The sequence below is a fragment of the Rhipicephalus sanguineus genome, chromosome 10 (assembly GCF_013339695.2).
Source record: "Rhipicephalus sanguineus isolate Rsan-2018 chromosome 10, BIME_Rsan_1.4, whole genome shotgun sequence".
Classification (NCBI taxonomy): domain Eukaryota; kingdom Metazoa; phylum Arthropoda; class Arachnida; order Ixodida; family Ixodidae; genus Rhipicephalus; species Rhipicephalus sanguineus.
Genome location: NC_051185.1, coordinates 98,945,645 through 99,017,733, shown reverse-complemented (window position 1 = coordinate 99,017,733; position 72,089 = coordinate 98,945,645).

The window sequence follows — 72,089 nt, the reverse complement described above, 5'->3', positions numbered from 1 at the left end:
TCGGCGTCGTTGGTTGTGAGAGTAAGATCAGCGTTGTCCGTGACACAAGAAAGGAGGAAGGTGCAAATACCATAAATAAGAAAAAGATGTTCGTTTTGGGTGAGACTCAAACCCAGGCCGTCTGCGTGGCAAGTAGTTGTTCTACAACAGATCTACGCCACTGCTTGAAACTGCTCCGAAAAAAAAAAACACTATACTAATGTCAAGTAATGGAAGGAGTCTCCTTAACGCATGTAATATTGAGTGGCAGAAGCGTAGAATCGCTCCAGGCGTCAGAACATGTGAATAGCACAACGAGTGGGTGGTTTAAAAGCCTACCTGCTTAAGAAGCGACGAGGCATATTTAATCATCATCAGCGAAGCTCAAGCGTCCTCCACGTTTTTGCAGTTTGGAACGGACTAATGATTTATTAAGAAGTAATTTTGCTGGACAAGAAGAAAGATAAGAATTGCGGTGTATGTAGGGCAGCACACGAATAGCGTTGTTGGTTATATTATCTACATGCAACATCCAACAAAGGTAAGAAGAGATAAATACGCCCAGATATTTGTAACAGGACAAATATTGGAGCTAGCAATGTTCACATGATATGACGGCAGTGTAGCAATAGTCTTCCAAAGCAACGTCGAGCGGCACCACTGCTCTTATTGCAACTGGGGGCATCCACGGCCACAACACTGCCTCCCCCCGCCCCCGCGCACGGCAGAGCTCTGGGATTGCATCTGCGATGTGTCAAAATATAACTATTGCAGACTAGAAGTGCTCTGGGCGGAATGAGGAGCGCATGCACCCACGTGCCCTTGCCGCCACCGCTGGCAAATCCGGACACAAACCGCCTTCTCGGGCAGCGTCTGCCCCCAGTAACGCATAGCTTAGCCGCGCGAGCATCGCGCCCAAATTTGAGCTTGGCAGAAACGCGCGTGTGCTTGAATTTTTTTAGTGTTTATTTACATGTTGCACGTGTTATCCCAGTCAAGAACGTTGTTGATATCGGAATGAGGAAACACTACGCGAAATCTCGGTCAGTAGAGCAGGAATCTTTTCGCACTAAAAAAACTGAGGTGCCCTTGCCCAATCGGGAAAATGGGGGCAAGCGACGCTTGACGTGTACACGACTGACGTACTTCTTTCTTTCTTTCTCTCTTTCTTTCTTTCCTTTGGACACATTGTGCAATGGTGCCTCCTAACTGTTTCGGTTTTTTATAATATGATGTTTACGAGATGTTAACGCTTTTGTTTAGCATGGGCTACTCCTTTCCACGGATGATACGATATGTGAAATCCACAGCAATTGAAAAAAAAATGTTACATAATAGAACAGCTTGGCAGAGTTCATGTCAGTCCATTCACATAAAAACGAAAAAAAGACGCAAAGTGCAGTCCCGTCACATGACACTATAGTTCGCATAAATGCAGTTAAACGAACACTGGATATGCTGTAGATAACACTACACAACATCTTCCATGTCGGAAATGGGACGTTCATCCGCGTGCTTTAAAGGGCCCCTCACCAGGTGACCTAACGAATTTTAGTTACACATTGCGAGTTGTTGCGAGCCCAATAAAGAGCATTATGCCACAAGAATTTTTCTAATCGGTCGGTTAGAAGCTGAGAAAAACAATAATTTGTAGCGGCGCGAAACCATGATGCGAGGAGGCGAGCTGCAAACCCTCGCCGCTCGCCCCGCGTAGCCTTCGCAAGCCAAATCCCTTCCCTGCCCTCTTCGGCACGCGAGCGGAAGGATCACATAACGCATACGCATGAACACGTCATGCGCACAAAATGTCACGAGCGCATGACGCGCCCGAACCAGCCCGAGCCCCCGAGACGCGAGCGGTGTTGTGGCGGCGTTCTTTGCGCTTCATCTCTGCAAGTTATGCCGGATGCGCCCTCGCCGATCACTTGGCTTTTAACCTATTACTGAGCACGAAAGCTGCAACATTTGTACGGACGCGAGACTAGCGGTGTGCCGCATGAACATCTAGTTAGATGCGGGAGGATAAATGAGCCTAATGAGCGCTGGAACGCGGTAGAAAATTAGTTTCGTTGTAAAGGGTGGCGTCTGCACGATGCGCAAAGCGCGAGAACACGAACGCGTGCGAAACGGAGGTAGATTAGTCTCGAATCTCGCTGCGATTCGCAGTAAAAATTAAAAAAAGAAAACGCACACATTCCGTTGGTGTGTTTTATTATTGCTCTCAAGTTTTATTCATCCATTCAAGCAACAAATTGCAAAAACTACGCGTCGTGTCAAATAATTATCGCAGTGTCACGTGCTACTGTTGGCGACGTCAGAGCACACTCGTCTACGTAGAGGAGCGACGTCACAGCACTACTATTTACGCAGGGCCATTCTCTCATGTACGTCATCCCCTCATTCTCTGGGCGCGTGAACGCGAGAAGAAGGGCAAGCAGCGTTCAGCTTGAAATTTGACCCATTTGCGCGGCGTGTAGCGTTGCAAATTTTGGCAGACGTAATCGTGAACGCCTAGTGCATGGATTGCGCCCATCAGCTCAAAATTGTCAAACCTGGTGAGGGGCCCTTTAAAGCAGCGCAATGCATGAGTTGCTGCAGCCAAAAAGGATGGTAATTCGTTCAGTTCAGGCAACAATGAATTGTGGCAACTTCAAATGTCATGTGACCTCCATAAAAGGTCACATTGCTCTATCACAAACCTCTGACAGCCGGCAAGCCCTCTTTCGAGATAGCATCAGTTATTCGAAAACAGCGCATACAAACACGGAACTCACCAGTGCACTTTCGAGGACCGCATTTCTGTACGCTCGTCGGCACGGGGTTTCTCGCGTACTACACCACCCCAAATCAGTTAGATATAGGGAACCCAAGCTCAAGTTTGCGGCGTGACGACATCATCGCGCTGGCCGCGCTGCGGCTCTGTCGAGAAGCTCTGTAGTGCATGCGCGGCCGACTCAGCCCCTTTCAGGGTAGCGCTAGCGCACGTGCGCACGCGTTCTTCTGTCGGTGCGGGTAACTGGGGGGCCGTCAGCTCGGCACGTTGAACCGAGAGGCTTGCTGTGCGAAGCTGCGCATTTCCGCGATGGCAGAAGCAACACCGCGGAAGCGTACGCGAGGTCCGAAGTATTGCTGTGTCGTGGGCTGCCACAACAGTGCAGACAACACCAAGGCATACGATTCACGTGTGAAACTGTATCGGTTCCCGGGGTGCTATTCTGGACATTGTCAAATTCCGCCATGTTGCTGATTTGATTGGTCACGCGAGGTCGTACGCATTGTGGCGCTGCAATGGCGTCACGACACAGGAATCCGCAATGACGTAACGTGACAAAAAATAGTTTATTTTTTTCCGAAGTAATGCTTCGCCGTACTCTGTCATGTAGAAATAAAGGTTTGGGTTGAACAACGAAACCGAAATATGGTACTGAGCTGTGCCTACGCTCAACTTGCAGTTTATCGAAACTACTGCTCGCTTGACGAAGAGCCGCCATGTCTGCCACACATTCGGACATTGCACTGATGGCGCCCATTGCGTCACAGGACCTCACTCTTTGTAGCGCCAATATGACGTTGCGTGACGTTGCATCCTGCCAAATTTGCAGCTTAAAATGTGAGAACGATGAAGTGCCCAAAATTGGCCGCCATATTGTTGTAAATTGAACTGCTTGTTCGATGTGCAGCCTCAAATACGTATGTGTAGATGTCATTCCGTGAGTTTCTTTACAAGCATGTTTTCGGTTAGTAATATTATAAAGTGTTGTACATGAAGCTTGCTTGTTAAAATAAAAGGTTATTGTTTAATTTGGCTTGTTCGAAGTTGCGGTTCTCACCGCAAGAAAACGCTAGATAAGCGAAGAAAAATGGCGCTGCCCTTTGTCGTGTGTAGTCGCTGGAGCTGCAGGAAGAAAGAGAATTCCGCGAGTACCGCGATGCTTTCATGATGACCGATAAATTGTTTCAACTGCGGTGCCGGCTGACGAAGGACATTATGCGATGGCTGTGCGGGGAGCTTCGCCAGGACCTGGAGAGGCGGCGTACGGACACGAGAACAACATCGACCGATGTTGTTGTTTTTGTTGAGCTACAAGTGATTTGCGCCCTTCGCCACCGGCAGTTACCACGACGTGATCGCAAACAACGAGGACGTGGCGACGAGCTAATCCACCGTGGGTCTCACGATTCATGCTGTCATGGAAGCGATCGTCGAGCGCCTCGGCAATGAATGGATCGCCCTCCCTGCCAAAAGGAAGGCTTTGTCCGCATATATGCAAGATTTGAAGGCTGCGTCGAGGTGGTCGACGACACGTTTGTGTGCATAAATGCGCCGTATGAAAAAGAACGACGGCAACAAGGCTGCTTACTTTTGCGCCCTCAGCGTCATGGTGGTGAGAACAAATTTCATCTTATTCAATCTCGCGCATGCCGTTAGTAGAATGCAAAGCAGGAACGTGAAAGATAGTTTTTCGCCACTCTCCAATATTTTAACGACATTTGCCGTGGATCCAACTGCAGTGGCAGAAAAGAACGCAGTAGTCGCGGTAAACGAAGTTTCCGTCATTATTTAGTTCTGGCAGGGGTGAATTGACGCCATAAAATGTTCACCGAGATTCATATTTGGTCGTGATAGCTTTTAAGAAAAGTAATGCATTCAAGAAAATCAAACGTACTGATTGCGTTCTAATTTCATAAACAGTGATAAGCAGACATGCAGTAACTGCCACATATGAAATGAAAGATAGAGCTGTCGAAGCTGAGCTTCGAAAGCAACTCGAGAGAAATAGGTGCGTTGGACCACACAGTTACAGTTGTTCTGCATGTAGCTGGTTGTATTTCTGTTGCCGACTTCCTTCCAATGCAAACAACACTCTGCAGGTATGTGACCAACCTTGCCGATGACTGACCTCGCACTCGGGGCCCGTGCACGACGCCTTCATGTGCAGGACATCCACCGTGAGCCACCACTTGGGTAGTGGACTCCGTGGCCAGGGTGGTGAACAGCTGCTTGGTATGCAGGCGTGAGAATGCTTGTGTGGTGTCTTAGTGTAGCAAATATGATATTCATGCTAATTTTATTACACGCTGCATGGTTCTTAACTACTCGATTCTCTTTGTTCAAATTTCTGCCCCATATGTTATTTCTGGCAGCATACCTTGGTGGAACACTATCTACTTTAGTGGCACTGGTGTTGCCTTGAATGAAAATTCCCTCATGCACACATTTAACAAAACAAGTCATACTGAGACCCGAGGCAGCACACAATAATCCAGCTTGCGCTCAGTGTATAATTGCAAATTGTCTTCCTATGTTCATGGGAAAGACTACTGGTGCAATAGAACGGTCAAGCTTGAAAGAAACGTTCATGAAGACATTATATGATTCTTTATTATAAAGTGGTGAAATAATAAATAGTCAGCATGTGGTGATACAGAAATAAAATGCTACACTCCGAGGCTATGTTAATAAAAAGAATACATGAAATGCAACTTCCATAAATGTTGTACATTTATAAAAACAATTATGCATAGAATGGCCAACTTGTTTGAAAAAATCAATACAAATAAGCAAGCAGAGCCATGTGCTGTATAGCAATAGAATAAGTCAACTGACCTTGTAAAAGTACTTCAGTTATGGTTCATAAAAAGAACTAGAAAACAACTTAAAAATTGCAAAAGAAGCATGCTTTCACTTTACATTCACGGCCCAAGCACAAAAAAAACTAAGGGAACCCAAGCCTTGAGTGTACTGACCGTCTGCAAACACCCCTTACACATCAGTCCCATCATCTATGCAACAAAAGGAAAGCACAACATCCTTACCACGTGCCTTCTGTCACACCCCTGACCTGTTCTATGAAAGAAGTTGAGTTGCAATTCAACATCTTTGTTGTCATTCCCCCTGACGAAGGAATTGAGTTGATTCCAAACCATCTGGAAGTAAACCCATTTTGTCGTTGGAGCCTTTCAAAAGTCGTAATTAGGTAACCTAACCAGACAAGCAATTCTGTCAATATGTCTAGCTGAAAAAAAGGAAAGCAGTGCATATCAGTGAAATGATGTATTCGAATACGTTAAAAGAAGAGAGAAAGAACTAGTAGATATTCAAGTATATATTAATATTATGCTAATTGGAACACTGTCCTTCGGAGGTGATAGTGCGCACCCGCTGAAACCTTGGCTGCTTAACCCCATCCCTGGAGCATATCCTGCAGGATCCCCTGCTGCCCGATTCAACTGTACCCACTCGTCACTGCGGTGTGTCGTATAGCCGCGCATTGGCGTCCTCAAGGCCCCCTTTCGGTGCCTGCAGAGGTACAGAACAATGTACTATGGCGCACTCTTCAGGTCGAAGATCATCCCAGTTTGTATGGTGCTTCACAACCTCGGCGTTCTGCAGCAGCTGTCTGAGACAGACGACATCCCTTGCACTGAAGGAACTCGAATGAGAAGATGCGGACCTTTACAACAACAATAGCGACGATACGGCTACAGTAGGCATGTACCAGGCAGGTAGGCAAAGGCGGGATCACGCTGTGCAGTGGTTCACAGCTGGGCACCACTGGATGTGATGGGGTTTACGTTCCCGCGAGATGTGCACAGAAACACAAGAAGCTTTTTGTTTTTTCTCATGACAAAGCCACTTGCAGCGTGTTCGATCCTATACCTATCTCTTGTACTTGTGTTCTTGCAGGAATTGTATTCTGACAAAAGCTTCATTGTGTTGGTTCATTGAGAGTATGGTAATTGTACCAGGCAGTTAGGCAAGAGCGTGTTCAGATTCTACAGCGAATCATAGCAGTGGTAGTTTGTTGAGACCACAGTGACTTCGGAAACAGCCTGTGTTATTTGGCAGCAGCGCATCTAACCTTGAATGCCATTCTAGAGCATTGTTTTCAGCACTTTGTTCACAATGCGAATCCAGTGAAAGACATTTCACATCATGTGATGACTGTACGAGTCTGGCGGGTGCTCTACAAACGCTCTATTCATGTAGTAGCCACTCGTACATGCAAAAGCACAAGCTTGCTCCGGTTGGTAATCTATGTAAACACGTATAGTGCACAAAACGAACCAGTACCGAAAGGGGCGACGCGGACACAGCGCTGTGTTGCTCCTGTCCTGGTTTCTCTTGTGCACTGTAGAGGTTTACATGCAAGAGTAGTAAGTGACATTTCAGAATGCATTGTGAGGCAGTTCACCATCTTTTCTAATGATTTTCCAACTGCTTTGCAGAAATCGCTTTATTGAGCAGCCATATCACGGTTTGTCCTTGCAATAATAAAAAGCACACAAGTTTTTCATTGTTGACCTCATTGTCCCATGATTCACTGCTGCCAACAACAACAAAGGATGCCTCTAATATTGTGCCAGCCAGTTTTAAAACAAGGACAATTAAAAAAAAGACATCTCGTGCACAGTTTGTGCGCTTCTTAGTGCTGCCAGTCCAATGTAACGTCAAATGCGTGAAATACAATTCCTCTTCTTTAACTGCGGCCATTATGCACTTCTTATCCGTATGTTGTAAGCAACGTAAAAGTACCTTTCATATTTAACACCTTCGGGGATGCATCACTTCTGCGGATTGACATTTGCCTAGACCACATCATTCAGATTCAATTGATGGCCGGATACTTAACTCTTATTGCTTCTGCTTCAGTGTATTTATATGACTGTAACTTTTATTTACAGTAGTCCTTACGCATTCCTCGCAAAACAAATAGCACCATCTTAATGATCACGACAGGTCAGAACATACTTCGCGCATCGGAGACGTTATAAATAGCACAACTGTCTGTTGGGCTAGATGGTGCATTACTTCAGATAAAATAGACACTGAACCGCCACCACAACAAAAAAGACAGAAGAAACAGAAGGGGCGTTATTAATACTTGCAATGTAGTGCAGCTCCTATCTCTATACTATCGGCAGGGCTTCTGGACGCCGCGGGCCTTGGAGACGAAGGGTCGCCGAAGCCCAACACAGAGTCGACGCGCATAATTGTAACGATGCGGGCGTTGTCCACCGAAACGTGCGTCAAACGTCCACCGAAACGTGCCAAATCAAATGGCCCTCCGCCTGTACTCCTGCAATAAACATGTGCATAGCTGAAACGTCAAGGTCACCCAAGTGAAACGCAAGCTTACCTGACTGCGCTGCGGTTTCGCGGCGCCGCCACCTTACTTCGCCATAGACGCCGTCACTCTGGCGGCGGCCTGCTGCTGGGATTCAGGCAGTTAAGGCGCTCTGTCAGCATCTGTCACAGCTCCCGACGTACCTCCGGCAGTAAGTCGCTAGCCAACCCTCCCATACGAGGACGATCGGTAAAAAAAAAATCCAACATCGCGGTCCACTGTTCGGCGATCCTGCGGACAGAACCACAGAACACACCCTAAGAAAAAAAAGAGCATGCGTGACTCTTTTCGGAGAGTCCTGACTTGCCACGTATACGACTCTCTTTAAATAGTCACGGTGACTCTCTTGGTGGGTCAGGGTCGGCTCGCTCTAGGAGAGTCCCCTGACCCTCTAGGAAGAGTGGAAAGACTCTCATCCGAAGGATCACGTTACCACTTATAGGGAGTCAGACGACTCTTGCCGGTAACAGTCCTACGGGGGTCAAGTGACCCACACCGAAGCGTCAAGCGACTCCACAAGTATTTTAAGCTACTCATTAGACCCTTGCTCTACTTTTGCGCGACTACTGTTGAAGATAGTGGAGTATTCATTTTAAGCAAGTCCAATAATACTTGCCGTTCTGCCCAGCGACTGCAAAAAAAAAGAATAGTTCAGTTTTAGCATTATTTTATTAAAACTCCTCAAAACAACACATAGATTGCAGCAAAGTTATATATAAAGCGCGTAAAGATGGTCTTTGATTTTTAATTAATAAGTTTGGGTATTCCTCATTTACATGCTTCTATGAGTATAGCCAACTAAAATGTGTGACTGGTGTGCATAGTGCCATATAGTTCAAAATAAACTGCAGAAATGGGCATCAAGTTTCAACCTCTATTTCTTATGATTAAGAATAAATCAAAAAGTGGTGACGGCTGGAGGCATCAGACTTGTGGCTTGCTAAGCTGTCGCTCCTGTTCAGCGTGAGCACCATGAAAAACGGTATCTGAAAAGCAGAACGTGATATTATGAGGAGAAAATGAAATTGAAGTAAAGGTTTGCGAAACCTACAAAATAAGTCGTTCACATAGACACAATGAAGGCTCACAACAAAACAACAAATGCAAACACGTATGGTAAGAAACCAAGTTTTTTGCCGCTTTCGTGTAAAACACAACTTGCAAATAGTACCTTTTGTAACACGTCACTTGGCGACAAACTTGCAGCACAAGATGATGTGAGCCTCTTTTAAACAACGAACGAAATTTGTTTAGGCTCCTTTGCGTGGGTGCCACTTACCTCTTTTCGTACGTCGTCCTGTCCAACCAAAAGAGATGTAGGACCGAGTGCCTCGTTGACAGGGCGAACGCCGCTGTTGATTTTCCCATCACGAGCGGTGAGGCGCCAAACCAGAGCGGCACCTTCGTTTCCCCGAGTGTGGCTGTCAACTGGAGTGAAGAGGCGGGAGAAGTGATCCGGGATTCTGCGAATAACCAAACATATTATCTGTATTTAAAACCACCCTTTGTTCAACACACCGTTATTGTACACACATCTGCCACGAGTGTTTAGTTCAAATTTCGCAACGAAAACCAATTTTCACGTAAAAGGCAGCGGGAACCTCGTCCCGCAATAGGCACTGGCTATACACGAATGAAAGCACTTTTTTTTCTGAGAAATCGCTTCAATATTTGGTTTCGGAATAAACACGGTTTTGCGCCGGCTTACCCCGACACCCAAGCACATCCTCCGGCAGTCAGGGGTACGCCGTGAGCGGTTACTGACCGCATGTTTTACAAACGCAACCCATACTCAGATAAACACATGCGAGTACGAGGGCCCGAACGACACCTAGCGCGTGCGGACGCCGTCTACGTCGAGATCAGACATGTCATATGCTATAATTAGCACACACAACTCCCACAATCACGTACACTCACTTGATTCTGTTATAGCGTCATCGCAGATGTTGGCAAACCATGAACACAGCAAACAGAAACGAAGGCAAAAAGTGCACGGCGGCGGCCGCAACAACGGGAGCCGTCAAAAGTCTCAAGCTTTCTCGCCTTAGCGGCGAGGCGTGTCGAACTTGAATGACTACCGCGTACGTTCTCGAAGCACCGTACTGTATCTGCACCTCAAACTACCGTCTGTAAGCCAAAAAAACCATTATATATAGCGCGTGTGAGCGTTCTGTACACAGGCTTTTTTTTTACGTTCCCACACGCGGAAGCACGCAGCACACTCAAGGTCGATGGAAATGTTATTATGAAGTAGACTAAAGTGCATCTCAAAACGACATCTTGCACCTTCAATAGTGCAGACACAACGTCCGATCAGCAATAAATGACCCTTGATAATAGTTTGCAATGCTCACTTTGTGGGAGCTTGTACAGCAACGCGCATAACGGTGGCAACCCGTTAACTGACAGCTTTAGTTGGGCATCCGTAACAGCCCCGCGGACACAGGCTGCTATTGGAAATGGCTGGCAGATAACGTCCGCAGAGCTGCTGCAGACGCCCAGCTAAAGCTGTATAATTACTGCCTACGAAAGCAGTACACTCACTGTTAACTGGCGCCCGTTGTCCGTATCCGCAGCTCCATGAATATTCCGCCCCCCAAGCGTCACTTCGTGCACGGAGCCGGCGACAACACCACCGAAGATGCGCATGAACATGAAACTGATGAAACTCCAAGACACGCAACCCGCGCAACCAACACAACCACGCAACGCATTCCAATAGACGAGGAGACTGAGACGACTGAGAGAGAAGCCAGAAGCGGCGCGCCACCCCGGCGCCAACCCCGTCTCCGTCGGCGAGCAACGCGCCACAAAGGCGCCAAAGGGCAAGCGCGCGATGTGTATGGCGTATACGGCGGCTCTTTCATGACGGAAGCCAATCGAAACGCGCTTCAGGAGCGTCCAGTGACTCCATCCGAAATGCTAACTCTTTTTCTCTACCTGTATCTTCCAAAAGGGGTCACATGGACGCCCGAAGAGAGTCACGGTTCCCTGACCCTCTTTTGACTCTTTTTTTAAATGCGAATGCATTTCTTAGTCGGGCTATGTGAGGCATCCGGCGTTGTCCGCGCGCCGGCAGGTGTTATCTCTCCGCTCCCACTCCTTCTCCCATAGCAACAGCTGCGGGCGCGCGCGCTTATCCTCGCCCCTAGCAACCGGAGCATGTGGTGCGAGAGAGTGTAGGAGAGGGTAGGTGCAGAGCTTCGCCGCTCCTTCTCTCGCCGTTCGCTCTCGCTCCTCCCTGCGCCACCGCCTCAATGCAGTGCGTTTGAAACGCGTTTGTAGCGTTTCTGCTGCCTTGGCACAGCCTGAAAACAGCGCGTTCTAAACGCGTTTGTGCTGCATTGAAGACGGTGGCAACATCCCTGAGGTGATAACGAACGCACGTAGGAAGCGTTCGTTGAAAGAGGCGCCCAAAAGGGACACACTTGAGCGCTTCGATGAGTCCATCTTTACGCCGTTAAAGTTACTACGCCATGTACTCTCGGCGCAAGAAATGCATTCGCATTTCCTCACGATTCCCTTCGGGGAGGTGGGGGCATTTTTTTTAGAGTGCAGGTACACAATATAACCAGAGAAATAACGATTGCGGCTATATCGACGCTGGCTTGGCTGGCTCGCTTATTGGCTAGAAAAGTTTTTATGGCTTCGTCGCTCATCTCCGAAAATGGCGCTAAATTGCGGACGGTATCGTGTGCTTCACGACTTTAAAAGTAAACGCATCCCTTTTCTTTTATTTTATGCTTGTTGAATTTATAATAAATAAACAAAATGTTACTTGATTGCACGTCTCATTGTATTTTATGTCCCCTACACATCACGTTTCGCAAGCATTTCATGCGTTTGCGTCATCATTGTATACATGTCACGCCTACGTCAAATTCGACAGAAAATTGCGGAAGTCCAGAAAAGCACCCCCGGGCGTGTCGCACGAGAAATAAAGGCGGCAAGCGTGGATAGCTGACAGTGCTGTCTCGCCTTCTATTTTGGCTGTCTGAGTTCATCGCTTTCGTTCCTTTCGACTACCTGAATCGGTAAGTAACGCAGCGCATGCACGCAGCGACTACAGTAATGATTACTCGCTGTCTTCTCGCATTGTGAAAGTCCAGTTACGGTTGTAGGCGAAGCGGCTTTGTGTTTTGATTCCCCGTGTTCGTGAGACCTACCCGTCGTTGTTGAACGTTCACACTCGCGCTATACCGTTAGCGTTGCGCGGTTGGTTGAATTCAACTGACCTCGGCGCATTGTCAGAAGTTCGGCGCCTGCAATTCACGCGTCGGGAAGGCTGCTTTATCACGCCGGAACGGACGTCTGTGCATTTTCAGCAAGCTTTGACATCGCTCTGCAGGTTTGCTTTGTTTTTGTCACTTTATTAGGGTGATATATATTTAAGCTTCGTCGATTCCCTGATTCCGCAGTGCCTGCATGACTGCTGATGTCTCCACCGAATCAAATGCCTTCTGGTAATCTATGAAGGCTATGTATAGGGGTTGGTTGTATTCCGCGCATTTCTCATCACCTGATTGATAGTATGAATATGGTCTATTGTTGAGAAGCCTGTATGAAATCCTTCCTGGTCCCTTGGTTGATTGAACTCTAATGTCGTAATATTTCTGTTAGCAATTACTTTTGTAAATAGTTTGTAGACAACGAACAGTAAGCTGATGGGCCTGTAATTTTTCAGGTCCTTGACGTCCGCTTTCTTAGGGATCAAGATGATGTTGGCATTCTTCCAAGATTCTGGTATCTTCCCCTTCGTGAGACACTTCGTATACAGGGTGGACAGTTTTTCTAACATAATTTCTCCACCGTCTTTCAACAGGTCTGATGTTACCTGATCCTCACCTATATAAACATAATGGAAGAAATCTACAGCGCATCCACAGCCACTATAGTCCTTCATAAAGAAAGCGACAGAATCCGAATAAAGAAGGGCGTACGGCAGGGAGACAAGATCTCTCCAATGCTATTCACCGCGTGTTTAGAGGAGGTTTTCAGGGCCCTAGATTGGGAAGAATTAGGGATAAGAGTTAATGGTGAGTATCTCAGTAACCTGCGATTCGCTGATTACATTGCATTGATGAGTAACGCGGGAGACGAAATACAGCTCATGATTACTGAACTGGATATGGAAAGTAGAAGAGTAGGTCTGAAAATTAATATGCATAAAACTAAAGTAATGTGGAAAAATATTGGCAGAGAACAGCGCTTTGCAATAGGTGGCGAGACACTGGAAGTTGTAAAGGAGTACGTCTACTTAGGACAGGTAGTAACCGCGGAGGCGAACCATGAGAGTGAAATAACTAGAAGAATTAGGATGGGTTGGGGCTCATTCGGCAAGCATTATCAAATCATGAATGGTAATCTACCACTGTCCCTCAAGAGGAAGGTATATAACATCTGCATCTTACCGGTACTTACCTACGGAGCAGAAACCTGGAGACTTACAAACAGGGTTCAACTTAAATTGAGGACGACGCAGCGAGCGATGGAAAGGAAAATGATAGGTGTAACCTTAAGAGACAGGAAGAGAGCAGAGTGGGTCAGGGAACAAACGGGGGTTAAGGACATCATAGTTGAAATCAAGAAGAAATGGATATGGGCCGGGCACGTAGCACGTCGGCAGGATAACCGGTGGTCATTAAGGGTAACTGACTGGATTCCAAGAGATGGCAAACGCGTGAGGGGGGGAGAGAAAATTAGGTGGGTAGATGAGATTACGAAGTTTGTAGGTATAACGTGGCAGCAGAAAGCACAGGACCGGGTTGATTGGCGGAACATGGGAGAGGCCTTTGCCCTGCAGTGGACGTAGACAGGCTCATGAAGATGATGATATTTAAGCTGCTAAATAAAAGTGGCACTTAATACATGCTTTGCAATTGCAACCTTGAAGTAACCACCTTCTGACTTTGTCCGATTTTCTACCCGCGTTGGCGCAGCAGGGTTTATACGCCTGTCAAATCGATATCATAAAAAGATACTGCAAGCATGACACGAGAGCCGAAAACACGAGGCGAGCAGTTCATATTGCTTCACAGTGGTTAAAGCTCAGCTAGCTGCCTCGCGTCTCAATCGGCGGGTGATTCTCCAGCGGCACGGAGGACTTGACTCTAACCTTTTCGGGCTTTTATAGTGCCATGGCCGTATAATTTTTTTTCGCACGCCGCAAACGTTTGTTCACGAAAGTACACTGCTGCTACTGTAAGCATGTCATCTCAAAACAACAATCATATATGATTCGTAGTCCACACCGCAGAACATCGATAGCGTGTACGGCTTCACTTCGGAGTGCATGTGGACCATTATTCATCTTTAACATCACAGAATGAGACTTACCTCGAGGTATACGTCCTACACGGTGTAATCGCGACTTGGGAAATGCATTTCACTTTGAGTCGGGCGTCGTTGTCGTCGATCGTCTGCTCTTCCCCGTTAACGTGATTGACGAGCCTTTCTCATTTTATCAAGTTCGCTTTTCGGAAGGGCCAGTCAAGCTTGAAGATCTTTTTGCAGCCGCACTGCAAGCGGTACATTGTGAGGCGCCGCAAGTACACCGCGAGAGCTCTGCACGTGCACAGAAGCGAGCGGCAACGCGGTGGAGGGAAGGGAAAACGCGCGCTGCTTACACCCCACTTTTTATTTCTGTGCCAGAGATGGCGCTGCCTGTCAAAAGCAGCAGCGCCGCTAAGCGTTGCTTGGGAAGCCTATAAAAGCTTCGTTTAAAAATGTATGCAGTTGCACTCAACGTGAAAGTTCTAGGAAGTGCGGTGCAGTGATTCGCCTGCTCTTCTGCAACGCTGGCGTTCGCGGGCAAGCTTGCGCCGGCGTTGCAAACGTGCAGACTGCTTGGAGTCCATGGCGGGAAAGAAACCTTCGTTTGTGATGGAGTGACACCATCTTACATCGACCTTTCCTTGCTCCTCACCTTCACACCATTCCTCCTGACTCTGGCTATTGGCCGCGAGATCGAGCAGAGTCGCCGCCTGGCGGCTACTGGCGGAAGCGCGCCTAGTGTGGATTGCTCCCTGCGTCGTCTGCTAGCCACATCGTGTTTGCATGTGCGCTTACGTCCTGCACATTCTCAAATGGCGGTTTGTTCTGTTATGTTAGCGCGAGTTTAACTGCTTGTGCGTATACCTAACATGGTGGTGTACAGAAGCAAATGGGCTTGCTAGGTTGCGTACGTATTGTAATAAGATCAGTGAGCGCGACTTTTGAAAGAGCTGTATATTGGTGTCGTATCCTTCGTTCGCCAGAATAATTTCAGTGTTGGGGCCGCTTTCTGGTTCAAGCACATCGTAAAGTGCGCTTGGCATAGTCCCAAACATGAGGAGCATTAAATAATGTGTGAACGCAGTGTTTTACCGACTCGGTGGTAAACAAAAACGAGGCTTTAGGCCATGCACTTTCGCGTTGTTGTTAGGTGTATAACTGCGGCGCTGTAGTTTATTGGTTATGCGTTGAGCTTTAGTTGCGCTTGACATGTCCTTTTATTGTACGGTCGTGGTCCCACTACAGCGAAATATTCCTATCAAATGAAGTCTGACACCTCGGTACTCAAACTGTCCCCTAAAAAAAAAAAACAGACAATGGAATGACACGGCAGTGATAAAACAAAGTTGCCGCGAGCAATTTTAACTTGGGGCGAAATTTATGCAGAACCACCCGTGGGCTTAGATTTAAGTGCGCTTTGACGAACCCAGATGTTCGTAATTCCGACGGCGTGCCTTACATTTATGTCGTATAATTTCACGCAAAACCTCATCCTTTTTTTTTACATCATCTTAAGCGTTTGTGTGGAGTTGTTATAAATTGATGGAAGGCAGCGGATATTATTAGCTTGAAAAAAAAAAAAAACACTTATTCCATAATATAACCGAACCTTTGTTGCATCACTGTCGTGCACGTAATCAATGGATGAAAGCTCTGTGCTAAACTCTTATATTTTTATTCTGTTACTTGAGCAAGAACAAGTGCGTACGCGTTGAACGCCTCCGTGGCGCTAAAGCGCTGTCAACCACGTAGCTTTCCTGACTAAACTTATCAACTGTCCTAGATTTCATGGAGAACTGAACAATAAAAAAAATGCGTAGGCGTATTCGCGCGAACAGTGCTGTTGAACTCAGTGCACAGGAATATTGGCTGGTATACAAATGAACAAGCAAATACTTAAGTAGTTCAGTGGTGCTACAGCAGTGCGTACTACACAAAACACAAGCTAAACACGTACACAGAAAACAGCCGAAAAACGTCATACAGTGTGTAAGCGCAGACTGTCATCCAGGGCGAGCACCCTTTCATCGGCAGATTCCACTTCTCTCACTAGTAATAGTAACGTTGGATGATCTTCGTGCACGAATTCAACAATGAAGAGAGTATATTACCAGTAAGCTGCAGTCAACGCGTTTTATTTGCCGATAATCGGCTCAAATCATTCACAACGAAGCGCCGCCGTGTGCATTTGTATACGCGGCCCGGACCGCCTATCCACACTAACGCGGCGACGGTGCTGCCACCTATAGGTCGATCTCGCGGCCAATACACCAGAGCACGCCTGTCTCGCAGCCAGGCTGCTGGGGAGCCGAGCGGATATTCTCGCACCCAGACCCCGGGCTGGCCGGACTGCCAAGGCGCGCGTGGGTTGCACCAAGTAAACAGCGCAAGCTGCAGTTCTGAGGCTTTAAAGTGCGAAAAAGTACCAGTTCACGCCGCTTCAGCGTACAAGAGCTCGTCTGGGCACTACTGCGTCGTCTTTGGATGCAAAAACAAGCACCGCAACAGGAGGATATTACTTAGCGTTGTCTGCGGCGGTCACGACGCGCCACGGGAATTGCGCCGGCGCGGTGTTTTGAGCTTTGTCGCGAATGGATAACTGATATTCAAGCAGAAAAACTAGGAGCCGAGTGAAAATGCGCGAGTAAGTATACTAACTGCGTGTATTCTGCAGTGTGATGCCCACCTATTTCATTTTATGAACCTAATTTGTATGACACGCAGCTGGGTTGAAGGCAGGCGCGAGCTTTGTGTGGGGGTGCACTTCATACCCTTAAGCGTTTCCTTCGACGAAAATGTAGTGCAAGGTAGTGCTTTCAAACACAAGCAATCAGCATGCTTTGCCACTTTCAACGTAGTATCAGGCTTTAGTGCTTTTGATGGCATCCACGCCTTCAAGGTTACAAGCTTTCGCCTTTAAAATGTAGTAAATGGTACGGTGTTCCTCAACGGCTGGCCAGAATTTCGTGCTTTCATTTCAGTGTTTGATGTTCCCAAATTTATTTGGACACGGGGCATCCAGCTGCACATAATACATATAATGGCACGTAAGTAAACAGTACTCGCGCCAGTGTCCTTTACGTCGCAGGTGTAGCGCTAGCTCAAGCAGCTAATTTTTTAGCTTATTTACACAGCACACATTTAATGACAGACAACTAGATTCCGCCCATTTAAATATCGGTCTAACTAAGAGTAGCATAGTTTCGCGTGTAAATCGTCATCGTTACAGGATTAAAATCGCGCACATAGCTTCCAAAAGGGATCGATGAACGTCACTGCAGGTGGTACTCCCTGATAGCACGCTTTTTTGAGCAAGACGCATTAGTGTAAGAGCGCTCGTGGAACAAAAATTACGTTCTACGAAACTACGCGCAAAGCCTACTCTAATTATTATGCGATGAATGATAAAATGACGAGTTCTCACAAAACTTGGTGCGCAACTTGCAATATGCGGCAACAAAGCATCGTTTCACTCTTTCGCGAGCTGCACTGCAATTACGACTCACGCGTACTACAAGCGGGGACGTTTTATTTACAAATGTAACAGCGTACGTACCTGAGAAGGTTGCTTCCGCAGCCTGCTCAGCGCGTATATATATAGCGTATACATTGTGGACTTGCATGAGCAAGGTGTTCTTGATGTTCTAATAAAAATGGCGAAAATGTCCAGGCTAGAAAAAAACGCGAAACACGCTCTCCGACGGGCTGAGTATCGGGAGTTCCGCGTTTGCTCTGTGTAACGTCTGCTGGCATAGCAGTCCAGGGGTGTTCCTTTGTCGAGTTTGCGATAGATGGCGCAACGCGCGATGCCAATATGGCGCTACGCATGGAATTCGCTGTGTTCTGGTCTATACCGTACTATACCCGGCTATGATATGCTTTACCCTCCCCTCCAGCTTTCCTTCCTCCTTCCCCTCAGGTCTATCCTCACCCTCGCTTACCTCCTTCATTTTTTGCTACTTTATATTATACAAGGATATATAGTAAAACCTCGGTGATACGAATCTCGCGAGTTTGCCAAAATATTCGTATCATCCGAAATCCGTATCACCAGAAAACATGGAATATTAGTATGCGACCAAAGAAAATTGGCATACTTTTTGATTCAGTGTTTCTCAGGGCCGCAGCGACGTCATGAACAGCTCTGAATGATTTCCAGTAAAGGTTTTACGCATCAACGATCATACTTGTACTCGTAAATATACGGTGCATGCGCGCGTGCGTAATTAATGAATCAGATGTGCTGTGCTCCGTGACCGCTAGTAGCCCCTTCCTAATCTTACTACGCTTTCTTGCATTACACCAGAGTACTGCGGTGAAAGTGATTTAGGAAGCGCTTTGCACACGATAGATAAGGCCAAGCTCATGCGCCAAGACCGTCCGCTTGGTCCCTTGGGGTCTTCGTCGACCATTAATGGGACTTCATGACGGACCCGCAGCCCATGTTTCAGTCTTGTTTCATAGAACCTCTGATTGCGTGGACGAGGCTTGCCTCGACGTGGCAGGCACGTGTTAACACAGTACAAGGACGCTGCTGCCTGTAGCACAGGAGCAGGCGTCAACGCTTCGGGAAAAAAAAGCGCGACGTCAACGTCACCTGTAACCTAAACACGAAGGCCCCTAAAGACCTCCACGATTCGAGCGTACTATCTCGGAGGCATCGACGCACCGTTGATGGTCGCGCAGCGCGCGTGCCAGCGCTCGCGCGTGACTGCCGCGTCTTAGGCGACTGCGCGGGCAGCACCTGTTCGTACCTGTGCGCTAGCGTACGTTCGTATCAAGCGCCGCGGGGTGCAAATCGGTTCGCAACAACCCTACTCCAATACATTGCAGGCTAATGGGCAGTGGCCGGGACCACAGAAAAATTCGTATCACCCCGAAATTCGTACGAGCCGTGGTCGCATCACCAAAGTATTACTATAATATGCTTTACCCTCCCGTTCGTGTTTTCTCTCCCCCTCACTGTCACATCACACCTCACCCTCGCTTTCCTTCCACAACCATTGCTATTTGATATTACACAATCCTGTGCTATACAATACATGGTCATGCTTTGCTCGTCTAGCCTATCTCCTCTTTTTTCTCCTCATCATCGTCACTACCCTTTCCCGAACCCTCCCTCGCCATACTGTATTATACATGGATATGCTATAAATGATTGTGCCTGCCTGATGCCAAACATGGCTATGTTACGCTTTGTCCTCTCCCCTCCTCCTTTCCCTCCTCATCCTCACATCAAGCCTCCCCCTCACTTCCATTTCTCGCCCCTTTACTATAGAACATTATACATGGCTCTTCTATACATGGTTTCACCTACGTAACGCAGCGCGACGGCACGAGACGACAGCAGATGACATAAGACGGCATGAGACGACAGCCCGAGCCCCTGAAGTGCTCCTCACCTAAAACGACTACGATTCCGAATACAACGGGAGAGCTGTACGCCGCTGACCCAGAATATTAAGCCCTTAAACGTCCGGTGGTTAGAAAATTTGCAAGGTGATTTAGCCCTTGTTAAAACGGCTTGACGGTGACATCCAATACGCCTCCACTCTCAAACGCTTCCTCTGCTTCTTAATACCATCAGTTACTCCTTAATTGCTCTCGATCGCTTCTTACTTCACTTCGTAGTGTTTTAGTGCACAAAGCAAAACGAACCTTGTATGGCACATGAAACCACGAGGCACGCCGCAGGCTTTCATACTTTCCTCAACCATTTGTGAGGACGCCCACGGTCGCTCTTTGCGTTTGATGACGCACACTAATTCGGAGTATCATGTACTCCACTACAGGTGTCGACGAGACAGACTTTTGCAACTGCTGTTGGAGCCGAATTACGAAGGCGTAAGCCCGCCCCACATCAAACATAGCTGTATCAACCACTCAAAGTTGTCCTGCGAGTTTTTCTCGTGTGCTTCGCTACCATTTGATTAACAGTAAATGCCAGGTTAGTGCTCTTGAATTTTTCCGCTAATAAAAAAGATATGTTAATTTAAAATATTCAAAATCCATTTGTAGAAAAGAAGCTGCCCAATATTATGGATCTAGTTTTGCTTTAACGTGCTTTCGCTTGCGAGAGAGATATAACACCACCTTTAGGCCGTCAAAAGTTAGAAAAGGGTACGCAGAGAGAGCGGTTGTAGGGTACGGTATGTTCTTCCATACCTTAGAGTGGATAATCAGGACGCTAGCGGACGACGCATGAGCGGTGGGGCGACAAACGTTAACGCAAAGCTTTGCGTACCGTACATTAAAACTGTCTGTTATCATAGCCCCTCAGTACTTTTTCTGGTGACGAAAGTGCCGTATTAATTTAAATAAAGGTTCGATGAGTTATGACGACTTGCAGCGCACTTTAATTTTACATGTACGCTGTGAATTTTCATTGTTTAGAAAACCATTGCTTAGAAAACATCTGGCGTTCTTTCGTTTTGCTTTTACAAAACATCTGGCGTCTTTTGTTGGTTTATTTCATCAATCAACGGCGTTTTGAACAAAATTTTTATTGTTTAATCACGCACAGGAGAAATCTCACCAGGCACAACCTTGGAGGTAAAGAATGGCTGCTAATGGGAATGAGAGACAGAAGAAGTCGGCTTTTAGCTAACGCTGCGAATTTTTTATTGTTCAACAACGCACAGGAAAAATCTCCCACCGGCACCACCTTGCAGGTCAAAGCGTAAGATGGTTACATACTACGCTACGAGGGACGAACGGGTGCCGCTATAAGGAGCTTCGCCCCTAAAAATGGGGGACGCTTAAGCTTCGTCTTTATTAAGAGTTCAACGTGATAGCGATATCCTGCCCCTAGTGCGTACTTTGACCACTTAGTGCGTACTTCCTATTCTACGTTGTCACTAGAGAAGTTCAGATAGTGCATTACTGCAATCTAATTGACGAAGTACAAAGTGGTCGCATAGCCGCAGCATGTGGGGCTTTGGTGTCTGCCTTCTCAGCCTCCGTCTTGCGTGGCCGCCCTCGTTGTCGTGCGCTACTTGACCCTGATGCCCCACCAAAACTCGTCGATGAGCAAGACACCGCAGTTTGGTTGGCGGTTGTTGACGACATAGAATTTAGTTTTTATTTATTATTTACAGGGTTTCTGCTGGCTTCAAAATGAAGCCATAAGCAGGAGTGGGTAACATATAAATATAGCACACTGAACATTTTCACAATATATTACGCACAGAAAATGCCGCGAACACACAGTTTCGAACGCGGTAAAAAAAAAAGAAAAATATACAGTGCATGGCATGCAATTGCACATAGCATAATACCTATATAAATGCGTACTAACATCACTTGTGTACTAACAACGCATGAAAGCAAGCACAGAAAAAAAATCGTGCCAACGTCACAAAACAAAGAGTACAAAGAGTACAAGCGTGTCAAGAGTTTGGCGGCGTGAGAGAAAGTCTGTGCGCGTTACATATCTTTCGGAGTATCAGTGCACCCAGTACGTGTGCGTAACAGAATGAGCACACTAAGGTGTGTCCCTTATGCAATGGGTAACATGCTTCCAACCAGGGGCAATTATGCACGAGAAAGTTTTTCGAAGTTGCGATGCACCCACTACGTAGTCTTAGGGAATACGCGCAGTAATGTGTGTGCTTTTTGTAATGGGTGGCTGGCTTTAAACCACCGAATCAATGATATTCACATGGTGTGACACCCGGTGGCAGTGTACGCTTGTACTACGGAATATTACTGCGGTATTACATTTCGTACCGTGACACCTGTATACAGGACGCGTATGTTTGTGACGCGTGAAAGTTACTTTCAAGTGCAGTTCCAAGCAGAGGCGTGGATTTGTGGTAAACCACCTGCTGGCGATGCAGAAGGCCTGGGTTCGGTTCTCACTCGGACCCAACATTTTTGTTATTTATCTTATTTGCAGCTTTCTCGATTTTTCAGTCACGGACAAGATGATGACTTTTCGCTGACAACCAACGACGCCGACACCGTAATTTCTGCTAAACGAGCTCTTTAACGCTATCGCGTTAATGCAGAGCTAGCACCGGCCGCTAGCACCACCGCAGTGAAAGAAAGGCCACCCAGCCGAGCGGCCACCGCAGGCTACGGTTGTACTTTTTCTTCTCTTCCACGTCGCTACCGAAAGCTCCGCTCCATTTAGACATTATTCACGTTCTATTTTGACGTAGCAATTAGTATATACTAACTACACTTGAAATTCTGAGAATGTCCTCTAACTGAAGACAAGATTCGGATAGCGGCTCAGTGGTGTGCCGGCAGATGATGCGCATAGACAATTTGTTACTGAAAATCTGTCGTTAGTCGGCCCAACAGGCTTGCAACGAAAAAAAAAAAGAAATTGACGCGTCTGTGGTGCATTTTACTGAGAAAATGCCAACCTGAGCTCTTGGTCGTGCACTGTTATTTGCCGAACTTCCTATTGCACCTGTGCCTTTCCAGCAATGTTTACGGACTGTAATTCTACGTAATAGACTACGTTATAGGACATGAGGTTGCACTTGCCGGCTATCTGTTTGGAACAGTGACATCGGCAGACTGTAGCCGAGAGTGAAGCGCTTGCTTGATGCGAACTATTCCCGTTTCGAGGCATCGAAATCTTTTCTGTTTTCGTGCGTGGCAGACCAATTATGCGAAATAGTTCTCAAACGCGATCGTTGTCAGTATTCGCGATGAAGACTGCATCGATTAATATGTCCCCCTTACTCCTTCATCTCACACGAGCAGGGTGACGAGAATTGACGCAAGTTTACCCTCAGTGTCGTACTTCGTGGGCGAACGAGGACGCTTAATAGGATTGCAATCTCGAGCTTTCTTTGATGGAAATGCAATCGTGCAAATGCTTATGAGAAAAACATCTAATTTTCGCCTTCATTCAGCACTGGGGTAGCGTATAGAGCTAGAACGAAATCTGAAAGGGGTATTAAATAAAACTTGCATGTTTTTTTTTTTTTTTAAATATCTGGCGCAATAGGTTGGTAATGACCCATTTATCAGCACTGGAAACATGCCTTGCACACGATGGCTATCAATGTAGTTCCAGGGGCGGTCGAACTGTGAGTGACCGTGGTCGCGGCTACAGATTCATAGAGCAGGCTAGCAGGCCGCCGAAAAGACGAGAAATGTTGTTAGGCCTGAGGGGCCGCTTGTCTCTCGGCAACGATAAGGCGTCACCGTTTATCGTGAAATCGTCCGCACGGGTGATGTCCGAAGAACCTAAGTGCTTCGAGCACACGCGCACATCCTTTCAATCGAAGCTGAAGTCCATTTCTTACCGCGATACGGCTCGCTTCCAGTTCTCAACTACTCACGAACACTTGGCATGCAAAATATGCAAAATAACGATACCTTTTCTCGAGTCCCCTTGCAGCCGGAATGGCACACCGGTAGACAGCACCTGATCGGCATCGTCACCCGAATGTGTCCTTTGAATTGTACGACAGCTGAATTGGGCTCTCATCTAGAAAGCAATCATAGATACAAAGTACACGTGCAAGCTCTCAGCTCGCGGCAGCCGCAGCTGCGGCTTCTCTCGAATCAACCCGGAGAACGGTGGCCTCTAACCTACGGTGGCGCCGCAGCGCAGCCGCTTTGTGCAATATATCACGCTCCCCCTTGCCGTGACGGCGAAGTTTCGTGACCAGAAAAAGTATCGAATGACCCTGCTATTATGGAGGCAAAATTTTACTAATGCGAAAGCTTTAGACGTCTCAACAAACGCGAAAACTGACCGCCGACGCCGTCAACAGAACCGATGCGAAAAGGCATGCCCTCAAAGGTCGCCAAAATTTATGACGCAATCAAGACATGATCGGGACGATACAATTACGCCACATCACGTGACGTTGCATGGTGACGCCATCGCATCACATTGCCGCTTGGACAAAGCTGTGCTGATCACGGAGGCACTGCAAAATCCCGCGAGGTGCAGAAAGCTTCCAAATCCTCGGATCCCGGAGGCAGTGCAAAAACCATGTTTCGTGCGGAAAGCTTTCGGTAAGCAGAATCTGAGAAGAAAAAGAAACAGATGGCTTTTGTTTTGCACTTGTCTTAAGGAAGCGCATAAGGCAGTGCCCGACTTTATTTCTGAAGAGCTTCATGCAACTCAGGTTGTGAGTTTGCACGCGCCATGATGACGCCGCATGAAAACGGCATTGCACGCTGTACGGGTTCTCAGTGTTCTCTTTTGACAACGAAAACTACAGCACGCGCGTCAGCATGCGTATGGCTCGTGGCAGTTACACTAATAGTTGAAGATTGGGGCATATACTTCTATCCTTTACCCTACCAATATTGAAGAAGCTTTGCGGTCGATTCGCAAAATATTTACATGCGTGCGCCTTCATGACTTCGAGACAAAAAACTAATCTTTTAAGGTCGTGGACCCGATTTCAATTCGTGATGACGGCAGGCAAGTTGCCACGGCGGTTATAGCGGTTGCCGTGCTCGGCTGCTGACCCGAAGTTCGGGGGCTCGAGTACGGAGGTGATGTAGGAAGCGAAAAGCTACAGGCCAATGTACTTAAATTTAGGTACACATCTAAGATCCCCAGTTTGTCGAAATTACGGGAGACCTTCACTGTGGCGTGCCTCATGACCGCATCGTGGTTTTGGCACGTAAGTATTCGGGAATTATTTTTACGATGGCAGCCATGTTCCGATATCTGCGAGACGCAGAACTACCAGTGTACTCAGATTTCAGCGCACGTTAAAGAACAGCAAGCGGTAAAAACTGTTCCGTAGTATCACACTGTGGCAAGCCTCGTGGTCATATACATGCTTTCTTTTAGGCGCGTATAACCTCAAAATTTAATTATTTATATTACACGGCATAGCTAACCTGTTAAAGGAAATGCCGCAGCTGTTTTAAATGCCTAAGCACTTCTATTCCGACTCGACGAGAAAACTGTCCTTCAACCTGTCACGTAAGAAGATCATAGCTACAAAGAAATAAATTTTTAAATCAAAATTCGCAGGGTCCCTTAACCATTCGAGTAAAATGACTTCAAGGCGAAAGCGAGCATGTTCTTCCTTTTCTCCTCAGTTCCCCTATCCATGAAAGTTTTCAGCACCTGGCGTGGTTTCGCACTGCCTCCGGCATCGGAGGCATTTCAAGCTTTCTCCAACGTGTGTGCCTCCGGGATGGGCCTACCTATTAATAATAATATTATTATCTGGGGTTTAACGTCCAAAAACAACAATATGATTATAAGGGACGCCGTAGTAGCGTCCCTCATAATCAGGAACCCCAGGTGTCCCTGATAATTATGAGGAAATCCTGGGGTTCTTTCGCGGCTACTAAATCGAAATACAGGGACCGCAAATATTTTCGCCTCAATCAAAAATACAGCAACCGCGGCAGTGATTCGATTCCGCGTCCTTCGGGCCAGTAGTCGAGCGCCATAACCACTAGACCACCATGGCGGGGCGGTCGGCCTACCTAGGACCAAGCAATGATTTCACGTGATGACGGCATCAAGTCACGTGATCATGACACGTCATGAAGACGTCATAACTTTCGGCGATCTGTAATATCACGATGACTGTTTTTATCAGTCGAGTTGACGGCAACTGCCACTTCTCGCATATAATATTTTCGCCTCAAAACAAGCTATCTTGGCGGTGCTGTATTCCCGCACAGACACACACACACAAGGTAGTGTCCTACTCCATCTCATGCTCAAGACGCGCTTTTGTTCAAGGTCACCTTTGCATGAGACATGTTGGACCTCGGCTTCGTAATAGGCAAACGATTCGGCAGCAGCAACCTGCCACTTTACATCGATACCACAGGTACACAACATGAAGACATTCCTGCTGACAGGTACTGGAGCCGGAATACATAAGCAATAGACTACGTCTCATGAGAGGGAGCCGTAAACACTACCCTAGGAAACACTGCGAGATTTACTGAAGTACATCATCAACGTCCCATCAACAAGAACTACCAGATAATGCATACGTGACCTACAACCACATAAAAACGATCCTTATATTTAACTTAATAGAAGAGCGTTTTAAACAAGCGAAAATCCAGTAATGTATGTCATCATCTGCTGTTACGCGATTTTGAAAATTTTTGTTTGAGCTACGATTGAAGTAACACACAGGATGTCGTACGGGCTGTTCCATGACGACGCCGCCAGACTGCACTGTAGGCAGTGCGCGTTCGCAGTGTCTTTGACGAGAAAAATTACAGCGTGCACGTCGGCATGCGCATGGCGGGCGAAAAAAACAGTTTAGCTAGGAGATTGGATCGCGTGTTTGCTATAGTTTATTCTACTATTATCCAAGCTTCGTGGTTAGGTCGCTTTTCTTGGCGTTTAGATCTGCATCACTTTTATGTCAATTAAGACATTGGACAGAAAGCAAGTAATTGTAAAGAGCTTATGCAGAGATATCGCTAATGAAAAGGAGGAGCGTGCAGTTTAATACCCAGCCGACCCATGGCTAGGCTTACTAAGCTAGGTTCAAGCACAGCAGCAACAAGAAAAACATCAATAATAATAATGTGAAGAAGAAGATGCGCCTCCATCCAGCAGCATCGCCAACGCTCGGCTCGTGTTTCGGATCGCCGCTGTGCCTCTGGACGCTTCTTCTCGCTTGCTTGCCGCTGACGACCATTACGCCTTTCAACGACCAATAAACCTCTTCACATTTGGTGGAGGGTGCTGTTCATCCCCGTCGCTACACCCTGGGGCTGCGTAGCCGGACGCTACCGCCGATCATGACTGACCACGCAAACCCACCGGCGCCTTCGTCCCTGTCCGTCACCTGCACCGGGCTTCCTCGGCTCCGGGACCCAAAGGTCTTCAGCGGTGCAGATGAGACCGACGTGGAAGACTGGCTCGACCACTACGAACTGGTGAGCGCGCATAATAAGTGGGATGACCCCGACAAGCTAGGCTACGTCATATTTTATCTGACTGGCGTCGCCGAATTGTGGTACAACAACCACAAACAGAACATCCCCACATGGACCGTCTTCAAGACGTCCTGCTCTGAAGTATTCGGTCGACCAGCTGTCCGCAAGCAGCGCGCAGAGCAACGCTTGCGCGTCCGCTCACAGCAGACTGGAGAAAGCTTCACAAGCTATATTGAGGACGTCGTCGACCTTTGTCGACGTGTCAACGACACCATGCCCGAAGCTGACAGGATCAAACAAATCCTGAAGGGCATTGACGATGGCGCATTCCAAATGCTCTTGGCTAGGAATCCGGGCACAGTTTCAGAAGTCGTCAGCTTGTGTCAGAGCTACGACGAGTTGAAGAAGCAGCGCGCTCTGACTCGGCAGCCTCCACGGGGTGGCGAGTCGCTGTGCAGTCTCGACACCATGCCTGACCATTCGACGTTGCTTCAGCAGGTTCGAGACTTCGTCCGCGAGGAAGTTGCCCGCCAACTGTCCTTAATGCCTTTTACTCACGAGCCTACCACCCGTCTGCCCACCCCGCTCCGCACTGTTATTTCGGAGGAGGTTACCCACGCTGTTCCCCTTGCGCGCCGCGAGCCGCCTCCATCCAGCCCTGTTCACTACGCGCGTGCATCGGAGCCTGTGGCCGCTCCTGTCGCCTATGCGCAAGCCGTGCAGCCTGTAGCCGCGCCCCTCACGTATGCTGACGTTCTGCGTAGGCTTCCGCAACCACCTTACACTACGCACTCGCAGCCCACGCAACCGCCTGTCTATCCTTCCACTTGGGCAGCACCGACAATCGCCAATCCATGGAGGACGCCTGATAATCGACCGATTTGCTACGCCTGCTACACTCCTGGACACGTCGCCCGCTATTGCCGCCGTCGCCCCCAAACTTTCGGCGACCGTGCCCGCTCGTCGCATGCCGGAAGCCAGCTCTTCCTCCAATACGTTCCTGGCCCATCACCGCGCGATGCCCCTACTCACCGCCCTGACTTCCAGCCGCAGCGCTCACCATCTCCTCGGCGGCGATCGCCGTCCCCCATGCGTCGCCGGCCCGGACCCTCCGACCAGGAAAACTAAACGCCGCAGTTCAAGAGGCAAGAACTGCGCCATCTCCGAACTGTCCAAGCCCTCACTCCTCCCCAAATAACGTGGTCGCCATAACTGTTGAAGGTGTTCGTACTTTTGCCCTTGTGGACACCGGCGCCGCCGTTTCTGTCATAGCCGCTAGTCTCTGCCGTGTATTACGAAAGGTAACGACGCCGCTTTCGGGACTGTCGCTCCACACCGCAAGCGCGCAGCAAGTGACGCCTCTCGCAGACTTCACTGCAAGAGTGGTCATTGAAGGCAATCTGTACATCGTTGAGTTCATTGTCCTTTCTGCCTGTTCGCATGACGTCATCCTCGGGTGGGACTTCCTATCCCGCCATAATGCCGTCATCGACTGCGCACGCGCCGAAGTTGAGTTTTCCCCATTGTGTGACGCCCCATTACTTGACGCTCTTCATCAGCCGCCCAAGCTGCTCGTTCGTGAGGATACCGACATTCCGCCTGGCACTTTCGCACTGGTCCCTGTTTCCTGCAACGCCCACACCGACGCTACAGTCTTTTTCACGCCGTCCGATGTCTTCACGAGTCGTAGAGCTCTGCCGCTACCTTTCGCAACGATTGACATCGCCGCCGGCAGCAGCAATATATTCGTCTTGAATCCGCTCTCTGCACCTGTCACGCTGCTTGCAGGCGAATGTCTCGGCCGCGTGGAAGATCTCGACTCTTCGTCTTTGGTTCACGTCCCGGATGACTGCTGCGACCCACCAAATGCCCTGTCGGCACTCGGGGAGTCATCCAGTGATATATTTTCCAGTGCCATCGCCGATACCCTCACCCCTGCCGAACACGCTGACCTACTTGCTCTTCTGCACGAGTTCCGGAATTCTTTCGATGTGTCGCAACCTCAACTGGGCCGCACGTCGCAAGTACAACATTACGTCGACACCGGTTTACACCAGCCGCTGCGTCAAAGACCATACCGCGTCTCCGCTGAAGAACGCCGCGTCATTAACAACGAAGTCGAAGACATGCTTCGTAGAGATGTTATTCGACCATCGCACAGTCCCTGGGCGTCTCCTGTCATACTGGTGCGTAAGAAAGATGGATCTATCCGGTTTTGCGTGGACTACCGTCGTTTGAATAAGATAACCCGCAAGGACGTCTATCCTTTGCCGCGCATTGACGACGCCATTGACACCCTTCACGGAGTAGAATTCTTCTCGTCACTGGACTTGCGGTCTGGCTATTGGCAAGTTCCTATGGCTGAAGCCGATCGCCAGAAGACTGCGTTTATTACACCTGATGGCCTATACGAGTTTAACGTCATGCCCTTTGGACTTTGTAACGCGCCTGCTACGTTTGAACGACTTATGGATAATACACTACGTGGTCTAAAGTGGTCTATGTGCCTGTGTTACCTCGACGATGTCGTGGTTTTCTCCCATGATTTCCCTACACACCTCCGTCGCCTCAGGCACGTTTTGACTTGTCTGACCAACGCTGGCCTTCAGCTTAACCTCAAGAAATGCCGCTTCGCTGCCCGGGAGCTCGTCATCTTAGGCCACATCGTGTCCAAACAGGGCGTATTACCTGACCCTGCAAAACTTCGTGCAGTCGCGGAATTTCCTAAGCCCACGACCATGAAGGAACTTCGAAGTTTTGTAGGTCTATGCTCCTATTTCCGGCGCTTTGTTCGCAATTTTGCATCCATCATGTCACCGTTAACCCAGCTTCTTCGCGGCGACGTGAACCTCTCCTCCTGGTCCTCTGCATGTGACGTCGCCTTCGCTACACTGCGCCGCCTGCTCACTTCCCCACCTATTCTTCGTCACTTCGATCCGACGGCTCCTACCGAAGTACACACAGACGCCAGCGAGGTCGGGCTTGGCGCTGTCCTCGCTCAACGAAAGCCCGGCTATTCCGAATACGTCGTCGCCTACGCTAGTCGCACGCTGACGAAAGCCGAAACGAATTACAGCGTGACTGAAAAAGAGTGTTTGGCTCTGGTGTGGGCGCTTGGAAAGTTCCGGCCGTACTTATACGGCCGCCCGTTCGATCTAGTAACCGATCACCACGCGCTTTGCTGGCTCGCCACGTTGAAGGACCCTTCTGGCCGCCTAGCGCGATGGGCACTACGCATCCAGGAGTACGACATTCGCGTCGTATACCGCTGCGGACGCAAACACTCTGACGCTGACGCCCTCTCCCGCTCACCTTTACCGCCAGATCCAGCGTGCGCAACCACATGCGTCCACCCCTTGTCATCTCTCGATCTCGACTCCATTGCCACCGAACAACGTCGTGACCCGTGGATCGCTTCTCTTCTTGATTATCTATGTGGAACATTCACCATTCCTGTATCTCGATCCCTCCATCGTCAAGCTTCCCATTTCACCATCCGCGATCAACTGCTTCATCGCCGCAACTACGCTGCCGATGGCCGCCGATGGCTACTGGTCATTCCACGCAGCTTGCGATCACAAGTATGCGCCTCTCTTCACGACGATCCGCAATGTGGCCATGCCGGGGTGTTCAAGACATACGAGCGCCTTCGCCATCGCTATTACTGGCGCGGCATGTACAATTTTGTGCGGAAATTCGTGCAGTGCTGTCCTGACTGCCAACGACGCAAATTGACACCTTTACGTGCGACCGGCGCATTGCAGCCGCTTCCATGCCCTGCCAAGCCATTTGATCGCGTCGGCGTTGACCTCTACGGTCCCCTTCCAATGACCGCAGATGGCAACCGGTGGATTATCGTGGCTGTCGACCACCTGACACGCTACGCCGAAACTGCCGCTTTGCCTAGCGCTACCGCTCGGGATGTCGCCTCTTTCATTTTACGTCACTTTATCCTTCGACATGGCGCCCCTCGAGAGCTCCTTAGTGACAGAGGCCGCGCTTTTCTCTCCGAGGTCGTCGAAGCTCTGCTCTCGGAATGCCACGTCATTCATCGGACAACCACAGCATACCACCCGTAGACTAACGGGCTCACGGAACGGTTTAACCGCACCCTGGGTGATATGCTCTCCATGTACAGGGTCGACCACATCTAAGCTGAACACCTCATTAGTATTCAAACCGGTAAAACTAGAACGTTTCTTATACTTCACGATTGCAATGCCCGTTATAGAACGTCTAATCATGGTGTCGACAAACACAGTAATGATTTTCCGAATTATGTATTAAACAACAGCTTCAATGAAGTCTTGAATACTAATGAGGTGTTCAGCTTAGATGTGGTCGACCCTGTACGTCGCATCTGACCATACCAACTGGGACCGTGTTCTCCCTTATGTAACATTCGCATACAACACCGCGATACAAACAACTACCGGATTTTCACCTTTCTTTCTCCTTTACGGACGCGAGCCTTCACATACTATTGACACCCTACTTCCATACCGTCCTGATGCTTCCGAGTGTCCACCTGTCTCCGAAGCTGCTCGACAAGCCGAAGAGTGCCGCCAGCTCGCCCGCACGTTTACCTCGCAAGAGCAGCAGCGACAGAAAGAAAACCGCAGCACATCACTTCCAGACCCTAGCTATGCCCCAGGGTCTCTCGTATGGCTCTCTGTCCCATACCAGACTCCGGGACTCTCCTCGAAGCTCGTTCCAAGGTACGATGGCCCTTACACCATCTTGGAGAAAACCTCTCCAGTTAATTTTCTTATCGAGCCAGTTTCTCGATCGGATGACATGCGCCGGCGTGGACGTGACATCGTCCATGTTTCCCGCCTCAAGCCGTACCATGAGCCTCTACCTGAAACTTCTTAGGTCGCCAGGATGGCTCCTTTTTCAGCGGGGGCGATTGTGAAGAAGAAGATGCGCCTCCATCCAGCAGCATCGCCAACGCTCGGCTCGCTCGGCTCGTGTTTCGGATCGCCGCTGTGCCTCTGGACGCTTCTTCTCGCTTGCTTGCCGCTGACGACCATTACGTCGTTCAACGACCAATAAACCTCTTCACAATAATAATAATAATAATAATAATAATAATAATAATAATAATAATAATAATAAAAATAATAATAATAATAATAATAATAATATTAATAATATTAATAATAATAATAATAATAATAATAATAATAATAATAATAATAATAATAATCAATCAATCAATCATTTATTTAACGTGCCCACGAACAACCGTAAGGTCTTTGTGCAGGCGCACGCAAAAAAAACAATAAAAATAAACTATACAATACAGACAGTCTTCAGAAATAAAAAGAGCAGATACACGTAGACAAAGAGAAATGAACACAAAAGGGGAGGAGTAAAATAATACAACACGAGAAATATTGACGGGGCATAAAAAATTAGATTGCATATATACAACTATGTGGAAAGACTGAGAAGGGAAGACTTTGTACATTGTGCCACACTATGTCAAAACAGTGCAAAGCTCGGATAAAAACAATGATTGTGGGCTATGAAAAACGTCAAGATCAAGAAAATTAACATTATAGAGACTTTGTATTCTGTGAACGGTAGAGTGTGGGAAGAAGCAGGCGGGTACATGAAACGGTCTGTTCTCTCTGGTTAACTTACGCGGAATTCGAAAATTTACACAATTGAGAAGTACAGGGCAGGATATGATACCGTGGACTAGCTTGTAAAGAAATAAGAGATCAGAGCGATTTCGTCGGCAGTGAAGTGATGGCAGTGATAATAATTCAGCAGTACTTGAACGAGATCCAGAGCCATTTTTAGCAAAGCGATGGTTATATATGCTGAGGAATTTTTTCTGGACTCGTTCAATGGTGTTACCGCTGGATTGAGCAATGCCATTCCATATCACGGACGCATACTCAAGTTGCGGAAGACATATTGCCGTGTACAATTTGTGTAGGGCCATGGGAGACCTGAATTCTCGAGATATTCTACAAACACGTCCGAGAGAACGAAGGCCCCGCATAGCAGCACGCTTAACGTGAGAAGAAAAGTTTAACGCGCTGTCAACAACAACACCAAGATCACTGATTTCATAAACCTTGCATAACGGCACAGAATTGACAGAGTATTGAAATGACACGCTAGATGTTTGCGAGTGATAGACATGAATTTTGTCTTCGAGGTATTCAGAGAAAGGCTATTACCGTCGCACCATTCGGAAAAAGAGCGCAAGTCTGACTGCAGCAAGCGACAGTCGTTAACTGAATGAATTTCCTTAAAAATCTTGATGTCATCGGCATACAAGAGGAAAGAAGAATTACGAATGGCAAAAGAAACATCATTAACGTAAATTAAAAATAGGAGTGGGCCTAATACTGACCCTTGAGGGACCCCACTAGTCACTTTATACAAAGAAGACGTTTGGCCATTTACCGCTACATAACAATATCTATTGAGCAGATAGCTCTGCAGGAGATTCACAACCGACAAGTCAACATCAAATTGCGCAAGTTTAACCATAATCAGTGTGTGGCTGACTACGTCAAAAGCCTTGCTCAGGTCACAGTAGATTACGTCAACCTGTCCTCTCTGAGAAATAGGTGTGGAGGTCTGCGTCATGAAACTAGCAAGATTTGTGGTAGTTGAGCGGCCAGCGAGAAAACCATGTTGATTAGGAATCAATGAGCTTTTAACACTAAAAGACAATATTTTGTGAAGAGCCAGATCGAAGAATAATAATAACAACATTAAGGCAGCTTCGCATTAGTGGTGCCATGCCTGAACGAACGGCGGAGCTGGGGGGCCTTTTTTGTTTCTCTTTATTTTTCGCCCCCTCTTTCTTTGTTTTTCTGTGTTCTTTTTTTTCTATCTATTTTTTTCTATCCGTTTTTTTCTATCTCGCTTTTTCTATATTTCGTTCTTCCCATTCTTTCACTCACTCCCTCTATTTCCCGCTTCCTGCATCTCCCTTCGTGCCTTTCCTTCTTTCTCTCTTCCTTCCTTCCTTCCTTCCTTTCCTTCTTTCTTTCTTCATTTCTCGTGCTTTTCCTGTCTTGCTCTCTGTCTTTTCTGTTTTCTTTGGGTCTGTTTCTTTCAATCTTTCCCCCCGTCTATTTGTTCTTTCTTTTTCTCTCTATCCAGCTTTTCCATGATTCTTTCTCTCTATTTATATATTTCTGTTTTAGTCTCTTTCTCTCTTTTTTTTCACTCTGTCTGTACACGTTCGCTCGTCCATCTGATTTATTGCATCCCACGCCGGACAAATCGGCGCAGCGGGAGAGCGCTCGGGCAGCGAAGCAGAAGATGAAGAAGACGACGAAAAGAGCGCGCGCAGTTCACGATGATGATAGTTTGTTCTCGGCTATACACAGCTCGGCTATTACTACTACTACTACTCCTGCTACTACTACTACTACTACTACTACTATTATTACTACTACTACTACTACTACTACTACTACTACTACTACTGGGTGATTCCACGTGAGATCGAACAAACGATGACTGGTCGAGCTTTTAACTTCATTTCAAAATTTTTGATATTATTGCCTGATGAGTGGAAAGAAGAAGAGATCCCCAATTTGTTTTGCCGTCCAAAATTTTTTCGAAGCACAGAAAATCAATAATGACGAAGAGGTGGAGTGGAGCGCTCATCCGCTCTGCTGTTTTGGGCAAATTTCGTTATGAATTGCACAATATATGTTAAAGTTAGGTAGCTGAAATTTCATTAACTAAATATGTGCATGTTTTTGCTTCTGCTCAGTGATTTTTAGTTTTTATGTGTAGTGTAGATGTTTTTATAAAAAACCTCAAATTTTGCCCAAGAAACGTTATTTTCTTTACTTTGAAGGTCTTTTTCTAAGAAAAGCCTTGTAGCAGAGCGACAAAAATTCCGCATTACGTTCTTCGCATGCTTATCTACCAAACTGCTGAATCTTATATTTATATACTTTTCAGTAGAGAGATGTGATCGGGCTAAGTTCAAGTAAACACCGAACAATGGAAACTTCTTGCGACAATAAAAAAAGCCTTTTTTATATTTCTTAAACTTTGTCCACTTATTCTCCTCCACATCAGCTTTCGCAATCATAAGTTGCATAATGTCGTTGCACTAATAGTTACGGCCACTCCAATAAGATCCTTAGGCAAGGATTGGCAATTCCGACTTCTTGCCCAGCAAGTGTATAATATGCAGGCAGGATTGAATTTCTTTTTATTAAAGGACCAGCAGGTACTGAAAAAGGTGTTGCCGGCACTGAAGACGTTAATTTTGAAATAATTTGGTCACTGCAGCGGCTACGAGCGCGGGTCTATCGAGCATACGCGCGCGCACCCGAGATGCTCGTTGTAAGACGGCGCAGTGAGAGCTCGTTTTCGCGTCCTCAGAGCGATTGAGTTCGAAACAGCAACACCTCTAGTAGGAGCATACACATTTTCTAATACATTGCGAAATCTCGTTTGCTAAACCGGCCACGCCGCAGCTCGAGGTTTTGCCAACGAAGCGCTCTGGCGCCTAATGCTAGGATGAAAGTGGGATAGCACGGTCAATTACGGCAAGATAACTCAGCACTACAGGTTGGTCGGGGCCCCGTGCCCGCCACCACACAAATCGCTTAAACATAAATAGGAAGCCTGGACGCGGCTCCATATCTGCCCCAACTATGTGGACTATCACTACAACTACTCAGAGTAACATATATGTAAGCATCGCCGGCAAAAATTAGGAGCCCTTCTCTTATCGGCAAAATGTGGGCAAAAGAAACTCGTGGTGTGCGTGCTTCATCGACTATTCTTCTTTCTTTATTTCTTTCTATAACACTGCGCAATGCTCTCCCCTAACTTTCCCTTTACCTTTTTTTCTCTCTGTCTTCCGCGCTGTTCAGCGGTAACCCAAGGCTCAAACATGAGCGAACGTAGTAACAATTCTTTGCAGTCAGCTACGCCAAGCTCTCCCTTTACCGTCAGATCAGAGCTGCGGTGTAAGCTACTGCCCTTTTTAAGCTTAACTGCCTGCTGGATTCATTCGTTATCTGCCTAACCAAGAAACGAGCCCCTTGAACAGTTTCCCTTCTTTCCTTCGTTTATACACGCCGTAAAACTGTTCGTGAGAGGAGACAACGGCCATTCCTCCCGTTAGGACTATTGCATAAATGGTCATGGCGATGGGAAGGCGCTGACAAAGAATATTTAACATTCGGTCCCTCATCAAGCGCACGTTTATTCAAAACTGTGATTATGCTGCAGCCTTACGATGCACAGGAGCACATGCGCAGTACAACCCTCTTTTAATGATTAAATGATGATAGAAACAAGACAACAAAACACCTTGAATAAGTATATGAAGCTTATAGTAAAAAGGGCCCCGCAACATATTTCCAAACAGTCATCGCTTATTCTCAATATCGGAATTTATTGCCTGAAGAGTGCCTTACCGTACAAGATTTTACGAACAAATGAAATACCAGCGGGGTTAATAGGGATATGTCGCACGCTCGGATCGCTTTTCAATGCGTAGCCATTTGTATGCCGACGCAACGGGAAATCGCTACTTGCGTCGGAACCTTTGTCGTGTAAGACGAATCTCTATAAAGAAATTAATGTGGCAAACCAAACCAAATCTCTTGGCGGTGCCGAGATTCACAGCTAGGACCAGATGTTTCTAAGACGGGTGTCCTAAGCGCTGGGATGAACGCGAACGCTTGGAGAGGTCGGTACCCTTTAACCATACAAATATTGTATAATGTGACCTTCCTCCTTTATTTCGTTCCTATATTGCGTGTGCAAGCTGAGTGCTTCCTGTTATGCAGGATTTAATTTCTTAATACGATCATGTTTTTAACCTCAGTGCATATTTTATCACTTGTCTGTGAACACGTTATATGCCTTATTTAACTCTAGCTAAAATTGTATAATCAGAGTCCTTTGTACTAAAAGATTCTATCTGTTTTTTTGTTTTTCTATCCTTCCCGTAACCACTTCCCTCTTTGATGACGTTGGCCTTGGGGTTTAATAAATAAATATATTGTAATGAAGAAGATCAGCTCCGTTCCGAAAGGCAGAGGGTACCACTGTCAGGCAGAGAGAAGACGACGTTCGGGTTGGTGCATCGGAACACTCGCGTCTGCTCGGCTGTTGCTACTTGGCCTGCCGTGACGGTTCGTACTATTTATTAAAGAAGGGCTGCGCCGAAACGCCCTGTTTTAACTGGTGGAGGTGCGGGGTACTCTACCGTCCTGGAACTTCGGAACAGAACATTGCCTCCTATTGACTTCATGGCCACGGACGACGACCAGCAGCCTGACCCCTCGGCAACAACCCCTCCAACTGTTGTTTGCTCCGGCCCCCTTCGGCAACGCGACCCTCCTTTCTTCAGTGGTACTTACGACAAGGACGCGGAAGACTGGCTTGATGAGTACGACCTGGTAAGCAAGCACAACAAATGGGACGATGCGCACAAGCTTACCAACGTCATATCCTACCTACCTGACGTCGCCAGGCTGTGGTTCCGTAACCACAGCCCTGACCTTACTACCTAGTCGGCCTTCAGAACGGCCTTCGTCGAACTTTTAGGCCGCCCGTAACTTCGCAAGTTGCGTGCTGAACAGCGCCTGCGAGGTCGAGCTCAGCGAAGCGGTGAAAGTTACACCAGCTATATTGAAGATGTGGTCGCCCTTTGCAGGTGCATCAACCAATCAATGGCGGAGAAGATCAAGCATATCTTGAAAGGTATCTCTGACGATGCCTTTCAGATGCTCAACGCTAAGGACCCGCAAACGGTAGCGGAAGTCATACAACTGTGCCAAAGCTATGACGAACTCTGGAAGCAACGTGACACCACTCGTCACGCCAGTGCGTTAGGTGAAACCATTGCCGCTTTGACGTCTACTGGCTGCTTATTCCAAGAAATCAAGCTGCTTTATTCCAAGAAATCAAGCAGTTCGTACGCGAAGAGGTCGCGCGCCAGCTGTCCCTTTTGCCGTGTATACCTGATCGGGCCCCATCTACGCTACCAACGTCAATACAACGTGTCGTTCGGGAGCAAGTCGCCGAGGTGCTACCCGCAGGCCCTGCGCCACCTGTGACTGCTCCGCTTACATATGCTGAAGCATTGGTCACACCTCGACGTTTGCCCGCTACGAACCCGTACGTTCCCCCGACCGCGTTTGTCTCATCGCCTCAGCATGTGCACCAGGTTACTCGTCCGCTCTCCCGACCGGCATCACATTTTCCAAACCCATGGCGCACTCCAGAAAAACGTCCCATGTGCTACGCGTGTGGTTTCCCGGGCCACGTCGCGCGGTTTTGCCGGCGACGTGAGTTTATGCAACATGACGACATGCGGCCACATGCTTACGATTTCGCGCCGAGATCTCAGACTGCTTCATCGGGCCCACACGTCGCTACTAACTTTTCTTCGACTCGACGGAGCTTCAACGCACGCCGGTCGCCTTCACCACGACGTCGTTCTCTTTCCCCCATGCTACGACGCCCCCGGCCTGTCCCAGAGGAAAACTAGGAGCCGCAGTTCCGGAGGCAAGAACTGCGCAGCTTTCGAACTTTTCAAGGCCTTGTTTTTCACCGAGTAAGGCTGTCGCTGTTTCCGTTGACGGTGTACCCGTTTCAGCACTTGTCGACACAGGAGCCGCAGTTTCTGTCATGTCTGAGAAGCTTTGCCGAAAATTACGAAAAGTAATGACGCCTCTTCGCGACATTTTATTAAGTACTGCCAGTGTGCAACAAATTCGGCCTTCCGCTATGTGCACAGCACGGGTTGTTATTGAAGACGTTCTTTACACAGTCGAACTTGTCGTGCTTCCGCAATGTTCCCATGACATAATAGAAGGGTGGGATTTTCTATGCACTCACCATGCTGTAATTGACTGTGCTCGCTCGGAGGTCGAGTTCTCGCCGCTGTGTGACTCTGCTTTAGTCGACTCGTCGCCCCTACCTGCGAAAGTATTCGTCACCGCCGACACCACGATACCCCCTTTCTCATCCGCTTTGGTCCCGTTTTCCTACGACGTCTCTATTGCCTCACCTGTTCTTTTTAAACCTGCTGAAACTGCTGCCCGCCGCAAGTGCTTCTTGATACCTTTCACAGTGATCACAATTCAAAACACTACGAGCGCAATCTATGTTTGCAGTCCGTTTCCCTGTCCTTCCATCGTACTGCGGGGAGAGTGCCTTGGCAGCGTTGATGACCTTGATTGCTTTTCGGCAACTGTCGTCGCTGATCAGCCAAGTTCCCTCCAGAATAACGGCGTCTATTGTCCCGCTCCAGCTTCTCTGCCATCATTCACCAATGCACTTTCTAGATGCATCGACAGCCACCTTACGTCCCAGCAGCGCGCCGACATCATCGCCCTGCTTGAACGCTTTCGTGGCAGCTTCGATCACCAGCAACCATCGTTGGGCCGTACTTCAACCGTAGCTCATCACATCGATACTGGTCTCCATGCCCCTTTACGTCAGCGCCCATATCGTGTGTCAGCAGCTGAGCGTCATATCATCGCCGAAAAAGTTGACGACATGCTTAAGCGCGGTGTTATTGAGCCCTCTAACAGCCCGTGGGCATCGCCGGTAGTTATGGTAAAGAAGAAAGACGGCTCAATCAGGTTTTGCGTTGATAACCGACGGCTGGACAAGATAACCCGCAAAGATGTCTACCCGTTATCTCGCATAGATGACGCCCTCGACTGCTTACAAGGAGCCAAGTTCTTCTCTTCATTAGGTCTGCGCTCCGGTTACTGACAGGTGCCAATGGCTGAGGCTGACCGCCCCAAAAGAGCTTTTGTTACTCCCGATGGCCTCTACGAATTCAACGTCATGCCATTCGAGTTTTGCAATGCGCCTGCCACGTTCGAGCGCATGATCGACAACATCCTCCGTGGCCTGAAATGGCAGGTGTGCCTCTGCTACCTGGATGACATCGTGATATTTTCGCGTGACTTTCCAACGCATCTTCAACGCTTGGAAGCAGTGCTCACTTCCCTCGAATCAGATGGTCTACAGCTTAATTTGAAGAAGTGTTGCTTTGGCGCTAGAAAGCTCCTTATATTGGGCCACGTCGTCTTCATAGAGGGTGTTCTTCCTGATCCGACAAAACTTGGTGCGGTTGCCGAGCCCCCTAAACCGCAGACATTGAAAGAACTTCGCCGTTTTCTCGGCCTTTGTTCGTATTTTCGCCGTTTCATCCGCAACTTCGCATCCATCATAGCACCTTTGACTGAACTCCTTCGCGGCAGCCGCGACCTCACGGGATGGTCGTCAGCATGCGACGATGCATTCACCACGCTTCGCCACCTTCTTACCTCACCCCCAATATTGCGGCATTTTGACCCACTCGCCCCGACTGAACTGCACACGGACGCTAGTGGTGTCGGTCTCGGTGCTGTGCTTGCACAACGTAAACCTGGATTTCACGAGTACGTCGTCTCCTACGCCAGCCGTGCGCTCACTAAAGCCGAAGCCAGGGGCGTAGCCAGAAATTTTTTTCGGGGGGGGTTCAACCATACTTTATGTATGTTCGTGCGTGCGTTTGTATGTGTGCGTGCCTATATACGCAAGCAAAACTGAACAATTTCGGGGGGGTTTGAACCCCCCCAACCCCCCCCTTGGCTACGCCCCTGGCCGAAGCCAACTATTCCGTGACCAAAAAGGAATGTCTAGCCATCATATGGGTCATAGGCAAGTTTCGACCTTATCTTTACGGACGCACATTTAGCGTGGTCACAGATCACCATGCAATATGCTGGCTTTCTTCCTTGAAAGATCCATCCGGCCGGCTTGCACGCTGGGCATTACGTCTCCAGGAGTACGACATTCACGTCGTTTACCTATCTGGACGTAAACATTCTGATAGGGTGGCAACAGGGGCTAGTTGGTGCGTATTCATGCTTGTAGTGCGCCACCGGTGGACCGGATGTTGCGCATCATCTTGTGTTGTTTTTCCTTGTTTCTTGGTCCGTGTCCACCGGTAGCGCACTACAAGCATGAACATTCTGATGCTGACGCCCTGTCCCGGTCACCTCTTCCATCTGATGATTCGTCCCCGTCTCTGTCATCCTACGACGCGTCCTCACTTTCCGTCAGTGACATGCATCTGGAGCAAAAGAAAGACCCCTGGGTGGCCTCTCTTGTGAAATTGTTATGTAGGCCTCAATCACACCCCATCTCTAGAGAACTGCGGCGGCAAGTTAATCACTTCTGTCTTCGAGATGGTTTGCTGTATCGTCGAAATTACCTTTCTGCAGGGCGCAAGTGGCTTTTGGTTATTCCCCGACATCTTCGTTCAGACTTATGCGCCCCTTTTCACGCCGATCCACAGTGTGCACATGCAGGAGTATTGAAAACTTACACACGTCTGCGCCAGCGTTACTATTGGCGTGGAACGTACCGCTTTGTCCGCAGCTACATCCGCTCCTGTCTCGCTTGCCAACGGCGAAAGGATACCCCTACTCATTCTCCCGCTCCTCTGCAGCCTTTACCTTGTCCTGCCAGACCCTTTGACCGTGTCGGAATTGACTTGTATGGACCTTTTCCCATCACTTCTGCTGGAAACCGCTATATAATAGTTGCCATCGATCACCTGACTCGCTACGCAGAAACTTCACCGCTGCCATCTGCATCAGCGAGTGACGTTGGTTCTTTCATTTTACACCATCTGGTGCTACGTCATGGCGCACCACGTGAGCTGCTCAGTGACCGAGGGCGCGTATTTCTATCTGGAGCCGTCGAATCGCTTCTAAAGGAATGCCGCATCGTTCACCGGACCACGACTGCATATCATCTTCAAACTAACGGCCTGACAGAACGCTTTAACCAAAATTGGGCGATATGCTCTCCATGTACGTCGATTTTCATCACTCAAACTGGGACCGCGTTCTCACCTTCGTGACGTACGCGCATAATACCGCGACTCAGACTACCACGGGATTCTCCCCATACTTTCTACTTTACGGACGCGAGCCCTCCTGCACGCTAGATACCATTCTTCCGTACCATCCCCACGTGACTGAGTCGACAACCATTTCCCAGGCAGCTAAACACGCGGAGGAGTGTAGCCAGCTTCCCGATTCCTCACCACTTCCGACCAGCAACGGCAGAAACACCATCGCGACGGTTCGAATGCCCCAGCATCTTATATCCCTTGTGTGGCTCTGGATCCCTTCCACCAGCCCTTGTCAGTCATCAAAACTTCTCTCGAAGTACCACAGCCCTTACCGCGTCGTCCAGCAATCATCACCCGTCAATTACATCATTGAGCCGCTTGCGCCGTCTTCTGATGAACGACGCCGCGGACGCGAGACTTTGCATATAGACCGGATCAAGCCTTACTTCGATCCTACTATAGTCTCCTGCCCCTAAGTCGCCAGGATGGCTCTTTTTTTGGAGGGGAGATGAATGCAATAAAGATCAGCGCCGTTCCCAAAGGCAGAGGGTACCACTCTCAGGCAGAGAGAAGACGACGTTCGGGTTGGTGCATCGGAACCAGGAGGGAGCGCCACGTGACATTCATGAAGCCCAGCCAAAACAAATAAAACATGGGCATGCTGGGAAATGAGCACCCTCACGTTATAAGCAAGCGGTGAGAGGGGGGGAGCGGCGTCCGAGGAGGTTGGCTTGGGGACGCTAGACGTGCGCACTCGTCAGTTTTTTTTTTTGTTCATGAGCCCACCAAAAAAGGAAATGAAACAGGAGCACCATGGGAAATGAGCCTCGACCGCGAGGAGCAAGCGGTTTCAGAGGAGGTTGGCGCGGTTTCCAAGGAGGATGGCGCGGCTTCAGCGGAGGTTGGCTTGTGAACGCAAGGCGTGCTCCCTCCTATATTTTTTAAAGACGATAGTCTTTCTTGGGATACTTAAACGGATAAATTTTGGTCTGTCTTTCTGCCTGTCTTTCTGTTTGTCGGCACGTCACTCGATTCAGCCATTCGGCCAAATTGAACCACTTGCCCAAGGGCCAGCCATCTTGAACTGGTACGGCTGTTCATACCTGTGAACGTTGTCGATCAAAAATTAATATCACGCATATCTGAGGCGCAACATCACTAGGTAAGTACTAGGTGGTGTGTTCCTTTAATAGAAAATGCATACATACGTAATTCCAAAGACCCTACTTTTTTACGCTGCGCTGAAAATGCGACTGCGCTGAAACTTGTCTTCCTCTGTGCCCTCTGCACGAGCTCATTGTTGTGTTTCGGTTTCGGTTCTGTATTGCACTGTACAAATGCTATGGGGCGCCGCTCTGGCATTCCTCTTTTACGCAGGCGACGTGTAAATAAAAGAGTGTGTGGAGATTACTCCTTGAGTGCGGACGTTTCTTCTGCTTCAGCGCATCGCACTCAAGAGACGAAAAATTTGTGAACACGGGTTGTCGCTGGAGCCACCGTTCCAATAAGCTGTTTTTTGTTCTTCAAGGCTGAAACTGACCATGCATTGTCATTAATGAGAACTAACAGACAATAATGCCAAGGATAAGGATAATGTATTCGTTATGTCATAGTGACGTCAGGAATACGTCATTATGATGTACTAAGTTTCGTGTAAGTTATCTAAGGCTTTCGCATTAATAAAATTTAGCCCAATAAAGTCTGACGACAATAACGTTGCATCTCTCACGCGCGCGTGGAAGCACGTTACAGGAAAACTGCGCCCAAATTATTGAGCTGCTGTATTCCTACAAATAGCTTTTGATTAGTTTGAATAAAGATATCGTTTTTCGTAGCGGAGTAGTTTAAGTAAACTAACATGAGATTCACTGTTCATCACATGGTAGCGAATGACGCGAGAAACGCACGCAAGACTATGTTGACTGGTTGATACGGCTACGTTTGATCAGGGGCAGGCTTTGGCGTTCGTACTCTGGCTCCAACAGCACTGCTCGTGTGTATGTTCGTTCGTTGTCTTTTGGTAGCAATTCCGATCAGGTGCGTACAGGTGTCCATAGTGGAGTACACGGTACCTTCAATTCACTTTTAGATGCGAAGCATCTCATGGCGGAGTTCCAAGTGGTAGTGGTGGTGGTGTGCGGCGTAAGTAAGAAGTTATCGAGAGCAATAGGGAGTAATTGGTGGTATTGATAAGCAAAGGCAGCGTTTGAGAGTGCAGCCGTAATGGGCCTCACCTCAAATAGTCTTAGCACCTTATATTCCTTATATTTAACATATCAGAAGAAAGTTCGCAAAAAAGCAGCAATCCAATATTGTTGGTCAAGATCTGCTGTTACGCGCTTTTAAATACTTTAGTTGTTGATCTAGGAAAGACACGCACGGGCCAGTTCCGAGCAGGGAAAAGATGCCTTGGTTTATTCAGTGCTCGTATTTAAAATTAATAAGGGAAAGTGTGTTGAAGAGTACACAGAACAGAAGAGTACAGAGTGTGCACGGCGATAAGTGCCGGTGTCGAGTGAATCGTGACAGGCTTTGATTACCATATCGATACATGTTTCATATATTAAATTAGTTTGAACAACCAAACAAAACTTTGTGCATAACCGTAGTTGGATCAGTGGTGACCAGTCACGGGCGCTGAACGAAGTTCTCGCCGTACGCTAGCCGCTCCGGTCGCCTTCTGTTTCGCGTAGATCTTCTAAGCGCCCGGGCTGGTGTACTCGTATCACCTTGTAGCAGCTGACGTCGGACTGGTTCCGCTTTGTCAGATCCTCCATCCACATTGCCTGTTGGTAGATGACGCTGGTCTGGTTCCTCGTTGTCAGACGTTTCATCGGACGCATCCTCCTCGGAACTACTAAACGGCTCTCGTTGCCAACAGATGCTGGTATCACACTGCCCGTTTCTTTCTTTACGACGTAGGACCTGGACCGCATGCGGCTGATTACTCTTGGTTTGAATGGCCATGTGTCTCCCTGGACGCGGACAACATGCCCTTTCTGCAAAGGTGAAAGACGTGTTCCCATTGGCATAGTCAGCTGATGTTTTTTCACCAGATGGCGTGTTGCTTCCTGGAAGACCGGTATTGGGGTGCGCAGTCGTCGACCTTGAAGCAGCTCGCCTGGATGTTTAATTGAGTAATCCGAGCCAAAAATTATTCGTGCCTTCGGTGGTTTTCTTCAGAATTTTTAACGACTTACACACTTCTTTTGCCTAAGCCGTTCGAGCATGGAAATCTAGGGCTTGAAATGGTGTGCTTGAAGTCATATGTTCTTGCAAAATTTGATAATTCTCGACTGGTGAATTGAGGCCCTCCGTCAGTACAAACTTTGATTGGAATGCCATACCTTGCAAACATCGCACTTATTTGATCAATGACTGTGGCAGACGCCGTGTCACGCAACAATTCTACTTCTGGAAAATTTGACAAAGCGTCATATACGCAGAGATGGAGCTCCCGGCATACTCAAACATGTCAACGCCGACTCTGTACCACGCGTGCTCTGGAAGAGGGTGAATCATAAGAGGCTCACATTGTTGTTTGTAGGAGTACGTTTTGCAAGCTGCGCGCGTGATCACGACGTTTTCAATATCAGCATTCATGCCGGGCCAGAAAATTACGAGCCGAGCGCGTGCCTTGCACCTGTTAAGCTCCATGTGTCCGTCGAGTGTTCTGCGTAGTATCTACGGACGCATAGTTTTTGGTACGACCACCTTCCATCCTTTGAACAGCATACCGTTTACACAGTTAATTCTTTGGAAAAGTCCTTGAGCTGTCCGTTTATCTACCGGTTACTTCTTATGGATTCGGTGACGCACTTTAAGGAACTGTCTTTATTCCATCTTTGCGCAGCGCACGAACTAGGCAAGGACACAAGAGAAGAGGACGGGACAAGCCATGTCCTCTTCTCTTGTGTCCTTGTCAAGTTCGTGCGCTGCGCAAAGATGGATAAGTTCCAACTCGCCCGCCTATCAATCCTACTACTGTCTTTATTCGTTTCTTCCAGCAACCGGGCTTGACTGGCTTCGCTAACGAGTGAGGAAACTACGATTAATTCATGTATGTACTTCCACGTCTTCGTTGTCCTCGTCCGTCCCCGTTCTGTCGATGGAAGCCCGAGACAGCATAGCATGTCCGCCAACACCAACTGTTCCCCTAGAATAAAAGTTAGGTCAAAATCATATTTGAGCAAGCGCAGAAAAAAACGCTGCCGTCGGGGTGGCATTTCTCTATCGCCTTCCGAGCGATTGCTATTAGTGGGCGGTGATCGGTTTAGACAATGATCTTCCATCCGTAGACGAAGTGATGGAGCCTTTCGCATCCAAATACTACAGCCACTGCTTCTTTCACTATTCGCGAGCATCTTTCCTCTGTCTCGGTCAGTACCCGCGAGGCGTAGGCAACAGGTTTCCACGATTCCCCGTATCATTGCAGTAAAGCTGAACCTATGCCCCTTTGGGAGGCGCCCGAGGTTAATTTAGTGTCTCGCTTGGGGTCGAACGGTGACAACACAGGTTGCATGCTTAAGCATTTGCACATATCATTCCATTCCTTGGCCTGGTTTTCACTCCATTCAAATACTGTGTCCTTGTATAATGTTGTGATCTATATGATGTCTTTTTATGCAGTGTATATGTCTTATATTTTGTTTCTGAATGACAATCACGTTATCATGTTTATGTTTTCTACACAGTGTAATAATTACGTTTTCAATCTGTGGCTCGTATATGTATTGAAATCACAATTACAATGTGTACGCCCTGTCATTGCGCACTGCCCGTGAGGTGCCATATCGCCATGTTTTCCGCGGTGCTGCTACCGCTCCAACTTTCTACTTTATATTTATTGTTTGCTTTCTTTTCTGTATGGGGATGTGAACTAGTCAAGCTGTCTAACACAGCTTTTTTTCACAGTCCTTTCTTTCTTTACGACAGAAGGGAAACTTTGACTGTGACTTCTTCAGCAACTGGCACACCAGTTGAGTTTTTTCAGCCAGCGCTGGAAGAAACTTTCCGACGTAATTGACGACGCCTAGCATTCGCTCTACTCCTAGCCTATTTATTGGTGCTGGCATGTCAAGCATCGATCTCACAGTCGCGGGGTTTGGCTGGATGCCTTCTTCCGAAATAACTCCACCCAAAAACTAAATTTTTGCCACTCCTATTTCGCATTTTTTCGGCGTTCAATGTAAGACCAGAATTGCGTGCTGCTTCCAGGACAGCTTTTAGCCTTTCATCATGTTCTTTCCTTGTGGGGGCCCATATTAGAATATCATCTACATAAACGCACACTCCTGGAATGGCGTCAAATCTCTGGCTCATGGTTTTTTAGATGCGAAGTATCTTATGGCGGAGTTCAATCCGGTGGTGGTGGTGGTTTGCGGCGTGACCACCCTTGCTGCGCATGCGCATACCCTCACCACTCCCCCTCTCCACTTCCCATCTCCCCTTTCACCCTCTCCCCTTTCCCCTCTCCACTTCCCCTCTCATCTTCCTCCCTCTCCATTTCCCCTCTCACCTCCCCCTTTCCACCCTTCCTCTGAAACGCGGGCTAGACATGCCCAAATTCTCTCCTGCGCAACGCCGCGATGAGCACCAGCGCATGCGCGCCCCCTCCCCCTCTCTCTCCTCTCCTACGCTGCTCCCTTCTCGCACGCCTGCCGACTGAGTTCCCCGCTCGCCCTGTGAGAATTAACGGCCAGGCTACAGGGAAGACAAGACGCGCGTAGCATTCCTCTTCGCGTTCCATGACGCGAGGTCGGTAGCATGCCCAAAGAACGCCAACGGAACGCGATCGTGCAAGTGCTCCGGCTTCGCATCGCCTCATGGTCCCCTTTAGCGGGAAATGGTGTAATTTTTGGAAGACTTCGGCGGTCGAGGCGATTTCGAATGGCAGTCTCAAAAACCCAAATCGCCTGAAATGAGTCGGAAATGTACATATTTGGTATGTCTTGTTGTCGAGCGGTGTCTGATGGAAGCCTGACTTAGCATCGAGCCGAGAAAAAATCACAGCATATCCACGGAGTGAATGATGATGAGTGGGCAGAGCTGCGGAGGTTCATCGGTAAACCGTGAATCTTCCGTGAATTCTGCCCAGTACATCATCACCGACGTGAGATCGGGCGCGTTTATAATAAAGGTTCGATGAGAGTTATGACGACTTGCAGCTGACTTTAATTTTACATGTACGCTGTGAATTTTCATTGTTTAGAAAACCATTGCTTTAGAAAACATCTGGCGTCTTTCGTTAAGCAGCTGGCGTCTTTTCGTTTTGCTTTAGAAACATCTGGCGTCTTTTCGTTTTGCTTTTAGAAAACATCTGGCGTCTTTTGTTGGTTTGTTTAATCAGTCAACGGCGTTTTGAACAAAATTTTTATTGTTGAATCACACACAGGCGAAATCTCACCAGGCACTACCTTGGAGGTAAACAATGGCTGCTAATGGGAATGAGAGACAGAAGAAGTCGGCTTTTAGCTAACACTTACACTTCTACTTCTACTAACGTTTCCTACTGGAACATGCCAATGGCTGCTAATGGGGAATGAGAGACAGAAGAATTCGGCTTTTAGTTAACGCGCACGCTGCGAATTTTTTATTCTTCAACAACGCACAGGAGAAATCTCCCACCGGCACCACCTTGGAGGTCAAGGTCTGGTACTAGCGTAAAGACTGGTTACGCACTACGAGGGACGAACGGGTGCCGCTTTAAGGAGCTTCGCCCCTAAAAATTTTCGCTCCCGCGATTTCTGCCTCGATGTCTTCTCGTCGCGGCATCTGGTAGTGCTCGCGCTTCAAGCATTCATTGATTTTCCTGGGGTCCATGCGCACCCTTAGTCGCCATTATGCTTCCTTACAATTACTAGGGGACTCACCCAGTCTGTCGGCTCCCCTGTTTTGGCGGTGATACCTGCCTGGAGCATTCGGTCCAGTTCCTGTCGTAGTGGTTCTTGCAGGGACAGCGGCACGTGTCGGGCCATCTGGACGACAGGCACAGAGTCCTCCCGTAGCACCATCGTGTATGAACGTTGAAGGCGCCCCGTGCCTGTGAAAACTTCGGGAAATCCTCCGCGCACTTGTTCGCGGTTGCATACCATTACCGCACTCACTGATCGCTTGAAAAGCCCCAAAGCCTCACTGGAGTGGAGCCCTAGAATTGTTTGACGTCTCTTGTTCACCACGAAAAAATCGATGTCAGCGAACTTGTCTCCTATAGTAGCTTTTGTTGTCACGATTCGCAAGTGCTTGATAATCCCTCCATCGTACGCTGAGCTACTAGGCTCAGTGTAGGACGGAGCTAGTAGGCTTCATTCGCATTCTTGGTTGGAGGCGTTCATACATGCAGTGCGGTAGAAGATTGGCTTGAGCACTCGTGTCCACCTTAAGCTCAACCACCTTGTTCGCCACTTGTGCTTGAACTATCCAATCTTGTAAATGGTTCACCCTGCTGGCTACGATGTCGAGAATGTCGAAGTCTTCGCTGCTCTTGACTTCCGCAACTTGCTTGTTGCAGTTGCATTTAAAGGCAAAATGATTTTTAACACCGCACCGCCGACAGGTGCGCCCCAATTCCGGGCAGTTCCGAGCCGCGTGTCGTCGCCCACACCTACGGCACTGGTACACTTCTGGGTACATGATTCTTCTGGGTTATGAGATTGCAAACATGGCGCATTCTGAAAAGTCTGTTACTTATACACAAAAAGAAACAATACACGGGAAAATATGTTGCTTAATTACGCTAAATTTACTCACAATCGCACAGAATGAGCGAGTTAATAATAGCAAAACGATTACTGTATCGGCAGATACGAAGACCAGGATGCAGTTCATTTAAACAGATTGCACCCGGCATGAAACCTAAACGAATAACCATATAGTAGGGGCAAATGATTGAGTATTTTACTGTGTTAGCTTATTTCGTAAAGCTCGTTTTTTTGTGGTAGCAGGAAATACGTTATCGGAGAGTTCATTGAAAATACTAGGAGCACACACATTTTCTAATACATTGCCAAATCTCGTTTGCTAAACCGCCCACGCCGCAGCTCGAGGTTTTGCCAAACCATGGTAAGATGAAAGTGGTAGAGCACGGGCAATTACGGGAATATGACTCAGCACTACAGGTTGGCCGGGGCCGCGTGCCTGGACATCATCATAAGTCTGTCTACGCCCTCTGCAGGGCAAAGGCCTCTCCCATGTTCCGCCAATCAACCCGCTCCTGTGCTTTCTGCTGCCACGTTATACCTACAAACTTCTGAATCTAATCTACCCACCTAATTTTCTGTCTCCCCCTCACACGTTTGCCATCTCTTGGAATCCAGTCAGTTCCCCTAATGACCACCGGTTATCCTGCCGACGTGCTAGGTGTCCGGCCCATATTCATTTCTTCTTCTTGATTTCAACTATAATTTCTGGCACATAAATCGCTTAAGTATAAATAAGCAGCCTGGACGTGGCTCCATATCTGCCCCAACCCAGTGGCCTCTCACTACTACTACTCAGACTAACACCCCACTGCATGTAAGCATCGCAAGCAAAAATTAGGAGCCCTTCATCAAAATGGAGTCAAGGGAAGCTCAGGGTGTGCGTGCTTCACCTACTATTTTTCTTTCTTTATTACTCTCTATCGCTCTGCGCAATGCTCCCTCCTAACTTTCCCTTTGTAGTTTTTCTCTCTCGCTTCCACGCTCTGCAGCTGTAACCCAGAGCGCAAACACGACCGAACGTAGTAACAATTCACTGCAGTCAATGACGGCAAGCCCTCGCCTTACCGACATCTCAGAGCTGCGCTGGAACCTGCCACCTTTTTTAAGCTTAATCTCCTGTTTCACTCATTCTGTATTAGTCTAACAAAGAAACGAGCCCATTGAACTATTTCCCTTCTTTCCTTTGATTATACATGATGTAAAACTGTTTGTGAGAGGATAGAACTGTCAGTCGTCCCTATAGGACCATTACCTAAGCGGTGATGGCGATGTCACAATGCTGACAAAGGCATTTAGCATTCGGTCCCTGATCATGAGCGCTTTTAATCGAAAGTATGAGTATGCTGCAGCCTTACAATGCACAGGAGCGCATGCGCAGTAGATCCATCCTTTGATGATTAGATTTTGATAGTAACAGCTACAGTAGTAGTGGCGGCAGTAGTAGTAATAACAGTATAGTAGTAGTAGTAGTAGCTCTATTAACATTATTATTAGTAGTAGTCGTAGTAGTAGTAGTAGTAGTAGTAGTAGTAGTAGTAGTAGTAATAGTAGTAGTAGTAGTAGCGAGAGGGAAAACAAGGCGAAGCTTGCACTCAGTCAAGCAAAGCTTGAAATAGCGAACTCGGACGATTCTGAAGTCTGATTTGGTTTCTTGGAGGTTGTAGCTAGGTTGTAGCTAGGTTAGTGAGGACACGGATGTCCAAACTCCAGAACATCCCGTACATCTACGGGCACATCGTCGTTGGCGCAGGGCTTCCATCGTTTCGGGCTCTTCTCGCAGCCATCCTTGCCTTTCCCGTTTCTTAGTATGGAAGTTTCACACTAAGCGTGCTAAGCCTGAAGGAAGAGCGCAGCTGCGTGGCCTTCTTTATTAATTATTTTAGGGGCGAAGCTCCTTATAGCGGCACCAGTTCGTCCCGTAGTAGTGTGTAACCAGTCTTAAACACGGCGGGGGCGTGCACACATGAAGGCTCCCTAAAGACAATGCGCTGCGACAGTACGTGATATGTATCGCCCTCTCCTCTCCTACGCTTCCCCCTTTTTCTCCTCTCCTACGCCCCCGCCCCCCCCCCTGTCTTGCCTCGCGGCGCAGCGGCGCCGACGCAGGCAGCGTCGCGGCAGCGTCTTGATTGAAAAAAAAAACACGGTCGATACCTCCGTCATAGGAATCGGAATAACACGAAAGTAAAGCGTGCCCTTACAGAAGTAACTGAATGCTTACTGTACATGGATATAAGAGAGGATATAAGGACTTTGATGATTGGTGGTACATCTCCATCCCGACGACTAACGTCCATGTTAAATGATTAAACAAACCCTTGTGGTAGCTGTAGTAGTTAACGGTGAAAGCGTAATCAGAGAACGAGGTGTGATAGACCAATTTGGATAGACAGAAGAGCGTCGCATATTGGACGCAGAACTTGGTCGCCATCCCGCGGCATGTTAAAATGTGATTGAACACCACGACCAGACCAGACGGAAACGCAAAGCGCGTCGTGCCACCCCGGTAGCCCGGCTGCGATTTTTCTCGGGGCGAGCGTGTGAGCATGGAACGCGGTGTTACAGCCAGGTGAGGCAGGCGCGCATCGCAGAGCTATTTTTGGTTTGTATTAGCGTGATGCTGAGCGAGGCCGACGCTTTTACGACGCTTGGGCAAAAGTCGCCACCTCGCGGTGTGTTAAGGCATTGACAAAATTCAGCTTCTATTGAAAACGCGCCGAATGGGACGGACGCGTAACGCGTTGCAGGTGCTAGTCGCGGAGGTCACAGCAATGACGAATTACTTTACCTTACCACTCCCAGAGGTCAACACCACCCAGCCGAACGGGAGAGTGGTGGATATAAAAGGCGCGTTCGTAGAGCTTCCAGAGTTTGTGACCGTGGCAGAGTGGATAGCGTGCCCGGCATCTGTTGTTGCGGACCGAGCGGTCGTGGGTTCGATGCCCGTTGACGGTACCTTTTTTTCTTTGCCATCTGATTGTGTACATTTTTTTTGACGTCATTTCCGTGATGGAAATACGTCACTGAAATATTGGTGGACCCCGGCATAAAACACTTTCGTGTTAAAAACCGACCGCTCGCGCTGCACAACAGGTCACTGACCACCCCTTATATATAGGCACTGGATTTTGACCTCCAAGGTAGTGCGTGTGTGCGATTTCTCCTGTGCATGATTAAACACTGAAAATTCACAGCGTACATGTAAAATTAAAGTGAGCTGCAAGTCGTCATAAGTCTCATCGAACCTTTAGTATAAACGCGCCCGATCTCACGTCGGTGATGATGTACTGGGCAGCATTCACGGAAGATTCACGGTTTACCGATGAACCTCCGCAGCTTCGCCCACTCATCATCATTCACTTCGTGGATACGCTGTGATTTTTTTCCTGTTTTCTTCTCTTAATCTTTGTTTCTTTCATCTCTATATTGTATCTGTTTAGTTCTATTTCTTCGTTTCTATTTCTTTCTCTTTCTGGCTCTTTTTATTTTTATTTCTCTTCCTGAAAAATCGGAATTACTTGTACTCAAGGCCCGCACGAGAGGAAGACCTCCAACTTGCGAAGCGCCAGACCCGTGGGTCACCCTCCACGGGGTGCAAATACCGAAGGTCGCCTCGCTTCGAGTACTCGGCTCGCACCTGCACCCCGACGGATCAGGGGCCGCCACGCTTCCCCGACTTCAACACACGATTATCCAACTCACGCACCTCGTAAGGAGAGTCGCCAATCGACGCAGTGGTCTGAAGGAACTAGATACCCTAAGAATCATGTAAGCTCTTCTAACCTCCACAATCACTTACGGAACTCCATACCTCGCTCGCAAGACATCTGAAGTCGATAAGCTGAATGTGCTGATCCGCAAAGCTACGAAGCTCGACATGGGGTTACCTCCGATGGCGTCGGCCACCAGACGCCTTATAATGGGGGTACACAACACCTGGCAAGAGCTGGTAGAAGCCCAACGAACTAGTCAATTCGAGAGACTGAGGCTCACGTCGACGGGAAGATCGGTCCTTCCGCGCCTGGGCTATGGGGAGCGCTACATCTGCGAAGGCGGACCGCAAAGTGAAGGTACCGCCATACCTCCGAGACTCACTGAGCATCGCCCAAGTGCCGCGTAATATGCATCCCGAGTATCATCGGACACGACGGACCACTCGAGTCGACACGATCCGAAGACGACGCCAGCACGATTCAGACGCCTGTTACGTCGACGCGGCTAAATACCCGGGCAAAAACGCCTACGCTTTAAGCGTAGTCAACGCAGGAGGAAAGGAGCTGGCATCTGCCACCGTCAGGGTGCGGAGATCCGAGGCGGCGGAAGAACGCTTGCGGCCTGAATGTCCAACGAGACGGAATGTACAACGAGACGGAATGTCCAGACATTTCGTCTCGGTTGGACATACAGTCTCGTTGGACATACACTCTCGTTGGACATTCCGTCCCGGTCACAAATTTCGCTTTTCCGTTTTCGTTCCACACATCCCAATATATATATGTATGGGTATAATAGAACGGAGGCGTTGTCAACAGTGATATAAATATTTATTTCCCAACAGTGATGGGAGGGGACCTCCCTTCCTCGGCGGATGAGTTTTAACTCATCCACAGAGGAAGGGAGGTCCCCTCCCGAAACTGTTGGGAAATAAATATTTATATCACTGTTGACAATAATATCTGGGGTTTAACGTCCCAAAACAACGCTATGATTATGAGAGACGCCGTAGTGGAGGGCTCCGGAAATTTCGACCACCTAGGGTTCTTTAACGTGCACCTAAATCTAGGTACACGGGCCTCAAACATTTTCGCCTCCATCGAAAATGCAGCCGCCGCGGCCGGGATTCGATCCCGCGACCTTCGGGTCAGCAGTCGAGCGCCATAACCACTAGACCACCGTGGCGGGGAATATCGATCACTGTTCACAACGCCTCCGTTCTATTATACCCATTACTCGAGAAGAACTGGCCCATTGAACCATATCTACACTTAAAAAAAAAATTATATATATATATATATATATATATATATATATATATATATATATATATATATATATAGATATATATTACAAATATACAAAATGTGTGTGTGTAAACTAATCTCGCCCCTACACACGCACACCTTTTTGTATATTTGTATTTTCAGTGCTTTTCTTTCACATACTACATTGAAAGTGTCTGCTCCATTGGTGATATAGCTACCAAAGTGACCGTTTAATTGTTACATGTGTACTCATCTTTTAGAGTGTTGTTGTATGCCCAACACGTGCGCATGACAATTGTTTTGCCACGCATGTTGCCCAAATCTCTCGTATTTCTATGTCGCATCTTAATCTGTGTTGCTTTACTTTTAATATTTCCCGTGCGACGGCCTCTTGTTTGTATTTTGAGTTACATCACTTATCTTGTCACTCCAGGTGGCATATCAAAATATATTGTCACTACGGTTTGTTTTGATACTTGTGGCGTTTTTCTTGTAATCACCATTCTGAGTGATACTCCGATTTCTGTGGCCCTTAAAACCGGCATATGCCTTGTATATTTTTCATTCTCTGACGAAGGCCGTGCCAAGGCCGAAACGTTAGGCATAAAGTATTGCTTTCTCGTACGGGCACAGACTTGGTTTCATATATATATATATATATATATATATATATATATATATATATATATATATATATAGAGAGAGAGAGAGAGAGAGAGAGAGAAAGCGCAAAGACACGAGGGAATAAAATAAGGACACAAGACGCAAAAAAGGAGTATTCAAAAATAAGAAAAAATATATATAAAAAACCCTCTTTTGCACCCGTTTGCTCGTCTTCGTATAACTTCATGCCTTTTCAACAAATCGAGTTGAAAGTTTGCGCTTTCCAAGCCTTTGTTATGTGCGTCTTCCCTAAAAATATGTGCCTGTAACTTTAGCACAGTTTAACAATTATGCAAAAAGAAATAGCCCGGTACCTGACTTTGCTGAGTAATCGATTAGCTTTCAGTTTGTTCGCCGTAATCCGTTAGTTTTTTTTTAAGTAATTGTAATCGCTGACGTTCTTCCACTGTAATGCGTACAAGTCTGTTCCCGTCCCAGTTTTTTTTTTTTCCACTTGAGCTTCACAGCACTAATATCGACGTCATTGGAAGAGTAATAGAAAAGCTTGTGTTCAGGCCAGTTCTGAAAAGTCCTCAAATGATTTTAAGCATCATAAAAAAGGTTTTATTGTCGCCACCGATTACCTGTATGCTATCTGTTGTAATGTAAAATTATTCACGCGAAGCACTTTGCAAAGCGCGAGCAAGATTGGCTACTTCGGGAATACTCTCAGAAAAAAAAATCACAGCATATCCACGGAGTGAATGATGATGAGTGGGCGAAGCTGCGGAGATTCATCGGTAAACCGTGAATCTTCCGTGAATTCTGCCCAGTACATCATCACCGACGTGAGATCGGGCGCGTTTATACTAAATGTTCGATGAGTTATGACGAGTTGCAGCTCACTTTAATTTTACATGTACGCTGTGAATTTTCATTGTTTAGAAAACCATTGCTTTAGAAAACATCTGGCGTCTTTCGTTAAGCAGCTGCGTCATTTCGTTTTGCTTTAGAAACATCTGGCGTTCTTTCGTTTTCCTTTTAGAAAACATCTGGCGTCTTTCGTTGGTTTATTTCAACAATCAACGGCGTTTTGAACAAAATTTTATTGTTTAATCACGCACAGGAGAAATGTCACCAGGCACTACCTTGGAGGTAAACAATGGCTGCTAATGGGAATGAGAGACAGAAGAAGTCGGCTTTTAGCTAACACTTACACTTCTACTTCTACTAACGTTTCCTACTTGAACATGCCGATGGCTGCTAATGGGGAATGAGAGACAGAAGAATTCGGCTTTTAGTTAAGGCGCACGCTGCGGATTTTTTATTGTTCAACAACGCACAGGAAAAATCTCCCACCGGCACCACCTTGGAGGTAAAGATCTGGTACTGGCGTTACGACTGGTTACGCACTATTACGACTACGAGGGACGAACGGGTGCCGCCTTAAGGAGCTTCGCCCCTAAAATGAGCAGTTCGCAGTGGATGGTCTGACGCTCTCTTGACTGGCCCGGTGCAGCGGAGCTGTAGGTCACCGCTCATTGCACGTCACTCTAATGTGCTGTGACGTCACTAAAACTTTCGTTACGCTTCCTATACATTCACGTCGGTGTCAGTCGCGCTAGCGATGGGTCTCGATCGCGAGAATGAGCATTTATACAGACTTTGGAAGTGATTTAAATATATTCTAAACGTTTGCTGCGTGCAATACTTCGTGCTGAGCGTCCTTGCTTACAGAGTATGCCTACAGCAGGCTTTTTACAGCCTCAAAATTTGGTAACACCGCCTCTTTAACGGCATGGTCTTTCCTAGACCGGCCTGCAGTTCTCTTGTAGCCGAAATGCCATGACATGTTTTCATCAAGGTAGTCAAAACTAAAACTGATATCCCACACTCAGCATGCTTCATAATCATTTCGTGGTTCTTGCGCGTAAAACCCAAGAATTTAATTTTAAAGGAAAATTTTTTCCCTAGCTTCTTCGACCCGCATTCTTTAAGAGGAAAGAAGAATTGTTCGAGGGGTTCGTAGAAAGCCAACAATCAAGCCAAGGAAAGCATAGGTACGTTATTTGTTGATGTTTTTTAACTGTAGTGTAATGAATATGACCTAAATTGAAAGGACTTAAATGGCACGAAAAAGCACACTCTCGGTGAGATTCGAACCCACAACTTTCGCATTACGCGTCTGATGCTCTAACAATTAAGCTACGACGGAGGGCGCTCCCTCGTCCACTTTGTTGGGTATTTACGTGAACTTGGTCCCTGGGAGTGTTAGCAAGCGCAAATCGTCGCCGTAATTATAAAAATGCGGGTTCAGATCCCACCTATGAAAAGGGTGCTTTTTCGTCTACTTGGATTCCTTTGAATATGGGTTATCATTGTTACATTGCAGTTAAAAAAAGCCACAAATAATGTCCCCAATGTTTTATTTGGCTTAATTGGCTGTTGGTTTTCTAACAAATAAGGGAGCTCCTCGAACAATTCTTCTTTCGCACTTTCATTGCAAGGGTTTCGTCCTGCCTCGTGACGCTTTCTGGCAAAAATAGTGTTTCACACTCGCCGCCTTAGCTACGAGTGGAGCTGGTAACACTCTCAGGGCCTAAACGCACATAGATACCGCACAAATTGGACGAGGGAGCGCCCTGTCTCGTAATCTTTTAAGGGGCTGTGATGTCCGATATATGACAGAGATAAACAGGAACAGCAAATTATGTAAACAAATGAAATAAAGCAATAAAGTAACATATTCAACATACATATGAAAACTAAAAATAAAAATAGAAATAAAACTAACAAAACTTGAAATTATGATAAATGCAGTAAAGCGAATACGGAAACAAAAATACGACGCCCGACGCCACAGACAGTCAATATTTGCAAAACACAAAAACTGCAATCTTGCTTTAGGCTATCTTAACCCAATGAATCAGTTCTCTGAGAAATTTCAAACGAGGGCACGTTTATCTCTTCTAAATTGGACGTTCCGTCTCGTTGGACATTCAGTCTCGGTGGACATTCCGTCTCGGTTGGGCATTCCGTCTCGTTGCACATTCAGTCTCGCCGGTCACGTGACCCATCGGACATTCAGTCTCGTTGGACATTCCGTCTCGTTGGACATTCAGGCTCTGAATCGTGGAAGAAGCGGCGATCGCCCTCGCCACTACGACAAGCACGGACGCGCTCGTAGTCTTCAGAGACTCCCAATCTGCTGCCCGCAATTACACGCGAGGCCGAATCTCAATTGAGGCACTCCAAATTCTGAGTAAGAGCAGCACTCCGCTTCCTTACACCTGCGCAGTGTGGGTGCCGGGGCACGAGGAGCTCGAGGGAAACAAAGGGGCTCACACCGCGGCCCGTGGTCACGTCAACCGGGCCTCCTTCAGCGCCTCGCTCAAACCGCGGTTAGCCAGCGCTGCAGCAGAAGTGCAGACCGTACCCCCGACGTATAACGCCACACTGCAACACCATCGCCTAGCTCGCAGAGTGAACCCGCCACCTCACCCCAAGGTGACTAAGGAAGAAACAACAGCATTCCGAAGACTGCAAAGCAACACGTACACGCACGGTATCCTGCTACATCGCATCAACCCGACGCTTCATGCATACCACTGCCCGATAAGCGACGTTCCCGACACACTGGCACACCTCATACTCGAGTGGCCGTGGCGCCACCAAGATGAGGATAACAAGCCCGCAACGATCGCACGCAACAACCTCCTCGCCGAGACGTGGGAGGCCAAGATCTCCGCATGGGACCTAGACGACCAACGACGACTCGTCGCCAGGGCCCGGGAGGCGATCGCGGCCAGAGGGTTCCTGGACTAAGGGAACCTCCCACCTTGGGTGACCCCAAGCTTACGAGCTCGGGAACACTGTTACGGCCAATAAAAGTTTATTTCATCAACATTTCTTTGCTTTCTTCCTCTATGCTTTTCTGTCTCTCTTTTTGTTTCTTTCTTGATCCTTCTATTTTTCCTATATATTTCGCTCTGTGCTTGATTCTTTCTCTTTGCTTCTTTCGCTGTCTTTCTTTCTTTTTATGTCTTTATTCCCTTTATTCCTGCCTATTTTTCTCTCTTTCTTTCTACAGCTTTCTCTGTCTCTTAGTGAACCAGTGTGGAGTAGTGGGATTTGCCGAATTTCTGTGGCACATTCCCTATGATGATGATAATTTTCTGATTGCCTACACAAAAACAGTAAGCTTAAAGAGCCTAGCTATTAAAAGGAAATGAATCATGAAAAATAATATCAAGCTTACTGTTAAAAGGGCCCTGCATCATATTTCCAAACAATCATCGGATAATCTCAATAACGGAATTTATTGCCTGAGCAACGGCTTCTGTACAACATTTTACGAATAAATCAATTACGAGCGGAGTTTACAGGGATATGTCGCACGCTAAGATCGCTTTTAAATATTAATAATTTGTACGCCGACTCAATGAGAAAACTGTGTGTCCCTCAGACCGTCGTCATGTAACACCAATCACTTTAACGTAATAAATATATAAACAAAATAAAACCTCCTCTTGGTACCGAGTTTCAAACCTACGACCTCACTATTCTAAGGCGAGTGTTCTAATCACTGGGGTAAACGCGAAGGCATCGAGAACGCCATTACACACCTTGTATATAACACAACACCTTGTATGAAGGCTTCGCTGAAAACCCTCTGGAGGACAAGGTGTCTAGGCGACTTGGAAGACATCGCAATTGCGGAAAATTGCGTCTTTGTGACAGTTAAATACCAGATTCGCGTTTCGGTGGTAATAAGGTGCGCCTTTTGTGGGGCCGTTCGAGAAGCTGACGAACGCAAGAACGGAGTTTAAAGGCGCCGTGCCGATGGTGCTCGACAGGAAAGCTCCCGAGATCCTCGAAGCTCAACTGCTAGAGCGACGCACCATTGCATCACCTCACCCGAAACTGAACAGACGGCAATCTAGAGACTGGCGCCGACTGCAAAGGAACACATACCCCAACGCACTTTGTAAGATACAACCATCCGAATATCGCGACGAATTACCTTGGTGCGGAGGAATACCAACACTGACACACGTCACATACAGGTGTCCCTGTATGTAATAAAATAGAAAAAAATAAAATACAAAAAGTTACACATAACGAAGAAAAAAACTTAAAATTAAAAATAGATCAAAAATACAATACAAGAAATAAACATAAGAGGTTGTCTGTTACTCTCCGCACATACTTCGCAATCAAATTCTTTGCCTAACTATATCGCCCAATAAAAACACGTGTACAGATGCGCGCACATTTCCCGCTGGGGAGTGTTGTAATCAGAGGTGCTTTATATTTTTATCAGATGCAACGCAGCTCATGGCGGAGTTCAATCCGGGGGTGTGCGACGTGACCACCCTTACTGCGCATGCGCAAACCTCTCCACACACCTATTTTCACTCCCCTCCCCCTCTCCCCTCCCTCTCCTCCTCTCTACTCCCCCTCTCGCGCGCCTCATTCTCTCCTGCGACGAGTAAGCAGCAGCGACGCCTCCGGCGCCTTCAAGTGGCACGAGCGCCCTATGGCCGCCTCTGTTTCTGTGGCTCTAAACGCCGGGCGCTCGTGCTCTCCTTCCCTCGCTGAAGAATTCCACGACGACACCAATCGCATAGACTGCAGAGAAGCAGACGTACATAATCTTGCGACATTACGGGAGTCGAATACCTCGGACGCCCCGGCAGTTCCACGCAGCGGGAGCTGAATGGAGACTGGAAGACAGTGCTGATTCTACGCCAGAGGAAGGCACAGGCTCGAGAACACAAGAAAAAAGGATTACACCATCTCCCGCTTGAGCTATCTCGCCGCTGCTTCGCATCAACACATGGTTCTCTTTAGCGGGAGATGGTGTAATAACATGGATTGAAGAGTTGAAAAATTCGTGAACACGGGTTCTCACTGGAGCCAACGTTTCAGCAAGCCGCCTTGTATTCCTCAAGGCTGAAACCGGTCATGCATTGTCATTATCATACCATGTATTTCCATTCATACCCTGCGGGGTCATTGCCAGATTGTGCGTTGTTTGTTGTAACGCCATGTCTACCCATTCAGCCACTGAGTCTAGTTGAGGCTACGTGGTGTTTCTTTCTTTTTTATTTGTTTCATCACCATTCGGGCCCCAGGGCCTTACAAAAAGGAGCAGGTTACATTCCTAACATAAAGTAATAATTTAAAGCTTAAAAAAAGAGGATTCATGGATACAATAAATAAGAATAACAATAGAGGCCGTATAGTACAAGGAGGAAAAAAATAGAGTTGATCGAGAACACATAGCATCAAGAGATCTTCTACAGCAAATAAAGAATCAAGCGAAATAGAGCTCAATACAGTCACATCTGCCTATCAACCAAAGAACGTATCGTTACTATACAGGATGTTTTCTTTAGACGAAACCGATTTTTCATCAAGATGCTTCGGCAGTAGGGCTCCTGTCGTCTTCGCAGTCCAACTCTTCGGCGGGGCGGAAAACCTCGACGCACCTACACTTAATTCCAAAATAGTAATTAACAAAAACTCGTTAATTAAGATTTAAAACAAACTGATAGGTAATTAAAAAGATATGTATAAGCAATTGAAATTAACTATACATGGCTATCTTATACGTGGTTTTTCCTGCGTGACGCGCCTTACATGGCTACCCTCTGCTTTATCCTCTGCCGTCCTCCATTCCTTCTTCACCCTCGCATTAGCCCTCACGCTCACTTCTTTTTTCCGTACCCTTGCATACTTTACTATAGATCACCATGGTTTTGCTGCCAAGCGAAAGCATGAGATGTAAGGAGGAGACAGCAGATGATATGAGATTACATCAGACATCAGGTCGGGCCAATAAAGTGCACTTCACCTAAAAGGACGGCTATTTCGAATACCACAGGAGAGCCATACGTCGCTGACCGAGAATACTAAAGCACTAAACCTTCTGTCGTCAGAAACTTAGCAGGGTACTTCTGCGCATGCTAAAACAACCTCACTGCGACATCCCTTACGGCTGCAATCTGAAACGTTTCCTTTGATTCTTAGTACCGTCAATTACTTCTTCATTACTGCCGATCGCTTCTCACTTCACTTTGCAGTGCTTTAGTGGACATAGGCGTCTTGGATGACGCATACAAGGAGGCTCGTCGATGGCTTTCTTGCTTTCTTCAAGCACTCGTGATCACGCCGACGGTCATTTTTCGCCTTCCATGAGGCATCCAAGGCCTTCACTGTAATAAAAACTGTGGCCAGCTCCACTCTACGTGAACGCAAGGCCTGGTCCCCAGTTGTTTCTCCTTTCGCAGCAGTTTTCTTTTCCAGGCGCGCACCTCGAGTTCGGCTCGATACCAGCGTTTCCCTCGTGCTTCTCTGGCTGTCACCTTGGGATTTACGCCGTTGCCGTTTGGCTGTTTTCTAAAGTAGGGTTGTGCAGTCGACGTTGTCGTTCTTCCTCTGTTCGCTTAGCCCTGCCGGTGGGATCCGCTCTTCGTCGGAACTGCCGCTCTCGGACAAGCGCGCGCTGTCGTTCTCGGCGAGTCTCCTCAGCGAAATTCATGGCGGGAGACCTTGACCGACGGAGAGGGACGCTGTCGCCCGTGGCGCAGTTTGCACGTTCATGCTGTGGCAGCAGTGGACGCACTCGGTCTGTCGACGCTGTACACGCGACAGGGTGAGCGCGGCCGCAGCCATGCCCTCGTGCGACGAAGCTCCACGGCTGTTTTACTTGAAACTGCGTGGTCAAGGATGGACGCTGTTTGACTTCGGTCGATGAATGCATGGCAGTTAAAAAAACTCACACCACCTCCCGCTAAAGGGGACCATGGGGCGATGCAAAGCAGCGTTTCGGCATGTCGAGACCGCGTTTCAGACGGGGAGGGGAGAGGGAAAGTGGAGAGGGGAAGTGGAGAGGAAAAGTTGACAGAGAAGGTAGAAAGGGAGAGTGGAGAGGGTAAAGGTGAGTAGAGAGGGGAACTGGAGAGGGGAACGCGAGAGGAGTGGAGAGGGGTAAGGGGGAGTAGAGATAGAAAGCGGAAAGGGGATGTGGAGAGGGAAAGTGGAAATAGGGTGAGAGAGGGAAGGTAGAGAGGGGGTAGGGGAAAGGATAGAGAAATGGCAGAGGAGGTGTAGGAATAGGGCCCTCGGCATGCGCAGTAAGGGTGGTCACGCCGCACACCACCGCCACCACCGGATTGAACTCCGCCATAAGATGCTTCGCATCTAAAAAATGGCCGCGTATCTGCATGCTTCGCTGCAAATGTTGTCGAAAGACGATAGTCGTCTGCCGGCCGTACTACATGAGTCCTCGTCCTCTATGTTGAATCGCCGCATCTGCCTCGAAGCGTCGCATTTGCAGCGCAGCCCAAAAAAACACTAGCATTTTCCACGCAGCCTAAGAAACACTAGGGTCTCTAGAATTACGTATCTATGTATTTCTAGTGCATGAACACACCACCTAATATTTGTGTATTGATGTTGCGCCTCAGATATGCGTAACATTTGCTTTTTTGATCGACAATGTTCACAAGTATGAACAGCGGTTCACGATGGCTGGGCGTTCCGCAAGTGGTTAATTTTGGCCGGGTGGCTGAATCGGGTGACAGACGGACCAAAGTTTCTGCGTTTAGGTTCCCCAAGAAAGACCAGCGGCTTTAATACGGTGAACCATTCAATGTACCGCGTACCCCATGCGTGACAGCTGTCTGCAGGTGTCCATAATTCCTGTTTAGAAAAAAAATATTTACACTATGAACAGAGCATACATCCTGCGTGACATATCAGTGTTCAGGGATACATTCACATATTCACAACTGCACATCACAAAAACTAACACTTTCACATAGGGCGAACAGCAGAAGTCTGATCAACATAACAACAAATGAACATAGCTCACTATTGACACAACAGGGAATAGGGTAAAAGGGTAAATGGGTGGGTGAACATACTCTTTCATCGTGTACCTCACCGTGGTGGTAGATTCACTAGGACATGAGATATCAAGGTGGCGAACACAGATCAAAAGGGCGACAAGACAAGCACACAAACTCCGAACCGACGGTTCGGCCTAGCACCCTGTCGGCCGAAAAATAAGTTGGACTCGATCACGCTCAACGCCGACAAAAGGGCATCACCAATGCCGCAGAAAATCGCGCTCCCCCAAGAAGAAAAGCTCCTCAGAGAGGAACGCGAGGATCTCACGCCTCATGCGCCCCTGTATCGGCCATAAAGCACGTCGACGGGAATTCCCAGCGACGGCTTCGCAGCGATTGCGCCAAAGGCTGAACAGGCCGGCAACTAGTAAGAGTGCCGCGAAGCGCCCTCGTGGGAACCCGCCGCCGGACACGAACCCTCGGACACCCTGTCCACGAAAACCAGCATGGACCGCACGGGTTGGTCTCAACCATGACGCAGTTCGGGCAAGTGGAGGTGCGTGCCACCTGCCATCGTTGCAGCCGATCTCGAGTGGGGAGCAAGCCCCAGCCCCATCGCCAAACGAAGTCACGAAGGTGACCCGGCAACGCCGCTGCGGTCATGTGCTTCCGCGGCCGACTCATTACCGCATGCCGGTGTCGGGGTACTAAAGGCTGCACTAGGGCGGCCATTGTGTCCACTACTTTCGCTTCGGCTACATCGATCTCGGTGCATGTTGTCTCTAGACGGCGGTGGAAGGCTAGGAGGGCACGATACACAGTCGGCAAATGAGGACTGCAGACTACAGTTGAAACGACCAGCGGGTACTAGGACACGTAGGGATGGGCCCAGGTGGTAATGCGCGAGTGTCTGCGCAGGCGTACCTTCATTATTTAAAACGCGCAATAAAGTGCGGAGAGACAGGATGGAAGCCGTAACGGCCACGTCGGGGAACGCGAAGCCTCCTCGGCTGCGCGGTTGCGCTAACGTGGGGCGCGATAATAATTCCGTACCACCAGACCAAAAGAACGAGGTGATTAAACGCTGAACCTTCTGTGAAACGCAGAGCGGGGGAAGGACGGTGTGACATAAGTACCAAAATTTGCCGAGGTATACCGATTGCGACAGGTACCGGCGTTCTAAAAGGGAAAATCGAAGTGCTTAGCAGCGTCTATGTTTTCTGTTAGAGATTGTATAACAGATGCCCAGATATTTTCGTGTATACCGAAAGCATTGTAAGTGACACCTAGTATCTCCACGGTGGGGGACCATTGCAAAGGTAACGTGATGTTAATACGTCCGGCAGGGTTTCCAATGATGAAATACTGACTTTTTGACAAGTTTAAACGAGCACCGGAAATCCCACCGAAATGGGAAAAGGCATTGAGGACGTGCTGCAGTGACTATTCGTTGTGTATGTACAGAGTAATATCATCGGCATAGGCAGTTACTTTAACTTCAGTGCGGCCAGGAAGGGGTAAGCCACGAATCTGTGGATCTCGTTCGATAGCCTTTAAAAAGGGCTCTAAGTCAAGGACGAATAAGACGGGGGAGAGAGGACAACCCTGACGGGCTCCTCGTGTAACCTGGAATGGGCGGCTCTCGCGCAAATCTAGGAAAAGGGTACTCTCGGAGTTAGCGTACATAGCACGGATGCGGCGAATGAACTTGTCAGGAAAACCGAATGATTGTAAGACGTTGAATAAATAGGTACGTTCAACGAAGTCAAAAGCTTTTTCCTGATCTAAGGAAACCAGTAACCCCTGGGCGCATCGTCCAGTGGTGTACTGCATTATGTCACGCGTGAGCCAGGTATGACTATGAATGTCGCGGCCTGGAATGGAACAGACTTGGTGGGAAGCGATTAGCGATGGAAGAGACGGACTGATGCGGCGTACCAGAATGTTAGCGAGGAGTTTGTAATCCGCATTGAGAAGGGTTATGGGGCGTCAATCTTCGGGTCGCATGGATTGGGAGTCTTTCTTGGGTATCAGTGTGATACGGCCGCTACGGAAAGAGTGCAGGAGGGAAAGATCGTGGATGCAGCGCCTGATGACACGTGACATAAATGGGCCAATAATGGGCCAAACTCGATGTAGAACTCGACGGGGAGGCCATCGGGTCCAGGGGCCGAACCCTTTTTCATTGCATTTAAGGCATCTTTGATTTCAGAATCCGATGGTGGCGATAGGAGAGTGTCAGAATCCGCGTTGGAGTAACGGGGTAAATCTTGTAGGAGGGAGTGCAAAGAAGCCCCTGCGGCAGAACTTACGCTAGTAGCTGACTGAGCCATAAATTCAGTGGCGCGTGAAAGCCTGGAAGTCGCGTGAGCCTGTAGCGGCAGGAGTCATATGGCGTAGCGTGTGAGCAGGCGAGCCGCACGGACGGATGAGCGCCCGGCGTGCATACCGGAGGACCTCAGGGTGTGCACATGGCGCACGTCTACAGCGCCAAGCTGCCGCTGAGAGTGAAGAGGCGCGCATGATACGCTGGTATCTGTCTACTAGCTCTGCTTGCCATGCACGAATGACGGGAGAGGGGCATGGGTCCCGGTGGGCAATGCGGATTTTCTGCATTAAAACGTTGGCGTCCTGCGTCACACGAGCGCGAAGTGTCCTACCCGACGCACTGCAATGGTGACGCCATTGTTCTTTCTGATGATCCCAGTCAGTGAGATTTGCGTCACTATGTGATGCGCGTAGTGCTCGGGACAAACCTTGGGCCGTCTGAAAGTCTTGAAGGACGCAGCAATCCAGGCGTCATGGCCTCTGAACCGCCGGCGTCCCCGCAGGCAGGTGTAAGGTCAGCGCAACCGGGCGGTGGTCACTTATATACACGGGCGTAGGTGGTAGTGACAGCACCTCAACATTGCGTACAAAGGCCATGAGGCCGGGGGATACATATGCTCGATCAAGTTTACTACTCGACGTCGCGCGAAGCCAAGTATAAATATACCTCCCGCCATACGTACGGTCATATACATCTGTCAGTGACAACTGTTGTACGAGACGCTCAAGTTCTTTGGCATTCCAGTTAGACCGGCCGCGACCTGGACCTCGGACGTCGGTGTGGGAGTCTAAGACACAGTTGAAATCTCCTAAAAGTACCAAATGTCGAGAATTTAAAAGGTAAGTGTCAAGGGAGCGAAAAAATTCGGCAGAGTTTGTGGACACCGCCGGCCCATAGACGCCAACAAATCTGATGCGCAAAGAAAAAAACGTGCAGTCGAACGCCAGCACGCGTCCAAAGGCATCGAAAGCGACATGGTGGTCACGCAGAAGGCTGCGGTTAAAAACAATAGACAGATTTAGTTGGGCGTCCCCAACAACGTACGGACGCAGCCTGCCAGCCATCTCCTACGGCAGGCTGCGTCCGCACGTTGTTGCGGACGCTCAACTAAATCTGTCCAGTAACTCCGACGCCGGTCGAACGCGCGCTAGCGAACGAAAAATAACAATCAATGGTAAATGCGCGTTTGAATGTCAGAACATCTGAGAGCTTGAAAAAGTTAGTTTCCTGCAGAAAAAGTACGTCACAAGATGTTGAACGCGCAAAATTTATAATTTCAGCCTGTTTTTGAGGGTTGCGAAAACCATGAACATTATATGTAATGACTTTTAAAGTGAGAACCATGATGAAAGAGAAGATAAGGATACAGAGTAAGGGACGGAAAGGCAGAAGTATCTTCAATGGGCGCGGGAGGGGGTGAACGCGCCCCGCAAGTGGTTCAGTCATTTCTTGCGGCCGGGCGACGCACCGGAGGCGCGGGGCTTCCGGGGTCGCGTTGGTGCCCGCAAGGGACATCTGTCACGGCTATGGGTTTCTGAGTCGCTGCTGGAAACTCGGTGACGCTTGATGCTGCAACTTCGAACGGAGGGGGGCACTAGAACGTCGACATTTTCCCGACTGATGTCGCTGGGAGTAGCGTCTTCGTCAATTTGTAGGGGCGTCTCACTTGAAGAGCTGTCTGAGTCTTCAATGTGGACGGTTCCGTCATCTGTAGACGGAGACTCCTCAACAGTAGGAGGAATCGCAGACGATGAGGACGACGTGTGACTAGCGTTGGACGTCACGCTGTCGTCTGTAGACGGAGACTCCTCGATGGTAGGAGGATTCGCAGACGAGGAGGCCGCGTGACTAGTGTCGGACGTCACGCTGTCGTCGGCGTCTGTCCGCCCAGCAGATACGCTGTGGAGCGAGGTGCCGGCATGTCGTTCGATGGTTATGACCGGTGGGCGCGAGACGCACACCTGATCATCGGCCGTGGAAGCGCTGGCCGGGTCTGGGCTAACCGGGGACGCAGCGGGCGTTGGATGTGGCGTAGCGTCCTGTGTGTTTTGATCTTGGGCAGGGCCTGGGACAGGTGTCGGTGGGACCTCGCCTTTGTCCGAAGCTGGCGTCTCGGGTTGAAGCGGCGGGAAGTCCTTAGAAGCTGCCTCTGAGTACGATCTTCTGACAGTGCAGGCGACGGTGGCATGGGGGTCTCCACAACGACGGCACGGAAGGGAGCAGCCCTTTCCGTCGTGGCCATAGGTGCCGCACCACCCGCAAAACGGCGCCGTGCAGTTCATCCTGAAGTGGCCACTTTCTCCACAACGTCGACACACGCGCTGAATACATTTGTAGTCACAGGTCACTCGGTGACCTGCCACCCTCAGGTAGTTTGGCACAGGGGACGGCGATTTCATTTCCTTGCGTACGTACCGCGTCCCAGTGGTCACTGTCGGGCCCCACCCTATAAGTCCTCTGGTAATGTGGAGAACCTTTCCGTAAGGAGACAACGCCCGGGCGAGGGCCTCACTGGGGATGCGGCACGGCAGAAAGAGAACGGTGACCTGCGTTATTTGAGGGCCCAGGGGCACAATGGCGATGCGTTCTCCTCGGATGTTGACGTGCGACGCGTCCACAATTTGAGCCAGAGCGGCTTCACTGTTGACGGTAACTTGGTAGTTCCGGCCTCCGAAGTGTTGAACGCAGTATACTTCTTCGATTCCTACTATTGAAGACGTCGCGTCAACGACGTCTTTGGGACTTGCCCCCTCAGGGACAACGACATCGAAGGCTAACGCCTTCTTCGGTGGCTGGCTTGCCATGATGGGCGCCCGCAAGCCCAAGGACGCCCTGAAACGCCAGTACTGTAAAGCACGCAGCAAGAGTATTACAGGGCAGCTTTAATAAAACGTTCCGCTGTTCGAGATACGAGCTTTCATACTGGTGGGACGCCGGTTGAGCTCTCAAGGGGTGCGGACGCACATCACATGCGCGCCGCACTTTTTCGAATTTTCCACCGTAAGCCGGAGCAGAGGCGACTTTTTCTGTGCCGTGACCTTACTGTCTACCCACCCGGTAGCCTTTCCAGAAAAAGAGGGACCTTGGCAGGTGATATTTCCATGGCAAACAGCCCTTTTCACCCGGACGACGCTGTGTCGACGAGTCAAGCGTACCCCTAGGCCTACCGGGCGGCCGAACTCGACGCGGCGGCGCGAGACGCGGACTCGCGTCGCTCTGCCTCACCATGGCCTATGGCGTGGAAGGAAACGACCTTGATCCATCGGAGCTCAACGACGGGTCATGGACACTGGCCCTTGATATGCAGAAAAAATACAGACGCCGGACCGGGACTGTATCAAGCCCGATCAACGGAGAGACTACGCTGACAAGTGAGTCGGTGCCAACGCCGAGACGCCAAGCGCGCCCGCCACCGACTGTGCGACGGCGACCCATGCCACGCCTTCCGGAGGACGATTACAAAGTGGTTCTTCGTCCGAATGGAGCCATCAACTTGACTGACGTTGGACCTGCGATAATCGTGGAGGCCATATGTATCGCCGCCAGCATCGACTTTCGGCTGGCATTCAAAGAAGACCAGGTGAGAATTCATCCAATCAAAAATACCGTTACAGTCAGCACACCGGACCGCCTACGAGCCGAAGCTTATCGCAAGATCACGCAACTACAGCATGAACGAAACGCCCTCAGCATACCTGTGGCTGCATATGTCCCAGCACCCGACAACTCGGTGAAGGGGGTAATATATAAGGCACACAGCTATGAAGATGACCAGGCCATATATGAGGAAGTTTCGGGCAGGAACCCTGACCTGCCGGTGGTGAGCGCGAGAAGATTAGGTCAAACTAATCATTGCGTGATCACTTTCGCAGGGGACAAGCTCCCGAAGTATGTCAGATACCTGGCCCTCACCTTCGAAGTTTTTCCTTTCCGAGAGAGACTTGAAGCCTGCTTCAATTGTAGGAAGTTGGGACACCGAACTGACGTTTGTCCCAAACCACGACCACAAGTACCAAGATGCCGGCGATGCGGTGAAAAACACACACCGCCACCCGAGGGAGAAAGACAGACCTGCCCTCCGTCCTGCGTAGTGTGCGGCGGAGGACATCAAACTGGCAGCCGCAATTGCAAATATCGCTTCATAACCAAAAAGCAGCCCGGCAAGCCAGTCGCAGCCGACAATGCAAAGGAGCAAGAAATTGACAAACCAGCTCCAGACAGCATTCCAAGCCAACAAGGTACCACCACTAAGAACAAGACGGCAGCGACCTGGGAATCCAGATCAAAGGAGAACAACGGAGGGGAGTCCCGGAGCCGCTCAGAATCTTTTCCACCCTTGCGAGGTCGGAGCGAGAGCAGAGACCGCTCAGAGTCACGACCACGGAGAGACCACTCGAGCGAGAGCCGAGGGGAGCGATCGACGCTCGACGTCCCGCCCGCGGGAAGACCGCTCGAGTTCATCACACAAGCAAGCGACCTCCAAAGGAAACAAACCTGCACCGCAGCCCCGTCCCAAGTCACATCAAGACTCGCAGGTGAGAGAGCTGGCGGAGCAGATCAAATTACTTCAGCAACACTTGGCTGCAGCTAATAATGAAATTCGGCAGCTAAAATGTAAACAAAACCCCACTAATATTACCCAAACTAAAAACGCGAACGAAATCGTGGCCTGCGTTGAACGTAAGGTAACTACTCAAGATGACATGGACACTGACAGTGTGCGTAACGCAAAACGAAAGGCTGTTAGTCCGATAGAGCCCACTACGGCAAATGAAACAACCGAAGTGTTGGACTCACGAATGACAAACCTTGAAACTATGATGGCAAAATGATGACTACTATGTCCAACCAGGTAATACAGATTAAACAACTGACAGAGAGCATTACATCCCTTAGCTCAACAGTGACATCGCTCGTAATTCACACTGGGCTTTCAATGGTACAACAACCTCCCTTAACTCAAGCTGAGTCACACAGCCAGGAGGTTGTCGATGCGCCAGAAACAATGACAACCACGACGCGCAACCCGGAACCTCGACGCGCTGCCGGGGGGCCAATAAGATCACACAGCGCGAGCTCAGCGCGCATGGAACCTCATAGGCGATCGTGATGGCCAACGCACCTATAACAATCTGGCAGTGGAATTGCAGAGGCTTCGGCCGAAAACGCCGAGCTCTGGAATACACGATTCAAAATTATTCCACTAAACCCGATATTCTGGCCCTCCAGGTAACTTTCACGGCGGCGAAATTCTCTGGTTTCTCCCCTTACAATGAAATTGCACCCCCGGGTGCTTCTCCCGTCACGGCACTCATGGTCCATAGGAATCTAACTGCCAATGAAATAGACCTAGATTTCAAGGCAATCTCATATACCTTTGTCGAAATTTTACCAAAACAACGACTAGAACAAACATTATATATTCTAAATGTATATAGCTCCCCGAGAGATAAGAGCAAGCTGTATCGAAACTCTTAGATAAAGCCTATAAAGT